Source organism: Pelobates fuscus, chromosome 12 (assembly GCF_036172605.1).
Source record: "Pelobates fuscus isolate aPelFus1 chromosome 12, aPelFus1.pri, whole genome shotgun sequence".
NCBI classification, from domain to species: Eukaryota; Metazoa; Chordata; class Amphibia; order Anura; family Pelobatidae; genus Pelobates; species Pelobates fuscus.
Genome location: NC_086328.1, coordinates 91,935,528 through 92,007,616, shown reverse-complemented (window position 1 = coordinate 92,007,616; position 72,089 = coordinate 91,935,528). Strand labels below are relative to the sequence as shown.

General features: G+C 42.4%; 1 protein-coding gene across 1 annotated transcript in view; it reads left to right on the top strand.

Moving 5' to 3' along the window:
* Positions 1 to 70,320: 70,320 nt before the first annotated feature.
* The window catches only part of FRMD8 (FERM domain containing 8), a 24,514-nt gene continuing 22,745 nt past the window's right edge, over positions 70,321 to 72,089 (top strand). Inside the window, exon 1 of the mRNA XM_063437620.1 lies at positions 70,321 to 70,400. The gene's annotated coding sequence lies outside the window, so the exon portion shown is untranslated. The remainder of the gene's footprint in view (positions 70,401 to 72,089) is intronic.

Here is a 72,089-nt window from a genome sequence, read left to right as displayed (position 1 = left end):
CCTGTTTGGAACCAGGGTATAAAATAGGGCTTTCTACATTTGTTCATTGCCCTGTCGTGGTTCTAGCTTGTCTAGTCACTCAGTGCTCTTGTATTCTGTTAGTTTCTTTGGTTTTGACCCGGCTTGTCTGTTCTACCTCGTTTACCTCTATTACCCTTTGACTCGGCTTGTCTCTCGCTTACCTGCTCTCTCGTTCCCTCGACCTCGGCTTGTCTCTAGACCATTCTTTACTTACTACTTACGTTAGTCCGGCCATTCTAAGGTCCGGTATACGTACCCTGTACCTGTTTGTACTCTGCGTGTTGGATCCCTGTCCCGATCCTGACACATTTCACGAGAGCACCCTTCTCCAAGAGTGCTTTGATTTGACTTGAGATAGCTGCAGCTTGAGCTGGTTTTAAAGGATATTGTGGTTTTCTTGGTAACTTAGCTCCTGGAATGAGCTTTACCACCACAGGTGGAACTTTTAGGTGACCTATGTCCTCTGGGCCTGAGGACCATAATTTTGCAGGTACCTTTGTCTTTAGTGAATCCGGGAAATTGGACCTCTGTTTCTTTGCCTCCCCATGGGGTTCTTCTAAATGGAGCATCAAAGGCAGGGAGCACAAGGCTGAGGTGTCTGATACAGATAGAGGGGTAGATAGTTCTACTTGTCCATCTGAAGTGAAGATGATAGATGCCTGCAGGCGTGAGAGGACATCAGCGCCTAACAGGTTAATTGGGCATGTGGAGGATACCACAAAACAAGCAAGCAAACTAGGGTAGTTGCCAACTCGTAATGGAGTTGTTAAAGGACTGTGTCTTGGTTGGCCATCCACTCCTACACAAGAGACATCAATATTTGACAGAAAAGATGGGTCTGGCAGGTCTTGTTCTCGTAGAACACTTCGGGCTGCACCTGTGTCAACAAGAAATGTAGTAGGTTGTCCTTCAATGGGTAGAGTCACAGTGGCAAGTGGCCCCCCCTTATCCCCTGAAGACACTGCCATGACAGGGGTTAATGACACAGGCTTGCCAATTTCCTAATCATCTGGCTCCTCAACAATTGGAACTGTTTTTGGGGCTTTGGGGACATGTGCAGCCTTTGTCACTTTCTTGGGCTCTTTCTTGGGCTCTGGGCATTCACCTCTGAAATGTCCTTTAGCACCACAATTAAAGCAATGTCCATCCTCGGGTTTGGTGCCTTTTGGGACAGGTCCGGTGCGGGACACCATGAGAGGAGCTGAATTGGGCCTTCTAGGAGTCTGGGGAGATTCCAGACCCCTAGCAACTAAGAGTAAGGTATCCAGAGGGACTACCTTATATTCAGGGCATGCAGCAATGATTCCCGGAGGGGTAATCAATGTCACTTATAAGCAGATCTGTACTGAGGTGGCGGGCCATGCTGGGCCAGTATGCATCCCCGGCTTTAATAGCACAAATGCTCAGTAAATCACGCCATGCTGCAGAATAAGTCTTTTGAATCTGAACTATTCCTCAGTAAAAAGGCATAGGTTGCTTTTCTGGGTCAGGGAGTGATTTCATCAGGGCACTAGCCTGAGTAGGATTAAAAGCTACATATTTAGGAGGGGCCCGATCCCCCCGGCCCGTATGTCCGAAAGGATCATCGAGGGAACGGCGGGGTGGGGGCCCCGTGGCATCCTGTGAGCCCTGGGATCCCTCCTCATATTCATCTTCATCTGTGACTTGGACCCCTCTGAGTAATGGGGCCATTTGAGGTGTCAGAACCGGGGGAAATGAGGGAATCCCAGATGCTGGGGTGGCCAGTGTATTATGAGCTTGGGGTGAGTAGTCACCGGGAAGTACCGGCATTAGGGGTGCTGGATGACTGGGGGCCACCATATTGGAGGCGTGAAAGGAAGCTGCATTAGGGTTAAGGGAGGAAGTGGCGGCCATGTTGGATGTGGGCACATCCGGGGCAGACTGTGCCGGATTGGGCGTGACCGGGGTCTGGGGAGTGGCTTGGGAAAGGAAGAAGGCTTGGTTTGGATAGGGCAGGGCCAAGGGGTAAGGGAAGGGGTAGGGCCAAGACAACTGGGTAGGGGTTTGGGCGGAACCTGGGGAGGGTGGGTTTGTTGGGCAGGGATTAGGGAAGGAGGTGGGATATCCGGGGCTCGGATATGAAACTGAAGGGGTGGGAACCTGGGCTGTGGGAGGAGTGGGAAAGGGAGAGAACGGAGAGGGATTAGCAGAGGCAGGTGTAGTAGGAGGAGCCGGAGCGGGTGTAGTAGGATTGACAGTAGCAAGGGAGGAGGGGTTAGTGAACTGGGTGGATGCAGACGGGAGGGTAGGATTATTGACGGAGAGAGAGCGTAGAGAAGGAATGGCGGATAAAATGCTTGGATTAGGCAGAGAAGGTAGTGCAGGGATGGATGAGGATGATGGGAATGTTAGGGATGATGATGGGGAAAATAATGATCCATCAGAATTCAGGACCGGACAAACAGGGGAAATGATGGGATGGGTGATGGGAGGATTGGGAGTGGGGAACATGGTCAGCTGGCTTTCACTTATTGCTGACTGAACCTTGGGGATGGACATCCCCTGGGCGCCATTTTGGGGCGCTGGCTGAGGGAATGCCCCAGCAACACAATTATTATGATACACAAACAATTTTACACCTTTGTGATCTATTTCTTCCTCAACCCAACCTTCCTGCTGAATAGCTTTCGCTACTCTGTACCATGCTTCAGCAGTACGTAATAAATCATTATCTGTAAGCTTGCCTTTCTTCTCTGTCAGTAATCTACGCCAGCTTTCTGGCTGCAATCTACCACATGAAGGCACAGCAATTTTACACACTTTAGCAATCTTTTCAACCCCCTTAACCATTTCCTCACCCTCTCTATCTTCAACTAGATCACACGCTAACCAGCCCTTACCGGGCTTACTCAATCCCTGTCCCATATCCCCCTATAAAAGGCGTCCCAGATATAGGGAAAGGAAAATGAAACAGAACGTCTACAATGCTCGACTGCCACTCGGAAGGGTGGGTCCCCCCAAGTGCGTCTTCCCAAAACGTAGACTAGTCACTAATCCCGCCTAGGAGCGAGGTGAGAAGTGTGTGACCAATCACTTCTCTCACAAGAGAAATAGGAGTGGATAGTGTAAATAACACAGGAAGTAGAGTAAAAGTAAAAGTAAAGTGAAATTTAGAGACAGACACAGGAGTTTGAATGACTCCCAATTAAACAAAAACAACAATTCAATTGAAATACAGTGCATGCATCACAGTTCAAATAAATTCAACAGTAATCCCTTTCCTTTACTCATGTGACCAAAGTCACCTCCCTCAACCTCGTAGTGTCCCCGCTCGGAGAACAACTTTCGTAAGTTTCACTACCAGCGGCCACAGGAAACAGCAACCATCTCCGACCCGAATCCTGTATAGCCTCCCTTGTTACAGCAGTCCACTAAGTGATGCCACCACTATCCTCACCCCCGTAGCGCCCCTACGGACCCACCCGTAAGTCTCACTACCACGTGGTGCTGGAGACAGCAATGCCTGCTTGAATCCACCCGCCACAAATAAAATTTGGAATTCCACCAGCCTCAGCGCTCGAAGCTGGAGGGTACCACCTCTCTGCAAGCAGAGTTATGTGCACAATGAGGCTAGCTAGGCTATCAAAGTGACACCATGGGGAATCCCCAGGAAGCAATGAGTCTACACCCCTCCACAGATTCCCCCCTCCTCTTTTTCCTTACTCCTGCAGCTACCCAGCACCTAAAAGAGGTAAACAGGCAAAGAAGACCCCCAGGAAAACTTCCACAGGTCCACCCCCCTTTTTCCCTACAGCCACAGCCACGTGGCTCCTAAAAGGAGTAAACAGGCAACAGAGGACCCCAGGCACACACCCACAGGTCCACCCCCCCCTTTATCCCAAAAGGGGTACACAGATAAACACTCTACCCGGGCACTTAAGCTAGAGACAGGCCAATACAAACACACCCAGGCAACAGATAGACTAAATGCAGGTAAACAAGTGGGTAACAACAAGACACCGGGCAAGATATTACCTGTCTTTGATGTCCTCCCGGTAGCAGTCACAGACACTTGGACGGGTCAATCAAAGGGGCTGGAACATACCGGCTAGGCTCTGCAGTAGTCTCTACCGTGTACAGGGAGGTGATCAATCTCCTTTCCTTCCCCCCGGATTCCTCCGTCCAACAGCGTCTTCCTTAGGACGGCTTACCGGCCAGAGGCCATAGCCCGGTGCCCCACGTTGGATGCGCCAAATTGATGTAGATTAATTTAGAAATAAACAAATATGTTTAAATATCTATCTGTTCCTGTCCAAATCTGAGATGATTAAATTGCGTATACGCAGAAGTAAATTCACACTGACACACGGAGTTCAGGTTAAAATAACTTCGATAAAATTTAATAGCTGTCAGGGTATTTATATCGGCAGACATTTTGTGCTATGATAGAAATACAAAGTGTATATTCTGAAGTCATTGCTAAACAGACCAGACTCCATTTTGTATCTTCAAGCTAACAAAAGAGACACAGAATTTCTATCCTTTCTCTAAAACTGACTGCTTTGCCCAAGCTGAATGGAATGTGTATATAAACAAACCAAGTGATAAGAGACTGTCTAGGTACTAATGGAATATAATAAATTCTAAAAACCCAGACCTGGGTGACAGAGGATTAAATAATTACATTTTACTTTCGATATTGTACAACGTCCCATTATAAGTTTGAGTTCATTGTTAGTTCACAATGTGTCATATTAGGAATTATTACAGAAAATGGAGACGCATAGTCTGAAGAAAACTCAAGAAAACTGTGTGATCTGACAGAAGATTTGAGTTAGGGCAAACATAGAGATAACGTAAATGACGTCAAAAATAGCCACCAGGAAAAGTTAACTCTTTCCTGGAGAGGTATGTGTAGTGGAACAAGGCTGCCATCTAGAGTCCAAATATTAAAATGATTACCTAGAAGGCAACCACACCCCACATTTGTGATTGGCTATCACTTAGAGGAATTTCCCCTTTAAAAAGTTAAGACAAGGGAAGAGTCGGGGAATTCAAAGATTGAAGAGAGAGACATTACAACACTCTCGGGAGATTCAGGGAGATTCAAGATTGAGGAGAGAGATCCAGGCAGAATCGGGCGATCAGAGTAACCAAGAAACTCTTACACTCCATGCAGAGAAAGAGACCCATGACACTTAGCTACCTGAGAACATCTGATGAGAACATATCTACTTAACTGGTAAATATACAGGCATTTAATTAATTAATTTAAATTAATTAATATTAATAGCATGATATATGACTGGATAAATCATGATTAGATTTCATATTTAGAAATCTTAATTATTAAAGAATATATATATGGTTATAGCATCCTATCTGCAGCTGGGATTAATATAGCAATTAATGTATTTGTGTGATTAATATCACGTTAGCATATCATGACCATTTATCCAGCTGTATTGATTGGCTCTAAAATAAGATAAAATATCTATTTAGACAAATTAATTAAAATATCAGCTTATAGAACATAGTAGATTTTCTCATTGGATGCAAGGAAATGTTTAAAGATTATGACTGGGTAATGTTATTTATTTAAAATTACATAAAAGTAGACCTTAATTACCTAGAAGAGGTCTAGCCAGCATTGCAAGGGTTATTTCTAAGCTGCCAGCAGAAAGTCTTTATGGCTTTATTGCCTTACGCTACACGCTGAAGAATTCTCTGTCTCCCGGTGAAACTTTCACATTCTCTCTGTGAAGCCCATCGTAAATCTTATCTTGACAGCTTGTAGATTCAATGCTGTATTAACCAGGAAGTAAATTGCCACTTTGTATTGCATACCATTTTTATACTGCATATTCATTGATTATTGCCATATTGTATTGCATACTCATGTTATACTCGAATTTCATTGATTATTATCATGCATGTTACTCATCATTATTAATTTAAATTGTTAAAAATAAAATTTATATTTTTATAACAATTTGTGATATTAATTATGTGATATAAATTTCTTTTAACACGATAACGATTAGGGATCTGAGAATTGAAACTCGTGGGCAATTCTCTCTGTTTACAATTATTATCCCATAAATATCCCCACAAATTGGAGGCACGCTGCTGAGATCGTTTAAGTTGAAATTATATTCCATATACAATAATATTTGTGTAATTCATGCAATATTAATCTTAATATAGAAAAGAGTTTTGTATTGAGATTAAATCATTGTATAAAAAATGGACAGCGATAAATCTGTAACAGATAATTGTGAAATAATTGAAGACTTAAGAAAAAATACTCTAATCAATATTCATAAACATTTGAAAATTGATTTAAGCTATGATGTTTGGTTAAAAAGTATTGAATGGGATGCTAAATGCACGATGACAACTGATGAACACATACTAAAACATCTTAAAGTAATTGCTGAACAAAAGAACCCCAAAAAATGGGGTACATAATACACTCTTGGCCTTTCTTTGTGACAGCACTTCTTAAGGCGTTAGATGAAAACAAGGTATTGAATACCAAACTGGACACGTACAGTGAACAATTTGGCATTCAAGATGGGAAACTCCAAGATTTACTTGCTGAGCATAAAACTCGTCAGGCTGATCATGAAAAAGAAATGACAGCTTTGATGGATAAATATGCACAGGAAATAAATCAGCTTAAAATACAATTGGATAAGTATGAAAAGGAAAGCCAGGAATCAGGCAGTGAGGTTGATAGCCATCATTCTGTGCCAAAAAGTTGCACAAAAATGAAAGAAAAGACTATCTATAAATCCCCTCCTTGTCATGATTTTCCCACACCAGACCAGGTTTTCATAAAACAGTCTGTAAGGAATGAGGTGAGTAATTCAGGAATATCATCTGTGAAACAGAATTCTCCATCTCCTGGCATTGCCAAACAACCTTGGCAATCTTGGGCAGAACAGTTTGAAAAAGCTGTCTTGGCCAAACTTGAGAGGGAGAGTCCAGTTCAAGGTGATAGGAATGAAAACAGACATGGTTCTGTACACTGGCAGGATTCTGATGCTGATCAGAATTGTGACAGTGAACAAGAAGCTCAGAGTGATGGGAGTGAAAGTGATTGCACTGTCCACTCTGAAGGCCATGTGACTGATATGCCATCTGCACTGTTGTACGGGTCTAATTCCTCTTCAGCAGACAGATCGCATAGACGTTTAAAAAGAAACAGAAGTCGCAAATCAACGACGCCTGTTTATGAATCGCCAAAGGTTGTTAAGTTCCTTAGAGAGACTGTCCCACAATTTTCTAGAGGTTCAGGAAACATATCTGAACATCTGGAAAATTATGATAGAGCAATGAATTCATTGGGCATGTATGATGACATTCAAAAGAAATGGTTCATTACATGGACCTTTGATTCAATGTGCCGTGTTCATCTTGAAAGTCTTCAAGCTATGCAGTTAATGTCCTGGTCCAAGATGAAATATGAAATAATCATGGAATATGGTAAGTATAAAACCGTTGCTTCTGCAAAGAAGGCGCTTTATAACTTAAAGTGCCGTCCAGATCAAAGTCCCAGAGAATTTTTAGTAATTCTTAAAAATGCATACTCCGTGGCCCAAAGAAAACCCAGGTATGAAAGCACAGACTTCAAAGATCTGTATTTTCATGCCATGCCGGTAAGTATACAAATGAATCTAGCAAGAGATTATGACTGTAAGCTACCATTAGAATGGCTAGTCAGTCAGTGCATGAAATTGTATACTATACACCATGCACATGACGAAAATCAGCCAAAGGTTAAGAAACCTGGTGATAAAATGGTATCAGAGACTAAAATTCAGTTAGGTTTAGAAACCCAACAGAAAAAGAGGACCTATTCTGAGGTTTTGAAAACACCAAAGCCTCAGAAACAGGAAAATACCAGAAACAATTCTGCAAACTCCTCTGACAATAACTCTGAAAAATCCAATACCAACGGGAATAAACGCCCCTTGGTCAATAAGAACCAAGGCAATTCCCAATGGAAAAGGAATCCTCAGGGAAATAGGAGATATGGAAACAGAAACAACCAATCTGCTTCCAATAACTCCCAACAGTCTCAGCCATCCCAGCCAAATTCTAATGGGCAAAGACAAAACGGCAATGGGGGAAATAATTTGCGTCGTCAGGTTGGTCAATTGACAGACCAGATGGGCAAATTAATGGAGCAAATAACAAAGATTAACAAAGCCTTTGCTATCAATCCTTTTTTAGGGACAGCTCAAATTGCAGAGACACCTGTTCAATTGCAACAGCAACAACAAGTGCCGCAGCAAATATAGCTACAGTGACTAAACAGGATAGGTTGTCAATAGATGTAATGCCTAACCCTGTTTCCTTTCCAGGTACTAACAGTCAAATAAACGATAGTTGTGTTAGGAAACCTATTGCCCATTCCGTCACTTCACTTCCGGGTGAAGGAGGCGCAACGTGTTCCTCTGTTTTTTCATTTCAGCCAAAGGCTAAAAGAGCCCCAGCAACCAATAGTTTCCAGGATCCAGCCCTGAAAGGGTTAACTGATGAGATGCCGACCACTAGTTCCCGCTTGACAGTTCAAGATAATCCTAAAAAGGATGGGTCTGTGGGTAAGACTGAGCATTCCTCAGTACAGGTAGAAACTACTGCTGTGACCGGTAATGTATGGAAAACGAGTAATATGTTGACACATTCTAAATTCTTATGTGAATTAGAAGAACATGAAGGAAGGTACTACATGTCTGTAGAAATACAGGATTCGCTACCCCAGCCTTTCAAAGGGTTAATAGATACTGGCTCACAAGCCACGATCTTATCCAATACCTACTTCCAGCAGGTAATGGACTTAGCAACGGATAAGCAGAAGCTAAGAAATTTCCCCAATGCTTTGTTGAGCGTTGGAGGAAATGCACTTCATGTTATTGGCAATACTTGGTTAAAGTTTAAAATAGGTAACAAAACCTTTAGACACCCGGTGATAGTGGTAGATCTCCCCTATAACCAACTGATTCTGGGTATAGACATACTCAGAAGACTTAACACAATTATTGACTGTGTGAATGGAATTGTATGGTCACAAGCTAAGGTTCCTATAACCTATGAGAAATCACATGTACAATCTGATCGTAACTGCCATGTAATAGAAGAAAGACCTGACTCGATAGAGGTACATTTTAGGAATAGTCAGTCACCTGACATGACTATCCTGCAGGTGAATGACGCAATCGCACCTGTAGATGAGCATTCCGTAAGAATTGCTCCAGAGAGGATCCAGAATGTCTCTCTGGAAGGTGATGTTTTAACCATTTCTCTCCACAGGGACTATGTTGAATCTGTCGATCTGGCAGGTCATGCTCAATTCCTTGCCAGAATTGAAAGGGTTAATAATAACTTATTCTTTCCTATTAAGATAAATGACTTAGGAAGAAATAGGAATGCAAAGCTGGTCTTACAGAGTGAGAACAGCTATATTAGCAGAAGTCTGTTAAAGCAGATCGCTAATCCTAAAATGATCAGGTACGCTTCCCCACATGACAGGTGGATCCAGAACCTGGATGGCGAATCAGAGAGTCACAATGTGATAGCAAAATGTTTACTATCTATTTCCATCGGAAATAAGACAGTTAAACATTTATTCCTAGTGATAGACGAACCTCGCTATCAGGTTTACATTGGCAATGATGTCATACATCGCTTTGCCATACACCTTGACCTGATTAATTCCAACTCGTGGACAAGGTTAAAAGGCAATCCTTGTGGATACCTTCACGAGGAAAACGCCCTGAAATCAGGACAAATACTACCATATGCGGTAAGTATGCAAGTACCTGATGACATAACCATTCCACAAGGGACAAGTAATTTTCTTTTACCCCTACAGGTCAAGGAGGGTCAGAGACTAGAAAACTCTGATACCCTAATCTGTTTATCCAACAGGATACAACGATTAGGGATGGTGGTAACACATACACCAATGGTAAGTATTGGTAAGAATCCCACCTATATCATGGTCAACAATGTTACACCCAATAGTGTTACTTTACCAAAAGGAACATTATTAGGTTTAGCATTGGATGCTGAGTACTATACATTTGGTTTCCTAAACCAAATTATAGGCCTCATCCCTGAAGAATACTTAACTGAGGACGAAATTGTTGATCAAATATTCCATTCCTCCCCAGAAGGATTATTCACTATCCTATCTGTATATCCCTTCAACGTCGAAGACGGCTCGTGTAAAATCGAAGAAGCATCAATCACCTTCGATCATCCGCTCAATGAGCAGGAATCACAAGAGTATCACGACCAAAGAGAAAAGGTAAGTCAACACCGAACTGACCTAACTTCTAGGCTTGAAGAAGCTTATGAGATAGGCCAGCCTGAAATCTTTCCAGGATTTCAGGAAAGGCTAGAAGAGCAAATATCTTTAGCTGACGGTTGCTCCAACGATGCTGAGCGGCAGCAGCTAAAGGAAATCCTTTTGGAATTCCAAGATATTTTTGCCAAAGATTCCTACGACTGTGGGTTAACTAACCTGGCAACTAACACGTAGCCAGAACACAAACTGATCCAAATTTACCACCTGTATTTATCAAACAATATAGACTCCCATTAGCGTCATACGATGGTCTACAAGACATCATTCAGAATTTAAAGGAAAGGGGCATTATACGTCCAGTGTACAGTTCGTATAATAATCCGATCTTGGGGATTCTGAAACCTAATGGACAATGGCGTTTATGCGCTGACTTACAACAGCTAAATAAACGCGTCTATATGTCTGGTTGGCCAGTGCCATACATAGACCAATGTTTGGTACAAATGCAGGGATCCAAAATATTCACTGCCATTGACTGTGCGCAGGGATATTGGACTGTACCAGTCCATAATGAAGACCAATACAAATTGGCTTTCACATTTGGAAAGCAGCAGTATACCTGGACCCGTATGCCTTTCGGTTACATCAACTCTGGTCATGAATTCACTGTGTTCATGCATAAAGCTATGCCTGACGCACTCGAGAGAGGAACGTTATCATATGTCGACGATGTCTTGCTGAAAAGCACTTCCTTTGATAGGCATATCATAGAGATTAGACATGTTCTCACTCAGTTAAGAGAGGCAGGGATTAAACTGTCTTTACAAAAGGCACAATGGTGTCGCACCCATGTCAATTTCCTCGGACATGAGGTAACCTCGGAAGGATTAAATCCCCAGAGGAAGAAGGTTGAAGCCGTATTAAAGGCTAAAACACCTTCAAATATCAGGGAATTAAGATCGTTCCTTGGTATGACTAACTACTCCCGTAAGTTTATAGATAACTATGCAGAAATAACGAAACCACTCTTACACCTGCTTAAAAAGGAAACTACCTGGAACTGGGGGGAGCCTCAGGACCTAGCGATAAGTGAACTGAGGAGGAAGCTCACTCAGGCACCCTGTTTAGCATACCCAGAGGGGGGTAAACCCTTCTATCTGGAGACAGGATATACCGATTTAAGCATAAGTGCTGTACTGTATCAGAAGCAGGACAGCTTAAACAAAGTTATTGCATATGCTAGCAAGACTTTGTCACCTGTTGAAGTTAAATTCAACACGTGTGAGAAGGCGTTATTGTCGACTGTCTGGGCACTACAAAATTTTCGTAGCTATATCCAAGGTGAGAAAATAATTGTAGAAACAGCTCACCAACCTCTACAGTATCTGCAGAGTGAAAGAATTAGAGACGGTAATCTCTCTAACAGTCGGATTACTGCATGGACTCTATCCTTACAGGGATGGCCGTTAGAAGTCCGTTATAAACATAATAAGAGAAGCCCAGTTGCCCAAGGTTTAGCAGAATTACATGACTGTACTGCTCCATCTCTGGATGATAATGACACCGGAGATGACTTCCTAGAAGAGCAATTGTTATCCCCTTATAAAGTTTATGACGAGGAATACTGTCGACCACTACCGTGGGTATACATTGATGGTTGTTCATATCACCACGTCGCTGGTGCTGAACGGAAGTTAGTTGCAGGTATCGGAATTGCCTGGATAGGTGATTATCCCAATGTATCTATAGGATACAGTATTGGTCCCAAAAGCAGTCAGATAGCCGAACTCTGGCAGTATATAAGACCATTCAAATGGCAATAGAATATGGTATCACAGAATTTGTTATCATAACTGATTCCAACTATGTTCGCAACAGTTTCGTCGAATATCTGCCTAGTTGGAAACTTAACCAAATGCTGAAAAGCAATAACAAACCTGTTAAACATGGGAAATTGTTTTGCAAAATCGATGAGTTGGTTAAGGAACATGGTTTAACCATATATTGGAAGAAAACCAAAGGCCATTCTAAGATAGAAGGTATTGACAAGGATGGTAATGATTTAGCCGATTCACTGGCAAAACAAGCAGCCATCAATGGTGAAACCCTGAACATTGATGATCTCATGGGTTCAATTCACGTTGAAGCCATAACTAGACGACAGGCTAGAGATACTGCCGACTTAAATGTTGTGCAATGGAGTCATGAAGCTCCTAGTGAGGACCTGATTACCAGTCAGAAGAACGATCCTGTCATTGGTATATTCTATAAACATATAGAAGACCCTACTGCCAATCCCATCACAGATGAGGATTGCAAAAATAATGAAGATTTACGAATCCTGATGAGATATAAAGTCCAATTTAGTATCATGGATGGGTTGCTGGTCAGAACTTCTAAACATGGTATTCAACAATGGGTAGTCCCAACTGTATACCGAGGGTTAATGCTCCAACACGCACATGATGCACCTACATCTGGGCATCGTGGTGATAAGATCACATATGAGATATTGCGTGATTATGCATATTGGCCACACATGTTAAGAGATGTTAAGACATACTGTCAGGGATGCTTGATTTGTCCGCAATATCAACCCCATGGTCCAACCCATCGTGCACCACTTCAGAAGAGGGGGGTGTCATTACCCTGGTCTGATATTCAAATTGACTTTATAGGTCCTGTAACAAGATCTTCAAGAGGTAACAAATACATGTTAACCGTTACATGTATGTACACAAAGTGGATAGAATGTTTGCCTTGTAAAGAGAACACGAGTACTGTGTGCGCCACTTTGTTGATTAACCATGTCTTTTCCAGGTTCGGTCTGCCTCAAAGAATTGAGTCAGACAGAGGTAGTCATTTTACCAGTGAAGTAATGGCTAAGATGTGGAATATTCTAGGTGTTAAACGAAAGCTACATATTGCATACCGCGCTGCGTCTAGCGGGGGGGTAGAGCGATATAACCAGTCTATCGTTAATATTCTGAAGAAGTACGTTAAGGAGTCTGGTAAAGACTGGGACATTAAATTGCCCCTAGTTTTAATGACGATTAGAGCTACACCTAGCACTGCTACCAAATTGTCACCTTTTGAATTGATGACAGGAAGGAAGATGGTTTTACCACAGCATTTACTATATCGTACTTCGGATCATAATTTGATCAATGCTGCCACTACGCATCAGTATATCGAAGATTTGCGCAAGCATTTACAGCATGCGTTTGCTTTTGCCCAAAAGAATCTAGAAAAAGCAGCGACAGGGGTTAAGACCTATTACGATTTAAAAACCACGAAAAAGGAATATGAAATAACAGATCAAGTCTATCTGTATAATTTTGCGCGAAATCAAGTCAAGGAAAAGAAATTTTTACCTTCTTGGAAAGGGCCATATGTCATCATTGACAAAATTTCCCCAGTAGCGTACAAAATAAAAATTCCTAAGGATGGTGATTTTATTGAAAAGTGGGTTCACATTAACCAGTTGCGTGCTTGTCATCCTAAATCTCAATTAAGGATTATAGGTGTGGATTCGGATGCAGAAGGGTGAACGACTAACCTGGATGAATGCTTGATTCACGTGGTATCGTATGATGTGAAATGTTGTGATGTGCCATGATCTCATGTACGTTCATGTCATTAGCCATTTCCTTGCCATCCAATAACTACATTTTTAAGCAGGTTACTAGCTTGTTTACCTGCTATAGACATATTGCTGAGGAGTCAGTGATAAATGTAGTGAGGGATGAAGTTATAAAAATAGAATTAGAAAGAATACATATGTTGATGAATCGTAATAATGTGTTGTCCTAGGCAGGGGCGGACTGACCGGTCGGGCACTTCGGACATGGTCCGAGGGCCCGGCCGGGAGGGGGGCCCGCCATCAGGGGGCCCGGCCGCCCCTTTAAATGCTGCAGCCGCCTGAGCGCTCTCTTAAGAGCCTCAGGCGGCTGCAGCTTCTCACCTCCCCTCCCCTGTAGCTTCTGCGTGGTCCGCGGTGCCCGGCCGGAGTGATAGGAAGGTGCTCAGTGTGCACCTTCCTGTCAGTCCGGTCGGGTACAGGAAACAGAAACTTCTGTTCCGCGCGGAACAGAAGTTTCTGTTTCCTGTACCCGGCCGGACTGACAGGAAGGTGCACACTCAGTGTGCACCTTCCTATCACTCCGGCCGGGCACCGCGGACCGCACAGCAGCTCGGCCACGCTACAGGGGAGGGGGTGGGTAAGAACGGGGGGAGGAGGAAATGAACAGAGAGGGGAGGGGGGTAGTATGGGGGGGGGGATGAACAGGGGGGGGAGGAGGAAATGAACAGAGAGGGGAGGGGGGTAGTACAGGGGGGGATGAACAGAGGGGGGGGAGGAAATGAACAGAGAGGGGGGAGGGGGGTAGTACAGGGGGGGGGATGAACAGGGAGAGGGGGGAATGAACAGAGGGAGGGGGGGTTGGGGATCAGAATGAACAGAGGGAGGGGGGGAATGAACAGAGGGAGGGGGGGTGGGGATCAGAATGAACAGAGGGAGGGGGGGTTGGGGATCAGAATGAACAGAGGGGGGGGATGAACAGAGGGAGGGGGGAATGAACGAACAGAGAGGGGGGGAATGAACAGAGAGGGGGGGAATGAACAGAGAGGGGGGGATTAACAGAGAGAGGGGGGAATGAACAGAGAGAGGGGGAATGAACAGAGGGGGGAATGAACAGAGAGGGAGGAGGGGTAAGAAGAAAGAGGTAGGGGGGATAAGAAGAGAAAGGGAGGGGGTAAGAAGAGAGAGGGAGGGGGGGTAAGAAGAGAAAGGGAGGGGGGTAAGAAGAGACAGGGAGGGGGTAAGAAGAGGGGGGTAAGAGGAGGGGGAGGGGGGAGTAAGAGGAGGGGGAGGGGGGGAGTAAGAGGAGGGCAATTGCTCCCTCCCCTGTCCGCAGGCACCGTGCGGGCAGCCGGCAGGGGAGGGAGGAAGAGAGGACCCGGGAGCTCAGCCTGCAGCTCCTCTGGGTCCTTGCGCGAGCACAGATCGTTGCCGCGGTTACCACGGCAACGTTACGGCTCTTGCGAGAGTAAACTAGCCCTGGAGCTACAGGCTAGAGTTCACTCTCAACACTGTGACCACCAGGGATTCCTGGTGGTCGCAGTGGTGAGCGTGAACTCTAGCCCCATAAACACACTGCCCCCCACACCATACACATTCACACACTGCCCCCCATACACCCACACACACCATACACATTTACACACATTGCCTCACACACACATACACTGCCCACCCATACACACACAGCCCCCCATACTAACATTGCCACACACATACACAGCCCCCTCATACACACATTGCCCCACACACCCTACACATTCACACACTACACCCCCTCACACACACTGAACCTTTCACACACACGGCACCCCTTACAAATTGCACCACTGCTCCTATACCCTACTACAGCCTCATATCCCAGCAGACCCCAGGTAAGTTGTCAAACTGATCTTAAACGGTTTGACTACTTACTCTGAAAGGGGGGTCCGGCCCTCCTGGCACCATAACGACTACACAGAGCAGTAGTGGTTATTGTGCATGGATTATTTCTTTAAATAATCTACAAGTGCCCCAGTAGCCAGCAAGCCAGCCAGCCCACAGGCCGGCCAGCCAGCCAGCCCACAGGCCACCAGTTAGGCTTACAGCCAGCAAGCCCACAGCCTGCCAACCGCAGCCAGCAAGCCACAGCCAGCAAGCCAACAGCCTGCCAGCCGCAGCCAGCAAGCCAACAGCCTGCCAGCCGCAGCCAGCAAGCCCACAGCCTGCCGGCAGTAGCCAGCAAGCCCACAGCCTGCCAGCCGCAGCCAGTAAGCCCACAGCCTTCCAGCAAGCCCACAGACTGCCAGCCAGCAACAGTAATTAAGGTAAGAGGAGCTAACTTGGCCTAGGTATCAGTGAGCTATGTTGTGTTGCTATATTGTGAATAGGAACCAGAGTGTTGGAGAGACCCCCCTCCAGGCCCCATTAGACTCCATTGTAGTCTCTAATGGGACCTGGAGGAAATTCTTTCTAACACACTCTCTAAAGGACACTGAGATAGCCTCTGCTAGAATGCTCCCCCCCTCCATGGCCCATTAGCCCTCAATTGTAGTCTCTACTAGGGGCCTGGAGGCGACTGTTTCCAGCAGGGACACTGAGATGGCCTCTGTTAGAAAGACCCCCTTCCAAGCCTATTAGACTCCATTGTAGTCTCTAATGGGGCCTGGAGGGGATTCTTTCTAACACACTCTCTAAAGGACACTGAGATAGCCTCTGCTAGAAAGACCCCCCTCCATGGCCCATTAGCCCTCAATTGTAGTCTCTACTGGGGCCTCGAAGGGATTATTGCACTTTTGTTCCTTGTGTCTAAAGATTGTGTAGGGTGTGGCTGGAGGCGGTGCATGGAGGCGGTACATGGGTGGTGCTTGCTGCGGAGTATGGGTGGGGCCTGTAAGGGGGCCCTTGATTTATTTTGCCCGGGGGCCCTGAGGGTTCTCAGTCCGCCCCTGGTCCTAGGCCAAGTGATGTCACACTGTTATAAGTTTGTATACTTAACAAACCTTGAATCATTAGTAGATAAGTCTGAAACGAGTTCCTGATCCGTGACTGTCGAAAGATGTCCAAGAAGGATGTGGCGTGTTTCTGGATCGTACTGCTCCTGTGTCAAGAGCTACGGACCGACCCGATCGCAGAGATGGGACCATCCTCCGGCATCCTGATTCAAGAGACACCAGGGTTCATCTTAACAGAGAAGAGGATCCTTACCCGACGTGTGTTCGTCAGCTTGGACCCCAAGATTTCCATCGAGAAGGCGTACAGCATTTCATCGATGCAGCTTTGAGAGTTACAGACTTGGTACCAGATGCACCTCCAAAGAGCACAGGACCGTGTGCAAACATCTTGGAGCAAGCCCGGAAACCATTTGTATCCAGTTCTATTTCGATGAGCAACCGACCCAAAAGGTTCCTCACCGCTATAATTGTTGCATTAGTTTGTGCCACTGTTGGTGCAGTTGTCGCAACCGGAATGTCTGCAGCCAACTCTATTACTGTTCAAAAGCTGGATATGGAAATCTATGCGCTAAAGCAACACATTAACGATATTCATCAGGTGATAAAACAGCAAAGAACACTTCTCCAAGACGTGTTAACTATTGTGGAAGACACAGTTGTTACAACAAATTTGCATTCGGAGTTAATTGCCAAATCCACTGAGTTGCACCAAAGTCATGACTTATTTAAGCGTGAACTTTTATTTCTGCATGACCCCATATTGTTCCACACACTTGCTTTTCTCGACGAAGTGCAAACTGGAATGATCGAATTGGCAGGGGGACGCATACCTCTGTATTTTGTATCCAAAGATATTGTTCATGCGATGCTCGCCAATGTGGATGGAGAAACAATTGAGCCTATGCAATTAAATCTGGCCTTTGAGGTGGGGAGCGCTATACCTCTCTTAATTGACCCGGAACGTATGGAGATTTGCTTTTTATTGGCCATACCATATGTAACTCCCAAAAACATTTTTCAAATGAAAACAATTTACAACGTTGGTACATGGAAGGAAAATATCCATGTAAAAGTCCAAACCCCAGACGTTTTGGCTTTTCAACCGTGGATACCAGATTGGTATTCAATACCCATTTTGAATGACTGTGAAAAATTCAAAGACAATAATTTCCAATGTGATGGAAAACCTTTTGTGTACGATTCTACCAATGCTTTGTGTGGAATCGAGTACCTTAAACATGGCTCTGAAACATGTCAAGTGACTATGTCAAAAACCGACAGAAATGCGTTAGTGCATGCTATCTTAGTAAAAGATAAGTGGTTGGTAAGCACGTGTCTTAAAAACATGAGCGTTTTTCGCAGGGACCAGGTGACTAATAAAGTAATTGCCTTACCAGCACCTGTATGATCAAGGTACCCCACGACTCTCGTATCACCATCGGTGACGTTACGCTATACCCAGTGTACACTGACGTCCTCGAAAGTGCTATTGAGATGGTGGATCCCTTCCAGAATCTAGATATCCCTCTAGATCCTAATCTAAAGTTCTTGCTGGACCATAAGCCCAACCACACTATCCAAATGTCAATCAAGAAAGATAACATTTCTGTGGACACATTTAAATACTCTGAGTTAGATACTGACCTTATTGATCGTGTTGACTGGTTCATCCATGTTAAGATTGTTATTGGGTGTGTTATGATAATGATGTTATTATGGTTGATTGTACTAAGCATAAAGTTCAAAACACTTACAGGTACAAAAATATACGAAAATGTTCATTCCGTGCAAGAGCCTATGTCAGAAATTATGTGATTGCACAATATGTCTTGTGACTTCCATGCACTAAAGGGGGGTTATGTCAGGGTATTTATATCGGCAGACATTTTGTGCTATGATAGAAATACAAAGTGTATATTCTGAAGTCATTGCTAAACAGACCAGACTCCATTTTGTATCTTCAAGCTAACAAAAGAGACACAGAATTTCTATCCTTTCTCTAAAACTGACTGCTTTGCCCAAGCTGAATGGAATGTGTATATAAACAAACCAAGTGATAAGAGACTGTCTAGGCTAGGTACTAATGGAATATAATAAATTCTAAAAACCCAGACCTGGGTGACAGAGGATTAAATAATTAAATTTTACTTTCGATATTGTACAACGTCCCATTATAAGTTTGAGTTCATTGTTAGTTCATAATGTGTCATATTAGGAATTATTACAGAAAATGGAGACGCATAGTCTGAAGAAAACTCAAGAAAACTGTGTGATCTGACAGAAGATTTGAGTTAGGGCAAACATAGAGATAACGTAAATGACGTCAAAAATAGCCACCAGGAAAAGTTAACTCTTTCCTGGAGAGGTATGTGTAGTGGAACAAGGCTGCCATCTAGAGTCCAAATATTAAAATGATTACCTAGAAGGCAACCACACCCCACATTTGTGATTGGCTATCACTTAGAGGAATTTCCCCTTTAAAAAGTTAAGACAAGGGAAGAGTCGGGGAATTCAAAGATTGAAGAGAGAGACATTGCAACACTCTCGGGAGATTCAGGGAGATTCAAGATTGAGGAGAGAGATCCAGGCAGAATCGGGCGATCAGAGTAACCAAGAAACTCTTACACTTCATGCAGAGAAAGAGACCCATGACACTTAGCTACCTGAGAACATCTGATGAGAAAATATCTACTTAACTGGTAAATATACAGGCATTTAATTAATTAATTTAAATTAATTAATATTAATAGCATGATATATGACTGGATAAATCATGATTAGATTTCATATTTAGAAATCTTAATTATTAAAGAATATATATATGGTTATAGCATCCTATCTGCAGCTGGGATTAATATAGCAATTAATGTATTTGTGTGATTAATATCACGTTAGCATATCATGACCATTTATCCAGCTGTATTGATTGGCTCTAAAATAAGATAAAATATCTATTTAGACAAATTAATTAAAATATCAGCTTATAGAACATAGTAGATTTTCTCATTGGATGCAAGGAAATGTTTAAAGATTATGACTGGGTAATGTTATTTATTTAAAATTACATAAAAGTAGACCTTAATTACCTAGAAGAGGTCTAGCCAGCATTGCAAGGGTTATTTCTAAGCTGCCAGCAGAAAGTCTTTATGGCTTTATTGCCTTACGCTACACGCTGAAGAATTCTCTGTCTCCCGGTGAAACTTTCACATTCTCTCTGTGAAGCCCATCGTAAATCTTATCTTGACAGCTTGTAGATTCAATGCTGTATTAACCAGGAAGTAAATTGCCACTTTGTATTGCATACCATTTTTATACTGCATATTCATTGATTATTGCCATATTGTATTGCATACTCATGTTATACTCGAATTTCATTGATTATTATCATGCATGTTACTCATCATTATTAATTTAAATTGTTAAAAATAAAATTTATATTTTTATAACAATTTGTGATATTAATTATGTGATATAAATTTCTTTTAACACGATAACGATTAGGGATCTGAGAATTGAAACTCGTGGGCAATTCTCTCTGTTTACAATTATTATCCCATAAATATCCCCACAAATTGGAGGCACGCTGCTGAGATCGTTTAAGTTGAAATTATATTCCATATACAATAATATTTGTGTAATTCATGCAATATTAATCTTAATATAGAAAAGAGTTTTGTATTGAGATTAAATCATTGTATAAAAAATGGACAGCGATAAATCTGTAACAGATAATTGTGAAATAATTGAAGACTTAAGAAAAAATACTCTAATCAATATTCATAAACATTTGAAAATTGATTTAAGCTATGATGTTTGGTTAAAAAGTATTGAATGGGATGCTAAATGCACGATGACAACTGATGAACACATACTAAAACATCTTAAAGTAATTGCTGAACAAAAGAACCCCAAAAAATGGGGTACATAATACACTCTTGGCCTTTCTTTGTGACAGCACTTCTTAAGGCGTTAGATGAAAACAAGGTATTGAATACCAAACTGGACACGTACAGTGAACAATTTGGCATTCAAGATGGGAAACTCCAAGATTTACTTGCTGAGCATAAAACTCGTCAGGCTGATCATGAAAAAGAAATGACAGCTTTGATGGATAAATATGCACAGGAAATAAATCAGCTTAAAATACAATTGGATAAGTATGAAAAGGAAAGCCAGGAATCAGGCAGTGAGGTTGATAGCCATCATTCTGTGCCAAAAAGTTGCACAAAAATGAAAGAAAAGACTATCTATAAATCCCCTCCTTGTCATGATTTTCCCACACCAGACCAGGTTTTCATAAAACAGTCTGTAAGGAATGAGGTGAGTAATTCAGGAATATCATCTGTGAAACAGAATTCTCCATCTCCTGGCATTGCCAAACAACCTTGGCAATCTTGGGCAGAACAGTTTGAAAAAGCTGTCTTGGCCAAACTTGAGAGGGAGAGTCCAGTTCAAGGTGATAGGAATGAAAACAGACATGGTTCTGTACACTGGCAGGATTCTGATGCTGATCAGAATTGTGACAGTGAACAAGAAGCTCAGAGTGATGGGAGTGAAAGTGATTGCACTGTCCACTCTGAAGGCCATGTGACTGATATGCCATCTGCACTGTTGTACGGGTCTAATTCCTCTTCAGCAGACAGATCGCATAGACGTTTAAAAAGAAACAGAAGTCGCAAATCAACGACGCCTGTTTATGAATCGCCAAAGGTTGTTAAGTTCCTTAGAGAGACTGTCCCACAATTTTCTAGAGGTTCAGGAAACATATCTGAACATCTGGAAAATTATGATAGAGCAATGAATTCATTGGGCATGTATGATGACATTCAAAAGAAATGGTTCATTACATGGACCTTTGATTCAATGTGCCGTGTTCATCTTGAAAGTCTTCAAGCTATGCAGTTAATGTCCTGGTCCAAGATGAAATATGAAATAATCATGGAATATGGTAAGTATAAAACCGTTGCTTCTGCAAAGAAGGCGCTTTATAACTTAAAGTGCCGTCCAGATCAAAGTCCCAGAGAATTTTTAGTAATTCTTAAAAATGCATACTCCGTGGCCCAAAGAAAACCCAGGTATGAAAGCACAGACTTCAAAGATCTGTATTTTCATGCCATGCCGGTAAGTATACAAATGAATCTAGCAAGAGATTATGACTGTAAGCTACCATTAGAATGGCTAGTCAGTCAGTGCATGAAATTGTATACTATACACCATGCACATGACGAAAATCAGCCAAAGGTTAAGAAACCTGGTGATAAAATGGTATCAGAGACTAAAATTCAGTTAGGTTTAGAAACCCAACAGAAAAAGAGGACCTATTCTGAGGTTTTGAAAACACCAAAGCCTCAGAAACAGGAAAATACCAGAAACAATTCTGCAAACTCCTCTGACAATAACTCTGAAAAATCCAATACCAACGGGAATAAACGCCCCTTGGTCAATAAGAACCAAGGCAATTCCCAATGGAAAAGGAATCCTCAGGGAAATAGGAGATATGGAAACAGAAACAACCAATCTGCTTCCAATAACTCCCAACAGTCTCAGCCATCCCAGCCAAATTCTAATGGGCAAAGACAAAACGGCAATGGGGGAAATAATTTGCGTCGTCAGGTTGGTCAATTGACAGACCAGATGGGCAAATTAATGGAGCAAATAACAAAGATTAACAAAGCCTTTGCTATCAATCCTTTTTTAGGGACAGCTCAAATTGCAGAGACACCTGTTCAATTGCAACAGCAACAACAAGTGCCGCAGCAAATATAGCTACAGTGACTAAACAGGATAGGTTGTCAATAGATGTAATGCCTAACCCTGTTTCCTTTCCAGGTACTAACAGTCAAATAAACGATAGTTGTGTTAGGAAACCTATTGCCCATTCCGTCACTTCACTTCCGGGTGAAGGAGGCGCAACGTGTTCCTCTGTTTTTTCATTTCAGCCAAAGGCTAAAAGAGCCCCAGCAACCAATAGTTTCCAGGATCCAGCCCTGAAAGGGTTAACTGATGAGATGCCGACCACTAGTTCCCGCTTGACAGTTCAAGATAATCCTAAAAAGGATGGGTCTGTGGGTAAGACTGAGCATTCCTCAGTACAGGTAGAAACTACTGCTGTGACCGGTAATGTATGGAAAACGAGTAATATGTTGACACATTCTAAATTCTTATGTGAATTAGAAGAACATGAAGGAAGGTACTACATGTCTGTAGAAATACAGGATTCGCTACCCCAGCCTTTCAAAGGGTTAATAGATACTGGCTCACAAGCCACGATCTTATCCAATACCTACTTCCAGCAGGTAATGGACTTAGCAACGGATAAGCAGAAGCTAAGAAATTTCCCCAATGCTTTGTTGAGCGTTGGAGGAAATGCACTTCATGTTATTGGCAATACTTGGTTAAAGTTTAAAATAGGTAACAAAACCTTTAGACACCCGGTGATAGTGGTAGATCTCCCCTATAACCAACTGATTCTGGGTATAGACATACTCAGAAGACTTAACACAATTATTGACTGTGTGAATGGAATTGTATGGTCACAAGCTAAGGTTCCTATAACCTATGAGAAATCACATGTACAATCTGATCGTAACTGCCATGTAATAGAAGAAAGACCTGACTCGATAGAGGTACATTTTAGGAATAGTCAGTCACCTGACATGACTATCCTGCAGGTGAATGACGCAATCGCACCTGTAGATGAGCATTCCGTAAGAATTGCTCCAGAGAGGATCCAGAATGTCTCTCTGGAAGGTGATGTTTTAACCATTTCTCTCCACAGGGACTATGTTGAATCTGTCGATCTGGCAGGTCATGCTCAATTCCTTGCCAGAATTGAAAGGGTTAATAATAACTTATTCTTTCCTATTAAGATAAATGACTTAGGAAGAAATAGGAATGCAAAGCTGGTCTTACAGAGTGAGAACAGCTATATTAGCAGAAGTCTGTTAAAGCAGATCGCTAATCCTAAAATGATCAGGTACGCTTCCCCACATGACAGGTGGATCCAGAACCTGGATGGCGAATCAGAGAGTCACAATGTGATAGCAAAATGTTTACTATCTATTTCCATCGGAAATAAGACAGTTAAACATTTATTCCTAGTGATAGACGAACCTCGCTATCAGGTTTACATTGGCAATGATGTCATACATCGCTTTGCCATACACCTTGACCTGATTAATTCCAACTCGTGGACAAGGTTAAAAGGCAATCCTTGTGGATACCTTCACGAGGAAAACGCCCTGAAATCAGGACAAATACTACCATATGCGGTAAGTATGCAAGTACCTGATGACATAACCATTCCACAAGGGACAAGTAATTTTCTTTTACCCCTACAGGTCAAGGAGGGTCAGAGACTAGAAAACTCTGATACCCTAATCTGTTTATCCAACAGGATACAACGATTAGGGATGGTGGTAACACATACACCAATGGTAAGTATTGGTAAGAATCCCACCTATATCATGGTCAACAATGTTACACCCAATAGTGTTACTTTACCAAAAGGAACATTATTAGGTTTAGCATTGGATGCTGAGTACTATACATTTGGTTTCCTAAACCAAATTATAGGCCTCATCCCTGAAGAATACTTAACTGAGGACGAAATTGTTGATCAAATATTCCATTCCTCCCCAGAAGGATTATTCACTATCCTATCTGTATATCCCTTCAACGTCGAAGACGGCTCGTGTAAAATCGAAGAAGCATCAATCACCTTCGATCATCCGCTCAATGAGCAGGAATCACAAGAGTATCACGACCAAAGAGAAAAGGTAAGTCAACACCGAACTGACCTAACTTCTAGGCTTGAAGAAGCTTATGAGATAGGCCAGCCTGAAATCTTTCCAGGATTTCAGGAAAGGCTAGAAGAGCAAATATCTTTAGCTGACGGTTGCTCCAACGATGCTGAGCGGCAGCAGCTAAAGGAAATCCTTTTGGAATTCCAAGATATTTTTGCCAAAGATTCCTACGACTGTGGGTTAACTAACCTGGCAACTAACACGTAGCCAGAACACAAACTGATCCAAATTTACCACCTGTATTTATCAAACAATATAGACTCCCATTAGCGTCATACGATGGTCTACAAGACATCATTCAGAATTTAAAGGAAAGGGGCATTATACGTCCAGTGTACAGTTCGTATAATAATCCGATCTTGGGGATTCTGAAACCTAATGGACAATGGCGTTTATGCGCTGACTTACAACAGCTAAATAAACGCGTCTATATGTCTGGTTGGCCAGTGCCATACATAGACCAATGTTTGGTACAAATGCAGGGATCCAAAATATTCACTGCCATTGACTGTGCGCAGGGATATTGGACTGTACCAGTCCATAATGAAGACCAATACAAATTGGCTTTCACATTTGGAAAGCAGCAGTATACCTGGACCCGTATGCCTTTCGGTTACATCAACTCTGGTCATGAATTCACTGTGTTCATGCATAAAGCTATGCCTGACGCACTCGAGAGAGGAACGTTATCATATGTCGACGATGTCTTGCTGAAAAGCACTTCCTTTGATAGGCATATCATAGAGATTAGACATGTTCTCACTCAGTTAAGAGAGGCAGGGATTAAACTGTCTTTACAAAAGGCACAATGGTGTCGCACCCATGTCAATTTCCTCGGACATGAGGTAACCTCGGAAGGATTAAATCCCCAGAGGAAGAAGGTTGAAGCCGTATTAAAGGCTAAAACACCTTCAAATATCAGGGAATTAAGATCGTTCCTTGGTATGACTAACTACTCCCGTAAGTTTATAGATAACTATGCAGAAATAACGAAACCACTCTTACACCTGCTTAAAAAGGAAACTACCTGGAACTGGGGGGAGCCTCAGGACCTAGCGATAAGTGAACTGAGGAGGAAGCTCACTCAGGCACCCTGTTTAGCATACCCAGAGGGGGGTAAACCCTTCTATCTGGAGACAGGATATACCGATTTAAGCATAAGTGCTGTACTGTATCAGAAGCAGGACAGCTTAAACAAAGTTATTGCATATGCTAGCAAGACTTTGTCACCTGTTGAAGTTAAATTCAACACGTGTGAGAAGGCGTTATTGTCGACTGTCTGGGCACTACAAAATTTTCGTAGCTATATCCAAGGTGAGAAAATAATTGTAGAAACAGCTCACCAACCTCTACAGTATCTGCAGAGTGAAAGAATTAGAGACGGTAATCTCTCTAACAGTCGGATTACTGCATGGACTCTATCCTTACAGGGATGGCCGTTAGAAGTCCGTTATAAACATAATAAGAGAAGCCCAGTTGCCCAAGGTTTAGCAGAATTACATGACTGTACTGCTCCATCTCTGGATGATAATGACACCGGAGATGACTTCCTAGAAGAGCAATTGTTATCCCCTTATAAAGTTTATGACGAGGAATACTGTCGACCACTACCGTGGGTATACATTGATGGTTGTTCATATCACCACGTCGCTGGTGCTGAACGGAAGTTAGTTGCAGGTATCGGAATTGCCTGGATAGGTGATTATCCCAATGTATCTATAGGATACAGTATTGGTCCCAAAAGCAGTCAGATAGCCGAACTCTGGCAGTATATAAGACCATTCAAATGGCAATAGAATATGGTATCACAGAATTTGTTATCATAACTGATTCCAACTATGTTCGCAACAGTTTCGTCGAATATCTGCCTAGTTGGAAACTTAACCAAATGCTGAAAAGCAATAACAAACCTGTTAAACATGGGAAATTGTTTTGCAAAATCGATGAGTTGGTTAAGGAACATGGTTTAACCATATATTGGAAGAAAACCAAAGGCCATTCTAAGATAGAAGGTATTGACAAGGATGGTAATGATTTAGCCGATTCACTGGCAAAACAAGCAGCCATCAATGGTGAAACCCTGAACATTGATGATCTCATGGGTTCAATTCACGTTGAAGCCATAACTAGACGACAGGCTAGAGATACTGCCGACTTAAATGTTGTGCAATGGAGTCATGAAGCTCCTAGTGAGGACCTGATTACCAGTCAGAAGAACGATCCTGTCATTGGTATATTCTATAAACATATAGAAGACCCTACTGCCAATCCCATCACAGATGAGGATTGCAAAAATAATGAAGATTTACGAATCCTGATGAGATATAAAGTCCAATTTAGTATCATGGATGGGTTGCTGGTCAGAACTTCTAAACATGGTATTCAACAATGGGTAGTCCCAACTGTATACCGAGGGTTAATGCTCCAACACGCACATGATGCACCTACATCTGGGCATCGTGGTGATAAGATCACATATGAGATATTGCGTGATTATGCATATTGGCCACACATGTTAAGAGATGTTAAGACATACTGTCAGGGATGCTTGATTTGTCCGCAATATCAACCCCATGGTCCAACCCATCGTGCACCACTTCAGAAGAGGGGGGTGTCATTACCCTGGTCTGATATTCAAATTGACTTTATAGGTCCTGTAACAAGATCTTCAAGAGGTAACAAATACATGTTAACCGTTACATGTATGTACACAAAGTGGATAGAATGTTTGCCTTGTAAAGAGAACACGAGTACTGTGTGCGCCACTTTGTTGATTAACCATGTCTTTTCCAGGTTCGGTCTGCCTCAAAGAATTGAGTCAGACAGAGGTAGTCATTTTACCAGTGAAGTAATGGCTAAGATGTGGAATATTCTAGGTGTTAAACGAAAGCTACATATTGCATACCGCGCTGCGTCTAGCGGGGGGGTAGAGCGATATAACCAGTCTATCGTTAATATTCTGAAGAAGTACGTTAAGGAGTCTGGTAAAGACTGGGACATTAAATTGCCCCTAGTTTTAATGACGATTAGAGCTACACCTAGCACTGCTACCAAATTGTCACCTTTTGAATTGATGACAGGAAGGAAGATGGTTTTACCACAGCATTTACTATATCGTACTTCGGATCATAATTTGATCAATGCTGCCACTACGCATCAGTATATCGAAGATTTGCGCAAGCATTTACAGCATGCGTTTGCTTTTGCCCAAAAGAATCTAGAAAAAGCAGCGACAGGGGTTAAGACCTATTACGATTTAAAAACCACGAAAAAGGAATATGAAATAACAGATCAAGTCTATCTGTATAATTTTGCGCGAAATCAAGTCAAGGAAAAGAAATTTTTACCTTCTTGGAAAGGGCCATATGTCATCATTGACAAAATTTCCCCAGTAGCGTACAAAATAAAAATTCCTAAGGATGGTGATTTTATTGAAAAGTGGGTTCACATTAACCAGTTGCGTGCTTGTCATCCTAAATCTCAATTAAGGATTATAGGTGTGGATTCGGATGCAGAAGGGTGAACGACTAACCTGGATGAATGCTTGATTCACGTGGTATCGTATGATGTGAAATGTTGTGATGTGCCATGATCTCATGTACGTTCATGTCATTAGCCATTTCCTTGCCATCCAATAACTACATTTTTAAGCAGGTTACTAGCTTGTTTACCTGCTATAGACATATTGCTGAGGAGTCAGTGATAAATGTAGTGAGGGATGAAGTTATAAAAATAGAATTAGAAAGAATACATATGTTGATGAATCGTAATAATGTGTTGTCCTAGGCAGGGGCGGACTGACCGGTCGGGCACTTCGGACATGGTCCGAGGGCCCGGCCGGGAGGGGGGCCCGCCATCAGGGGGCCCGGCCGCCCCTTTAAATGCTGCAGCCGCCTGAGCGCTCTCTTAAGAGCCTCAGGCGGCTGCAGCTTCTCACCTCCCCTCCCCTGTAGCTTCTGCGTGGTCCGCGGTGCCCGGCCGGAGTGATAGGAAGGTGCTCAGTGTGCACCTTCCTGTCAGTCCGGTCGGGTACAGGAAACAGAAACTTCTGTTCCGCGCGGAACAGAAGTTTCTGTTTCCTGTACCCGGCCGGACTGACAGGAAGGTGCACACTCAGTGTGCACCTTCCTATCACTCCGGCCGGGCACCGCGGACCGCACAGCAGCTCGGCCACGCTACAGGGGAGGGGGTGGGTAAGAACGGGGGGAGGAGGAAATGAACAGAGAGGGGAGGGGGGTAGTATGGGGGGGGGGGGATGAACAGGGGGGGGAGGAGGAAATGAACAGAGAGGGGAGGGGGGTAGTACAGGGGGGGATGAACAGAGGGGGGGGAGGAAATGAACAGAGAGGGGGGAGGGGGGTAGTACAGGGGGGGGGATGAACAGGGAGAGGGGGGAATGAACAGAGGGAGGGGGGGTTGGGGATCAGAATGAACAGAGGGAGGGGGGGAATGAACAGAGGGAGGGGGGGTGGGGATCAGAATGAACAGAGGGAGGGGGGGTTGGGGATCAGAATGAACAGAGGGGGGGGATGAACAGAGGGAGGGGGGAATGAACGAACAGAGAGGGGGGGAATGAACAGAGAGGGGGGGAATGAACAGAGAGGGGGGGATTAACAGAGAGAGGGGGGAATGAACAGAGAGAGGGGGAATGAACAGAGGGGGGGAATGAACAGAGAGGGAGGAGGGGTAAGAAGAAAGAGGTAGGGGGGATAAGAAGAGAAAGGGAGGGGGTAAGAAGAGAGAGGGAGGGGGGGTAAGAAGAGAAAGGGAGGGGGGTAAGAAGAGACAGGGAGGGGGTAAGAAGAGGGGGGTAAGAGGAGGGGGAGGGGGGAGTAAGAGGAGGGGGAGGGGGGGAGTAAGAGGAGGGCAATTGCTCCCTCCCCTGTCCGCAGGCACCGTGCGGGCAGCCGGCAGGGGAGGGAGGAAGAGAGGACCCGGGAGCTCAGCCTGCAGCTCCTCTGGGTCCTTGCGCGAGCACAGATCGTTGCCGCGGTTACCACGGCAACGTTACGGCTCTTGCGAGAGTAAACTAGCCCTGGAGCTACAGGCTAGAGTTCACTCTCAACACTGTGACCACCAGGGATTCCTGGTGGTCGCAGTGGTGAGAGTGAACTCTAGCCCCATAAACACACTGCCCCCCACACCATACACATTCACACACTGCCCCCCATACACCCACACACACCATACACATTTACACACATTGCCTCACACACACATACACTGCCCACCCATACACACACAGCCCCCCATACTAACATTGCCACACACATACACAGCCCCCTCATACACACATTGCCCCACACACCCTACACATTCACACACTACACCCCCTCACACACACTGAACCTTTCACACACACGGCACCCCTTACAAATTGCACCACTGCTCCTATACCCTACTACAGCCTCATATCCCAGCAGACCCCAGGTAAGTTGTCAAACTGATCTTAAACGGTTTGACTACTTACTCTGAAAGGGGGGTCCGGCCCTCCTGGCACCATAACGACTACACAGAGCAGTAGTGGTTATTGTGCATGGATTATTTCTTTAAATAATCTACAAGTGCCCCAGTAGCCAGCAAGCCAGCCAGCCCACAGGCCGGCCAGCCAGCCAGCCCACAGGCCACCAGTTAGGCTTACAGCCAGCAAGCCCACAGCCTGCCAACCGCAGCCAGCAAGCCACAGCCAGCAAGCCAACAGCCTGCCAGCCGCAGCCAGCAAGCCAACAGCCTGCCAGCCGCAGCCAGCAAGCCCACAGCCTGCCGGCAGTAGCCAGCAAGCCCACAGCCTGCCAGCCGCAGCCAGTAAGCCCACAGCCTTCCAGCAAGCCCACAGACTGCCAGCCAGCAACAGTAATTAAGGTAAGAGGAGCTAACTTGGCCTAGGTATCAGTGAGCTATGTTGTGTTGCTATATTGTGAATAGGAACCAGAGTGTTGGAGAGACCCCCCTCCAGGCCCCATTAGACTCCATTGTAGTCTCTAATGGGACCTGGAGGAAATTCTTTCTAACACACTCTCTAAAGGACACTGAGATAGCCTCTGCTAGAATGCTCCCCCCCTCCATGGCCCATTAGCCCTCAATTGTAGTCTCTACTAGGGGCCTGGAGGCGACTGTTTCCAGCAGGGACACTGAGATGGCCTCTGTTAGAAAGACCCCCTTCCAAGCCTATTAGACTCCATTGTAGTCTCTAATGGGGCCTGGAGGGGATTCTTTCTAACACACTCTCTAAAGGACACTGAGATAGCCTCTGCTAGAAAGACCCCCCTCCATGGCCCATTAGCCCTCAATTGTAGTCTCTACTGGGGCCTCGAAGGGATTATTGCACTTTTGTTCCTTGTGTCTAAAGATTGTGTAGGGTGTGGCTGGAGGCGGTGCATGGAGGCGGTACATGGGTGGTGCTTGCTGCGGAGTATGGGTGGGGCCTGTAAGGGGGCCCTTGATTTATTTTGCCCGGGGGCCCTGAGGGTTCTCAGTCCGCCCCTGGTCCTAGGCCAAGTGATGTCACACTGTTATAAGTTTGTATACTTAACAAACCTTGAATCATTAGTAGATAAGTCTGAAACGAGTTCCTGATCCGTGACTGTCGAAAGATGTCCAAGAAGGATGTGGCGTGTTTCTGGATCGTACTGCTCCTGTGTCAAGAGCTACGGACCGACCCGATCGCAGAGATGGGACCATCCTCCGGCATCCTGATTCAAGAGACACCAGGGTTCATCTTAACAGAGAAGAGGATCCTTACCCGACGTGTGTTCGTCAGCTTGGACCCCAAGATTTCCATCGAGAAGGCGTACAGCATTTCATCGATGCAGCTTTGAGAGTTACAGACTTGGTACCAGATGCACCTCCAAAGAGCACAGGACCGTGTGCAAACATCTTGGAGCAAGCCCGGAAACCATTTGTATCCAGTTCTATTTCGATGAGCAACCGACCCAAAAGGTTCCTCACCGCTATAATTGTTGCATTAGTTTGTGCCACTGTTGGTGCAGTTGTCGCAACCGGAATGTCTGCAGCCAACTCTATTACTGTTCAAAAGCTGGATATGGAAATCTATGCGCTAAAGCAACACATTAACGATATTCATCAGGTGATAAAACAGCAAAGAACACTTCTCCAAGACGTGTTAACTATTGTGGAAGACACAGTTGTTACAACAAATTTGCATTCGGAGTTAATTGCCAAATCCACTGAGTTGCACCAAAGTCATGACTTATTTAAGCGTGAACTTTTATTTCTGCATGACCCCATATTGTTCCACACACTTGCTTTTCTCGACGAAGTGCAAACTGGAATGATCGAATTGGCAGGGGGACGCATACCTCTGTATTTTGTATCCAAAGATATTGTTCATGCGATGCTCGCCAATGTGGATGGAGAAACAATTGAGCCTATGCAATTAAATCTGGCCTTTGAGGTGGGGAGCGCTATACCTCTCTTAATTGACCCGGAACGTATGGAGATTTGCTTTTTATTGGCCATACCATATGTAACTCCCAAAAACATTTTTCAAATGAAAACAATTTACAACGTTGGTACATGGAAGGAAAATATCCATGTAAAAGTCCAAACCCCAGACGTTTTGGCTTTTCAACCGTGGATACCAGATTGGTATTCAATACCCATTTTGAATGACTGTGAAAAATTCAAAGACAATAATTTCCAATGTGATGGAAAACCTTTTGTGTACGATTCTACCAATGCTTTGTGTGGAATCGAGTACCTTAAACATGGCTCTGAAACATGTCAAGTGACTATGTCAAAAACCGACAGAAATGCGTTAGTGCATGCTATCTTAGTAAAAGATAAGTGGTTGGTAAGCACGTGTCTTAAAAACATGAGCGTTTTTCGCAGGGACCAGGTGACTAATAAAGTAATTGCCTTACCAGCACCTGTATGATCAAGGTACCCCACGACTCTCGTATCACCATCGGTGACGTTACGCTATACCCAGTGTACACTGACGTCCTCGAAAGTGCTATTGAGATGGTGGATCCCTTCCAGAATCTAGATATCCCTCTAGATCCTAATCTAAAGTTCTTGCTGGACCATAAGCCCAACCACACTATCCAAATGTCAATCAAGAAAGATAACATTTCTGTGGACACATTTAAATACTCTGAGTTAGATACTGACCTTATTGATCGTGTTGACTGGTTCATCCATGTTAAGATTGTTATTGGGTGTGTTATGATAATGATGTTATTATGGTTGATTGTACTAAGCATAAAGTTCAAAACACTTACAGGTACAAAAATATACGAAAATGTTCATTCCGTGCAAGAGCCTATGTCAGAAATTATGTGATTGCACAATATGTCTTGTGACTTCCATGCACTAAAGGGGGGTTATGTCAGGGTATTTATATCGGCAGACATTTTGTGCTATGATAGAAATACAAAGTGTATATTCTGAAGTCATTGCTAAACAGACCAGACTCCATTTTGTATCTTCAAGCTAACAAAAGAGACACAGAATTTCTATCCTTTCTCTAAAACTGACTGCTTTGCCCAAGCTGAATGGAATGTGTATATAAACAAACCAAGTGATAAGAGACTGTCTAGGCTAGGTACTAATGGAATATAATAAATTCTAAAAACCCAGACCTGGGTGACAGAGGATTAAATAATTAAATTTTACTTTCGATATTGTACAACGTCCCATTATAAGTTTGAGTTCATTGTTAGTTCATAATGTGTCATATTAGGAATTATTACAGAAAATGGAGACGCATAGTCTGAAGAAAACTCAAGAAAACTGTGTGATCTGACAGAAGATTTGAGTTAGGGCAAACATAGAGATAACGTAAATGACGTCAAAAATAGCCACCAGGAAAAGTTAACTCTTTCCTGGAGAGGTATGTGTAGTGGAACAAGGCTGCCATCTAGAGTCCAAATATTAAAATGATTACCTAGAAGGCAACCACACCCCACATTTGTGATTGGCTATCACTTAGAGGAATTTCCCCTTTAAAAAGTTAAGACAAGGGAAGAGTCGGGGAATTCAAAGATTGAAGAGAGAGACATTGCAACACTCTCGGGAGATTCAGGGAGATTCAAGATTGAGGAGAGAGATCCAGGCAGAATCGGGCGATCAGAGTAACCAAGAAACTCTTACACTTCATGCAGAGAAAGAGACCCATGACACTTAGCTACCTGAGAACATCTGATGAGAAAATATCTACTTAACTGGTAAATATACAGGCATTTAATTAATTAATTTAAATTAATTAATATTAATAGCATGATATATGACTGGATAAATCATGATTAGATTTCATATTTAGAAATCTTAATTATTAAAGAATATATATATGGTTATAGCATCCTATCTGCAGCTGGGATTAATATAGCAATTAATGTATTTGTGTGATTAATATCACGTTAGCATATCATGACCATTTATCCAGCTGTATTGATTGGCTCTAAAATAAGATAAAATATCTATTTAGACAAATTAATTAAAATATCAGCTTATAGAACATAGTAGATTTTCTCATTGGATGCAAGGAAATGTTTAAAGATTATGACTGGGTAATGTTATTTATTTAAAATTACATAAAAGTAGACCTTAATTACCTAGAAGAGGTCTAGCCAGCATTGCAAGGGTTATTTCTAAGCTGCCAGCAGAAAGTCTTTATGGCTTTATTGCCTTACGCTACACGCTGAAGAATTCTCTGTCTCCCGGTGAAACTTTCACATTCTCTCTGTGAAGCCCATCGTAAATCTTATCTTGACAGCTTGTAGATTCAATGCTGTATTAACCAGGAAGTAAATTGCCACTTTGTATTGCATACCATTTTTATACTGCATATTCATTGATTATTGCCATATTGTATTGCATACTCATGTTATACTCGAATTTCATTGATTATTATCATGCATGTTACTCATCATTATTAATTTAAATTGTTAAAAATAAAATTTATATTTTTATAACAATTTGTGATATTAATTATGTGATATAAATTTCTTTTAACACGATAACGATTAGGGATCTGAGAATTGAAACTCGTGGGCAATTCTCTCTGTTTACAATTATTATCCCATAAATATCCCCACAAATTGGAGGCACGCTGCTGAGATCGTTTAAGTTGAAATTATATTCCATATACAATAATATTTGTGTAATTCATGCAATATTAATCTTAATATAGAAAAGAGTTTTGTATTGAGATTAAATCATTGTATAAAAAATGGACAGCGATAAATCTGTAACAGATAATTGTGAAATAATTGAAGACTTAAGAAAAAATACTCTAATCAATATTCATAAACATTTGAAAATTGATTTAAGCTATGATGTTTGGTTAAAAAGTATTGAATGGGATGCTAAATGCACGATGACAACTGATGAACACATACTAAAACATCTTAAAGTAATTGCTGAACAAAAGAACCCCAAAAAATGGGGTACATAATACACTCTTGGCCTTTCTTTGTGACAGCACTTCTTAAGGCGTTAGATGAAAACAAGGTATTGAATACCAAACTGGACACGTACAGTGAACAATTTGGCATTCAAGATGGGAAACTCCAAGATTTACTTGCTGAGCATAAAACTCGTCAGGCTGATCATGAAAAAGAAATGACAGCTTTGATGGATAAATATGCACAGGAAATAAATCAGCTTAAAATACAATTGGATAAGTATGAAAAGGAAAGCCAGGAATCAGGCAGTGAGGTTGATAGCCATCATTCTGTGCCAAAAAGTTGCACAAAAATGAAAGAAAAGACTATCTATAAATCCCCTCCTTGTCATGATTTTCCCACACCAGACCAGGTTTTCATAAAACAGTCTGTAAGGAATGAGGTGAGTAATTCAGGAATATCATCTGTGAAACAGAATTCTCCATCTCCTGGCATTGCCAAACAACCTTGGCAATCTTGGGCAGAACAGTTTGAAAAAGCTGTCTTGGCCAAACTTGAGAGGGAGAGTCCAGTTCAAGGTGATAGGAATGAAAACAGACATGGTTCTGTACACTGGCAGGATTCTGATGCTGATCAGAATTGTGACAGTGAACAAGAAGCTCAGAGTGATGGGAGTGAAAGTGATTGCACTGTCCACTCTGAAGGCCATGTGACTGATATGCCATCTGCACTGTTGTACGGGTCTAATTCCTCTTCAGCAGACAGATCGCATAGACGTTTAAAAAGAAACAGAAGTCGCAAATCAACGACGCCTGTTTATGAATCGCCAAAGGTTGTTAAGTTCCTTAGAGAGACTGTCCCACAATTTTCTAGAGGTTCAGGAAACATATCTGAACATCTGGAAAATTATGATAGAGCAATGAATTCATTGGGCATGTATGATGACATTCAAAAGAAATGGTTCATTACATGGACCTTTGATTCAATGTGCCGTGTTCATCTTGAAAGTCTTCAAGCTATGCAGTTAATGTCCTGGTCCAAGATGAAATATGAAATAATCATGGAATATGGTAAGTATAAAACCGTTGCTTCTGCAAAGAAGGCGCTTTATAACTTAAAGTGCCGTCCAGATCAAAGTCCCAGAGAATTTTTAGTAATTCTTAAAAATGCATACTCCGTGGCCCAAAGAAAACCCAGGTATGAAAGCACAGACTTCAAAGATCTGTATTTTCATGCCATGCCGGTAAGTATACAAATGAATCTAGCAAGAGATTATGACTGTAAGCTACCATTAGAATGGCTAGTCAGTCAGTGCATGAAATTGTATACTATACACCATGCACATGACGAAAATCAGCCAAAGGTTAAGAAACCTGGTGATAAAATGGTATCAGAGACTAAAATTCAGTTAGGTTTAGAAACCCAACAGAAAAAGAGGACCTATTCTGAGGTTTTGAAAACACCAAAGCCTCAGAAACAGGAAAATACCAGAAACAATTCTGCAAACTCCTCTGACAATAACTCTGAAAAATCCAATACCAACGGGAATAAACGCCCCTTGGTCAATAAGAACCAAGGCAATTCCCAATGGAAAAGGAATCCTCAGGGAAATAGGAGATATGGAAACAGAAACAACCAATCTGCTTCCAATAACTCCCAACAGTCTCAGCCATCCCAGCCAAATTCTAATGGGCAAAGACAAAACGGCAATGGGGGAAATAATTTGCGTCGTCAGGTTGGTCAATTGACAGACCAGATGGGCAAATTAATGGAGCAAATAACAAAGATTAACAAAGCCTTTGCTATCAATCCTTTTTTAGGGACAGCTCAAATTGCAGAGACACCTGTTCAATTGCAACAGCAACAACAAGTGCCGCAGCAAATATAGCTACAGTGACTAAACAGGATAGGTTGTCAATAGATGTAATGCCTAACCCTGTTTCCTTTCCAGGTACTAACAGTCAAATAAACGATAGTTGTGTTAGGAAACCTATTGCCCATTCCGTCACTTCACTTCCGGGTGAAGGAGGCGCAACGTGTTCCTCTGTTTTTTCATTTCAGCCAAAGGCTAAAAGAGCCCCAGCAACCAATAGTTTCCAGGATCCAGCCCTGAAAGGGTTAACTGATGAGATGCCGACCACTAGTTCCCGCTTGACAGTTCAAGATAATCCTAAAAAGGATGGGTCTGTGGGTAAGACTGAGCATTCCTCAGTACAGGTAGAAACTACTGCTGTGACCGGTAATGTATGGAAAACGAGTAATATGTTGACACATTCTAAATTCTTATGTGAATTAGAAGAACATGAAGGAAGGTACTACATGTCTGTAGAAATACAGGATTCGCTACCCCAGCCTTTCAAAGGGTTAATAGATACTGGCTCACAAGCCACGATCTTATCCAATACCTACTTCCAGCAGGTAATGGACTTAGCAACGGATAAGCAGAAGCTAAGAAATTTCCCCAATGCTTTGTTGAGCGTTGGAGGAAATGCACTTCATGTTATTGGCAATACTTGGTTAAAGTTTAAAATAGGTAACAAAACCTTTAGACACCCGGTGATAGTGGTAGATCTCCCCTATAACCAACTGATTCTGGGTATAGACATACTCAGAAGACTTAACACAATTATTGACTGTGTGAATGGAATTGTATGGTCACAAGCTAAGGTTCCTATAACCTATGAGAAATCACATGTACAATCTGATCGTAACTGCCATGTAATAGAAGAAAGACCTGACTCGATAGAGGTACATTTTAGGAATAGTCAGTCACCTGACATGACTATCCTGCAGGTGAATGACGCAATCGCACCTGTAGATGAGCATTCCGTAAGAATTGCTCCAGAGAGGATCCAGAATGTCTCTCTGGAAGGTGATGTTTTAACCATTTCTCTCCACAGGGACTATGTTGAATCTGTCGATCTGGCAGGTCATGCTCAATTCCTTGCCAGAATTGAAAGGGTTAATAATAACTTATTCTTTCCTATTAAGATAAATGACTTAGGAAGAAATAGGAATGCAAAGCTGGTCTTACAGAGTGAGAACAGCTATATTAGCAGAAGTCTGTTAAAGCAGATCGCTAATCCTAAAATGATCAGGTACGCTTCCCCACATGACAGGTGGATCCAGAACCTGGATGGCGAATCAGAGAGTCACAATGTGATAGCAAAATGTTTACTATCTATTTCCATCGGAAATAAGACAGTTAAACATTTATTCCTAGTGATAGACGAACCTCGCTATCAGGTTTACATTGGCAATGATGTCATACATCGCTTTGCCATACACCTTGACCTGATTAATTCCAACTCGTGGACAAGGTTAAAAGGCAATCCTTGTGGATACCTTCACGAGGAAAACGCCCTGAAATCAGGACAAATACTACCATATGCGGTAAGTATGCAAGTACCTGATGACATAACCATTCCACAAGGGACAAGTAATTTTCTTTTACCCCTACAGGTCAAGGAGGGTCAGAGACTAGAAAACTCTGATACCCTAATCTGTTTATCCAACAGGATACAACGATTAGGGATGGTGGTAACACATACACCAATGGTAAGTATTGGTAAGAATCCCACCTATATCATGGTCAACAATGTTACACCCAATAGTGTTACTTTACCAAAAGGAACATTATTAGGTTTAGCATTGGATGCTGAGTACTATACATTTGGTTTCCTAAACCAAATTATAGGCCTCATCCCTGAAGAATACTTAACTGAGGACGAAATTGTTGATCAAATATTCCATTCCTCCCCAGAAGGATTATTCACTATCCTATCTGTATATCCCTTCAACGTCGAAGACGGCTCGTGTAAAATCGAAGAAGCATCAATCACCTTCGATCATCCGCTCAATGAGCAGGAATCACAAGAGTATCACGACCAAAGAGAAAAGGTAAGTCAACACCGAACTGACCTAACTTCTAGGCTTGAAGAAGCTTATGAGATAGGCCAGCCTGAAATCTTTCCAGGATTTCAGGAAAGGCTAGAAGAGCAAATATCTTTAGCTGACGGTTGCTCCAACGATGCTGAGCGGCAGCAGCTAAAGGAAATCCTTTTGGAATTCCAAGATATTTTTGCCAAAGATTCCTACGACTGTGGGTTAACTAACCTGGCAACTAACACGTAGCCAGAACACAAACTGATCCAAATTTACCACCTGTATTTATCAAACAATATAGACTCCCATTAGCGTCATACGATGGTCTACAAGACATCATTCAGAATTTAAAGGAAAGGGGCATTATACGTCCAGTGTACAGTTCGTATAATAATCCGATCTTGGGGATTCTGAAACCTAATGGACAATGGCGTTTATGCGCTGACTTACAACAGCTAAATAAACGCGTCTATATGTCTGGTTGGCCAGTGCCATACATAGACCAATGTTTGGTACAAATGCAGGGATCCAAAATATTCACTGCCATTGACTGTGCGCAGGGATATTGGACTTTACCAGTCCATAATGAAGACCAATACAAATTGGCCTTCACATTTGGAAAGCAGCAGTATACCTGGACCCGTATGCCTTTCGGTTACATCAACTCTGGTCATGAATTCACTGTGTTCATGCATAAAGCTATGCCTGACGCACTCGAGAGAGGAACGTTATCATATGTCGACGATGTCTTGCTGAAAAGCACTTCCTTTGATAGGCATATCATAGAGATTAGACATGTTCTCACTCAGTTAAGAGAGGCAGGGATTAAACTGTCTTTACAAAAGGCACAATGGTGTCGCACCCATGTCAATTTCCTCGGACATGAGGTAACCTCGGAAGGATTAAATCCCCAGAGGAAGAAGGTTGAAGCCGTATTAAAGGCTAAAACACCTTCAAATATCAGGGAATTAAGATCGTTCCTTGGTATGACTAACTACTCCCGTAAGTTTATAGATAACTATGCAGAAATAACGAAACCACTCTTACACCTGCTTAAAAAGGAAACTACCTGGAACTGGGGGGAGCCTCAGGACCTAGCGATAAGTGAACTGAGGAGGAAGCTCACTCAGGCACCCTGTTTAGCATACCCAGAGGGGGGTAAACCCTTCTATCTGGAGACAGGATATACCGATTTAAGCATAAGTGCTGTACTGTATCAGAAGCAGGACAGCTTAAACAAAGTTATTGCATATGCTAGCAAGACTTTGTCACCTGTTGAAGTTAAATTCAACACGTGTGAGAAGGCGTTATTGTCGACTGTCTGGGCACTACAAAATTTTCGTAGCTATATCCAAGGTGAGAAAATAATTGTAGAAACAGCTCACCAACCTCTACAGTATCTGCAGAGTGAAAGAATTAGAGACGGTAATCTCTCTAACAGTCGGATTACTGCATGGACTCTATCCTTACAGGGATGGCCGTTAGAAGTCCGTTATAAACATAATAAGAGAAGCCCAGTTGCCCAAGGTTTAGCAGAATTACATGACTGTACTGCTCCATCTCTGGATGATAATGACACCGGAGATGACTTCCTAGAAGAGCAATTGTTATCCCCTTATAAAGTTTATGACGAGGAATACTGTCGACCACTACCGTGGGTATACATTGATGGTTGTTCATATCACCACGTCGCTGGTGCTGAACGGAAGTTAGTTGCAGGTATCGGAATTGCCTGGATAGGTGATTATCCCAATGTATCTATAGGATACAGTATTGGTCCCAAAAGCAGTCAGATAGCCGAACTCTGTGCAGTATATAAGACCATTCAAATGGCAATAGAATATGGTATCACAGAATTTGTTATCATAACTGATTCCAACTATGTTCGCAACAGTTTCGTCGAATATCTGCCTAGTTGGAAACTTAACCAAATGCTGAAAAGCAATAACAAACCTGTTAAACATGGGAAATTGTTTTGCAAAATCGATGAGTTGGTTAAGGAACATGGTTTAACCATATATTGGAAGAAAACCAAAGGCCATTCTAAGATAGAAGGTATTGACAAGGATGGTAATGATTTAGCCGATTCACTGGCAAAACAAGCAGCCATCAATGGTGAAACCCTGAACATTGATGATCTCATGGGTTCAATTCACGTTGAAGCCATAACTAGACGACAGGCTAGAGATACTGCCGACTTAAATGTTGTGCAATGGAGTCATGAAGCTCCTAGTGAGGACCTGATTACCAGTCAGAAGAACGATCCTGTCATTGGTATATTCTATAAACATATAGAAGACCCTACTGCCAATCCCATCACAGATGAGGATTGCAAAAATAATGAAGATTTACGAATCCTGATGAGATATAAAGTCCAATTTAGTATCATGGATGGGTTGCTGGTCAGAACTTCTAAACATGGTATTCAACAATGGGTAGTCCCAACTGTATACCGAGGGTTAATGCTCCAACACGCACATGATGCACCTACATCTGGGCATCGTGGTGATAAGATCACATATGAGATATTGCGTGATTATGCATATTGGCCACACATGTTAAGAGATGTTAAGACATACTGTCAGGGATGCTTGATTTGTCCGCAATATCAACCCCATGGTCCAACCCATCGTGCACCACTTCAGAAGAGGGGGGTGTCATTACCCTGGTCTGATATTCAAATTGACTTTATAGGTCCTGTAACAAGATCTTCAAGAGGAAACAAATACATGTTAACCGTTACATGTATGTACACAAAGTGGATAGAATGTTTGCCTTGTAAAGAGAACACGAGTACTGTGTGCGCCACTTTGTTGATTAACCATGTCTTTTCCAGGTTCGGTCTGCCTCAAAGAATTGAGTCAGACAGAGGTAGTCATTTTACCAGTGAAGTAATGGCTAAGATGTGGAATATTCTAGGTGTTAAACGAAAGCTACATATTGCATACCGCGCTGCGTCTAGCGGGGGGGTAGAGCGATATAACCAGTCTATCGTTAATATTCTGAAGAAGTACGTTAAGGAGTCTGGTAAAGACTGGGACATTAAATTGCCCCTAGTTTTAATGACGATTAGAGCTACACCTAGCACTGCTACCAAATTGTCACCTTTTGAATTGATGACAGGAAGGAAGATGGTTTTACCACAGCATTTACTATATCGTACTTCGGATCATAATTTGATCAATGCTGCCACTACGCATCAGTATATCGAAGATTTGCGCAAGCATTTACAGCATGCGTTTGCTTTTGCCCAAAAGAATCTAGAAAAAGCAGCGACAGGGGTTAAGACCTATTACGATTTAAAAACCACGAAAAAGGAATATGAAATAACAGATCAAGTCTATCTGTATAATTTTGCGCGAAATCAAGTCAAGGAAAAGAAATTTTTACCTTCTTGGAAAGGGCCATATGTCATCATTGACAAAATTTCCCCAGTAGCGTACAAAATAAAAATTCCTAAGGATGGTGATTTTATTGAAAAGTGGGTTCACATTAACCAGTTGCGTGCTTGTCATCCTAAATCTCAATTAAGGATTATAGGTGTGGATTCGGATGCAGAAGGGTGAACGACTAACCTGGATGAATGCTTGATTCACGTGGTATCGTATGATGTGAAATGTTGTGATGTGCCATGATCTCATGTACGTTCATGTCATTAGCCATTTCCTTGCCATCCAATAACTACATTTTTAAGCAGGTTACTAGCTTGTTTACCTGCTATAGACATATTGCTGAGGAGTCAGTGATAAATGTAGTGAGGGATGAAGTTATAAAAATAGAATTAGAAAGAATACATATGTTGATGAATCGTAATAATGTGTTGTCCTAGGCAGGGGCGGACTGACCGGTCGGGCACTTCGGACATGGTCCGAGGGCCCGGCCGGGAGGGGGGCCCGCCATCAGGGGGCCCGGCCGCCCCTTTAAATGCTGCAGCCGCCTGAGCGCTCTCTTAAGAGCCTCAGGCGGCTGCAGCTTCTCACCTCCCCTCCCCTGTAGCTTCTGCGTGGTCCGCGGTGCCCGGCCGGAGTGATAGGAAGGTGCTCAGTGTGCACCTTCCTGTCAGTCCGGTCGGGTACAGGAAACAGAAACTTCTGTTCCGCGCGGAACAGAAGTTTCTGTTTCCTGTACCCGGCCGGACTGACAGGAAGGTGCACACTCAGTGTGCACCTTCCTATCACTCCGGCCGGGCACCGCGGACCGCACAGCAGCTCGGCCACGCTACAGGGGAGGGGGTGGGTAAGAACGGGGGGAGGAGGAAATGAACAGAGAGGGGAGGGGGGTAGTACGGGGGGGGGGGATGAACAGGGGGGGGGAGGAGGAAATGAACAGAGAGGGGAGGGGGGTAGTACAGGGGGGGATGAACAGAGGGGGGGGAGGAAATGAACAGAGAGGGGGGGAGGGGGGTAGTACAGGGGGGGGATGAACAGGGAGAGGGGGGAATGAACAGAGGGAGGGGGGGTTGGGGATCAGAATGAACAGAGGGAGGGGGGGAATGAACAGAGGGAGGGGGGGTGGGGATCAGAATGAACAGAGGGAGGGGGGGTTGGGGATCAGAATGAACAGAGGGGGGGGATGAACAGAGGGAGGGGGGGAATGAACGAACAGAGAGGGGGGGAATGAACAGAGAGGGGGGGAATGAACAGAGAGGGGGGGATTAACAGAGAGAGGGGGGAATGAACAGAGAGAGGGGGAATGAACAGAGGGGGGGAATGAACAGAGAGGGAGGAGGGGTAAGAAGAAAGAGGTAGGGGGGATAAGAAGAGAAAGGGAGGGGGTAAGAAGAGAGAGGGAGGGGGGGTAAGAAGAGAAAGGGAGGGGGGTAAGAAGAGACAGGGAGGGGGTAAGAAGAGGGGGGTAAGAGGAGGGGGAGGGGGGAGTAAGAGGAGGGGGAGGGGGGGAGTAAGAGGAGGGCAATTGCTCCCTCCCCTGTCCGCAGGCACCGTGCGGGCAGCCGGCAGGGGAGGGAGGAAGAGAGGACCCGGGAGCTCAGCCTGCAGCTCCTCTGGGTCCTTGCGCGAGCACAGATCGTTGCCGCGGTTACCACGGCAACGTTACGGCTCTTGCGAGAGTAAACTAGCCCTGGAGCTACAGGCTAGAGTTCACTCTCAACACTGTGACCACCAGGGATTCCTGGTGGTCGCAGTGGTGAGAGTGAACTCTAGCCCCATAAACACACTGCCCCCCCACACCATACACATTCACACACTGCCCCCCATACACCCACACACACCATACACATTTACACACATTGCCTCACACACACATACACTGCCCACCCATACACACACAGCCCCCCATACTAACATTGCCACACACATACACAGCCCCCTCATACACACATTGCCCCACACACCCTACACATTCACACACTACACCCCCTCACACACACTGAACCTTTCACACACACGGCACCCCTTACAAATTGCACCACTGCTCCTATACCCTACTACAGCCTCATATCCCAGCAGACCCCAGGTAAGTTGTCAAACTGATCTTAAACGGTTTGACTACTTACTCTGAAAGGGGGGTCCGGCCCTCCTGGCACCATAACGACTACACAGAGCAGTAGTGGTTATTGTGCATGGATTATTTCTTTAAATAATCTACAAGTGCCCCAGTAGCCAGCAAGCCAGCCAGCCCACAGGCCGGCCAGCCAGCCAGCCCACAGGCCACCAGTTAGGCTTACAGCCAGCAAGCCCACAGCCTGCCAACCGCAGCCAGCAAGCCACAGCCAGCAAGCCAACAGCCTGCCAGCCGCAGCCAGCAAGCCAACAGCCTGCCAGCCGCAGCCAGCAAGCCCACAGCCTGCCGGCAGTAGCCAGCAAGCCCACAGCCTGCCAGCCGCAGCCAGTAAGCCCACAGCCTTCCAGCAAGCCCACAGACTGCCAGCCAGCAACAGTAATTAAGGTAAGAGGAGCTAACTTGGCCTAGGTATCAGTGAGCTATGTTGTGTTGCTATATTGTGAATAGGAACCAGAGTGTTGGAGAGACCCCCCTCCAGGCCCCATTAGACTCCATTGTAGTCTCTAATGGGACCTGGAGGAAATTCTTTCTAACACACTCTCTAAAGGACACTGAGATAGCCTCTGCTAGAATGCTCCCCCCCTCCATGGCCCATTAGCCCTCAATTGTAGTCTCTACTAGGGGCCTGGAGGCGACTGTTTCCAGCAGGGACACTGAGATGGCCTCTGTTAGAAAGACCCCCTTCCAAGCCTATTAGACTCCATTGTAGTCTCTAATGGGGCCTGGAGGGGATTCTTTCTAACACACTCTCTAAAGGACACTGAGATAGCCTCTGCTAGAAAGACCCCCCTCCATGGCCCATTAGCCCTCAATTGTAGTCTCTACTGGGGCCTCGAAGGGATTATTGCACTTTTGTTCCTTGTGTCTAAAGATTGTGTAGGGTGTGGCTGGAGGCGGTGCATGGAGGCGGTACATGGGTGGTGCTTGCTGCGGAGTATGGGTGGGGCCTGTAAGGGGGCCCTTGATTTATTTTGCCCGGGGGCCCTGAGGGTTCTCAGTCCGCCCCTGGTCCTAGGCCAAGTGATGTCACACTGTTATAAGTTTGTATACTTAACAAACCTTGAATCATTAGTAGATAAGTCTGAAACGAGTTCCTGATCCGTGACTGTCGAAAGATGTCCAAGAAGGATGTGGCGTGTTTCTGGATCGTACTGCTCCTGTGTCAAGAGCTACGGACCGACCCGATCGCAGAGATGGGACCATCCTCCGGCATCCTGATTCAAGAGACACCAGGGTTCATCTTAACAGAGAAGAGGATCCTTACCCGACGTGTGTTCGTCAGCTTGGACCCCAAGATTTCCATCGAGAAGGCGTACAGCATTTCATCGATGCAGCTTTGAGAGTTACAGACTTGGTACCAGATGCACCTCCAAAGAGCACAGGACCGTGTGCAAACATCTTGGAGCAAGCCCGGAAACCATTTGTATCCAGTTCTATTTCGATGAGCAACCGACCCAAAAGGTTCCTCACCGCTATAATTGTTGCATTAGTTTGTGCCACTGTTGGTGCAGTTGTCGCAACCGGAATGTCTGCAGCCAACTCTATTACTGTTCAAAAGCTGGATATGGAAATCTATGCGCTAAAGCAACACATTAACGATATTCATCAGGTGATAAAACAGCAAAGAACACTTCTCCAAGACGTGTTAACTATTGTGGAAGACACAGTTGTTACAACAAATTTGCATTCGGAGTTAATTGCCAAATCCACTGAGTTGCACCAAAGTCATGACTTATTTAAGCGTGAACTTTTATTTCTGCATGACCCCATATTGTTCCACACACTTGCTTTTCTCGACGAAGTGCAAACTGGAATGATCGAATTGGCAGGGGGACGCATACCTCTGTATTTTGTATCCAAAGATATTGTTCATGCGATGCTCGCCAATGTGGATGGAGAAACAATTGAGCCTATGCAATTAAATCTGGCCTTTGAGGTGGGGAGCGCTATACCTCTCTTAATTGACCCGGAACGTATGGAGATTTGCTTTTTATTGGCCATACCATATGTAACTCCCAAAAACATTTTTCAAATGAAAACAATTTACAACGTTGGTACATGGAAGGAAAATATCCATGTAAAAGTCCAAACCCCAGACGTTTTGGCTTTTCAACCGTGGATACCAGATTGGTATTCAATACCCATTTTGAATGACTGTGAAAAATTCAAAGACAATAATTTCCAATGTGATGGAAAACCTTTTGTGTACGATTCTACCAATGCTTTGTGTGGAATCGAGTACCTTAAACATGGCTCTGAAACATGTCAAGTGACTATGTCAAAAACCGACAGAAATGCGTTAGTGCATGCTATCTTAGTAAAAGATAAGTGGTTGGTAAGCACGTGTCTTAAAAACATGAGCGTTTTTCGCAGGGACCAGGTGACTAATAAAGTAATTGCCTTACCAGCACCTGTATGATCAAGGTACCCCACGACTCTCGTATCACCATCGGTGACGTTACGCTATACCCAGTGTACACTGACGTCCTCGAAAGTGCTATTGAGATGGTGGATCCCTTCCAGAATCTAGATATCCCTCTAGATCCTAATCTAAAGTTCTTGCTGGACCATAAGCCCAACCACACTATCCAAATGTCAATCAAGAAAGATAACATTTCTGTGGACACATTTAAATACTCTGAGTTAGATACTGACCTTATTGATCGTGTTGACTGGTTCATCCATGTTAAGATTGTTATTGGGTGTGTTATGATAATGATGTTATTATGGTTGATTGTACTAAGCATAAAGTTCAAAACACTTACAGGTACAAAAATATACGAAAATGTTCATTCCGTGCAAGAGCCTATGTCAGAAATTATGTGATTGCACAATATGTCTTGTGACTTCCATGCACTAAAGGGGGGTTATGTCAGGGTATTTATATCGGCAGACATTTTGTGCTATGATAGAAATACAAAGTGTATATTCTGAAGTCATTGCTAAACAGACCAGACTCCATTTTGTATCTTCAAGCTAACAAAAGAGACACAGAATTTCTATCCTTTCTCTAAAACTGACTGCTTTGCCCAAGCTGAATGGAATGTGTATATAAACAAACCAAGTGATAAGAGACTGTCTAGGCTAGGTACTAATGGAATATAATAAATTCTAAAAACCCAGACCTGGGTGACAGAGGATTAAATAATTAAATTTTACTTTCGATATTGTACAACGTCCCATTATAAGTTTGAGTTCATTGTTAGTTCATAATGTGTCATATTAGGAATTATTACAGAAAATGGAGACGCATAGTCTGAAGAAAACTCAAGAAAACTGTGTGATCTGACAGAAGATTTGAGTTAGGGCAAACATAGAGATAACGTAAATGACGTCAAAAATAGCCACCAGGAAAAGTTAACTCTTTCCTGGAGAGGTATGTGTAGTGGAACAAGGCTGCCATCTAGAGTCCAAATATTAAAATGATTACCTAGAAGGCAACCACACCCCACATTTGTGATTGGCTATCACTTAGAGGAATTTCCCCTTTAAAAAGTTAAGACAAGGGAAGAGTCGGGGAATTCAAAGATTGAAGAGAGAGACATTGCAACACTCTCGGGAGATTCAGGGAGATTCAAGATTGAGGAGAGAGATCCAGGCAGAATCGGGCGATCAGAGTAACCAAGAAACTCTTACACTCCATGCAGAGAAAGAGACCCATGACACTTAGCTACCTGAGAACATCTGATGAGAAAATATCTACTTAACTGGTAAATATACAGGCATTTAATTAATTAATTTAAATTAATTAATATTAATAGCATGATATATGACTGGATAAATCATGATTAGATTTCATATTTAGAAATCTTAATTATTAAAGAATATATATATGGTTATAGCATCCTATCTGCAGCTGGGATTAATATAGCAATTAATGTATTTGTGTGATTAATATCACGTTAGCATATCATGACCATTTATCCAGCTGTATTGATTGGCTCTAAAATAAGATAAAATATCTATTTAGACAAATTAATTAAAATATCAGCTTATAGAACATAGTAGATTTTCTCATTGGATGCAAGGAAATGTTTAAAGATTATGACTTGGTAATGTTATTTATTTAAAATTACATAAAAGTAGACCTTAATTACCTAGAAGAGGTCTAGCCAGCATTGCAAGGGTTATTTCTAAGCTGCCAGCAGAAAGTCTTTATGGCTTTATTGCCTTACGCTACACGCTGAAGAATTCTCTGTCTCCCGGTGAAACTTTCACATTCTCTCTGTGAAGCCCATCGTAAATCTTATCTTGACAGCTTGTAGATTCAATGCTGTATTAACCAGGAAGTAAATTGCCACTTTGTATTGCATACCATTTTTATACTGCATATTCATTGATTATTGCCATATTGTATTGCATACTCATGTTATACTCGAATTTCATTGATTATTATCATGCATGTTACTCATCATTATTAATTTAAATTGTTAAAAATAAAATTTATATTTTTATAACAATTTGTGATATTAATTATGTGATATAAATTTCTTTTAACACGATAACGATTAGGGATCTGAGAATTGAAACTCGTGGGCAATTCTCTCTGTTTACAATTATTATCCCATAAATATCCCCACAAATTGGAGGCACGCTGCTGAGATCGTTTAAGTTGAAATTATATTCCATATACAATAATATTTGTGTAATTCATGCAATATTAATCTTAATATAGAAAAGAGTTTTGTATTGAGATTAAATCATTGTATAAAAAATGGACAGCGATAAATCTGTAACAGATAATTGTGAAATAATTGAAGACTTAAGAAAAAATACTCTAATCAATATTCATAAACATTTGAAAATTGATTTAAGCTATGATGTTTGGTTAAAAAGTATTGAATGGGATGCTAAATGCACGATGACAACTGATGAACACATACTAAAACATCTTAAAGTAATTGCTGAACAAAAGAACCCCAAAAAATGGGGTACATAATACACTCTTGGCCTTTCTTTGTGACTTCTTAAGGCGTTAGATGAAAACAAGGTATTGAATACCAAACTGGACACGTACAGTGAACAATTTGGCATTCAAGATGGGAAACTCCAAGATTTACTTGCTGAGCATAAAACTCGTCAGGCTGATCATGAAAAAGAAATGACAGCTTTGATGGATAAATATGCACAGGAAATAAATCAGCTTAAAATACAATTGGATAAGTATGAAAAGGAAAGCCAGGAATCAGGCAGTGAGGTTGATAGCCATCATTCTGTGCCAAAAAGTTGCACAAAAATGAAAGAAAATACTATCTATAAATCCCCTCCTTGTCATGATTTTCCCACACCAGACCAGGTTTTCATAAAACAGTCTGTAAGGAATGAGGTGAGTAATTCAGGAATATCATCTGTGAAACAGAATTCTCCATCTCCTGGCATTGCCAAACAACCTTGGCAATCTTGGGCAGAACAGTTTGAAAAAGCTGTCTTGGCCAAACTTGAGAGGGAGAGTCCAGTTCAAGGTGATAGGAATGAAAACAGACATGGTTCTGTACACTGGCAGGATTCTGATGCTGATCAGAATTGTGACAGTGAACAAGAAGCTCAGAGTGATGGGAGTGAAAGTGATTGCACTGTCCACTCTGAAGGCCATGTGACTGATATGCCATCTGCACTGTTGTACGGGTCTAATTCCTCTTCAGCAGACAGATCGCATAGACGTTTAAAAAGAAACAGAAGTCGCAAATCAACGACGCCTGTTTATGAATCGCCAAAGGTTGTTAAGTTCCTTAGAGAGACTGTCCCACAATTTTCTAGAGGTTCAGGAAACATATCTGAACATCTGGAAAATTATGATAGAGCAATGAATTCATTGGGCATGTATGATGACATTCAAAAGAAATGGTTCATTACATGGACCTTTGATTCAATGTGCCGTGTTCATCTTGAAAGTCTTCAAGCTATGCAGTTAATGTCCTGGTCCAAGATGAAATATGAAATAATCATGGAATATGGTAAGTATAAAACCGTTGCTTCTGCAAAGAAGGCGCTTTATAACTTAAAGTGCCGTCCAGATCAAAGTCCCAGAGAATTTTTAGTAATTCTTAAAAATGCATACTCCGTGGCCCAAAGAAAACCCAGGTATGAAAGCACAGACTTCAAAGATCTGTATTTTCATGCCATGCCGGTAAGTATACAAATGAATCTAGCAAGAGATTATGACTGTAAGCTACCATTAGAATGGCTAGTCAGTCAGTGCATGAAATTGTATACTATACACCATGCACATGACGAAAATCAGCCAAAGGTTAAGAAACCTGGTGATAAAATGGTATCAGAGACTAAAATTCAGTTAGGTTTAGAAACCCAACAGAAAAAGAGGACCTATTCTGAGGTTTTGAAAACACCAAAGCCTCAGAAACAGGAAAATACCAGAAACAATTCTGCAAACTCCTCTGACAATAACTCTGAAAAATCCAATACCAACGGGAATAAACGCCCCTTGGTCAATAAGAACCAAGGCAATTCCCAATGGAAAAGGAATCCTCAGGGAAATAGGAGATATGGAAACAGAAACAACCAATCTGCTTCCAATAACTCCCAACAGTCTCAGCCATCCCAGCCAAATTCTAATGGGCAAAGACAAAACGGCAATGGGGGAAATAATTTGCGTCGTCAGGTTGGTCAATTGACAGACCAGATGGGCAAATTAATGGAGCAAATAACAAAGATTAACAAAGCCTTTGCTATCAATCCTTTTTTAGGGACAGCTCAAATTGCAGAGACACCTGTTCAATTGCAACAGCAACAACAAGTGCCGCAGCAAATATAGCTACAGTGACTAAACAGGATAGGTTGTCAATAGATGTAATGCCTAACCCTGTTTCCTTTCCAGGTACTAACAGTCAAATAAACGATAGTTGTGTTAGGAAACCTATTGCCCATTCCGTCACTTCACTTCCGGGTGAAGGAGGCGCAACGTGTTCCTCTGTTTTTTCATTTCAGCCAAAGGCTAAAAGAGCCCCAGCAACCAATAGTTTCCAGGATCCAGCCCTGAAAGGGTTAACTGATGAGATGCCGACCACTAGTTCCCGCTTGACAGTTCAAGATAATCCTAAAAAGGATGGGTCTGTGGGTAAGACTGAGCATTCCTCAGTACAGGTAGAAACTACTGCTGTGACCGGTAATGTATGGAAAACGAGTAATATGTTGACACATTCTAAATTCTTATGTGAATTAGAAGAACATGAAGGAAGGTACTACATGTCTGTAGAAATACAGGATTCGCTACCCCAGCCTTTCAAAGGGTTAATAGATACTGGCTCACAAGCCACGATCTTATCCAATACCTACTTCCAGCAGGTAATGGACTTAGCAACGGATAAGCAGAAGCTAAGAAATTTCCCCAATGCTTTGTTGAGCGTTGGAGGAAATGCACTTCATGTTATTGGCAATACTTGGTTAAAGTTTAAAATAGGTAACAAAACCTTTAGACACCCGGTGATAGTGGTAGATCTCCCCTATAACCAACTGATTCTGGGTATAGACATACTCAGAAGACTTAACACAATTATTGACTGTGTGAATGGAATTGTATGGTCACAAGCTAAGGTTCCTATAACCTATGAGAAATCACATGTACAATCTGATCGTAACTGCCATGTAATAGAAGAAAGACCTGACTCGATAGAGGTACATTTTAGGAATAGTCAGTCACCTGACATGACTATCCTGCAGGTGAATGACGCAATCGCACCTGTAGATGAGCATTCCGTAAGAATTGCTCCAGAGAGGATCCAGAATGTCTCTCTGGAAGGTGATGTTTTAACCATTTCTCTCCACAGGGACTATGTTGAATCTGTCGATCTGGCAGGTCATGCTCAATTCCTTGCCAGAATTGAAAGGGTTAATAATAACTTATTCTTTCCTATTAAGATAAATGACTTAGGAAGAAATAGGAATGCAAAGCTGGTCTTACAGAGTGAGAACAGCTATATTAGCAGAAGTCTGTTAAAGCAGATCGCTAATCCTAAAATGATCAGGTACGCTTCCCCACATGACAGGTGGATCCAGAACCTGGATGGCGAATCAGAGAGTCACAATGTGATAGCAAAATGTTTACTATCTATTTCCATCGGAAATAAGACAGTTAAACATTTATTCCTAGTGATAGACGAACCTCGCTATCAGGTTTACATTGGCAATGATGTCATACATCGCTTTGCCATACACCTTGACCTGATTAATTCCAACTCGTGGACAAGGTTAAAAGGCAATCCTTGTGGATACCTTCACGAGGAAAACGCCCTGAAATCAGGACAAATACTACCATATGCGGTAAGTATGCAAGTACCTGATGACATAACCATTCCACAAGGGACAAGTAATTTTCTTTTACCCCTACAGGTCAAGGAGGGTCAGAGACTAGAAAACTCTGATACCCTAATCTGTTTATCCAACAGGATACAACGATTAGGGATGGTGGTAACACATACACCAATGGTAAGTATTGGTAAGAATCCCACCTATATCATGGTCAACAATGTTACACCCAATAGTGTTACTTTACCAAAAGGAACATTATTAGGTTTAGCATTGGATGCTGAGTACTATACATTTGGTTTCCTAAACCAAATTATAGGCCTCATCCCTGAAGAATACTTAACTGAGGACGAAATTGTTGATCAAATATTCCATTCCTCCCCAGAAGGATTATTCACTATCCTATCTGTATATCCCTTCAACGTCGAAGACGGCTCGTGTAAAATCGAAGAAGCATCAATCACCTTCGATCATCCGCTCAATGAGCAGGAATCACAAGAGTATCACGACCAAAGAGAAAAGGTAAGTCAACACCGAACTGACCTAACTTCTAGGCTTGAAGAAGCTTATGAGATAGGCCAGCCTGAAATCTTTCCAGGATTTCAGGAAAGGCTAGAAGAGCAAATATCTTTAGCTGACGGTTGCTCCAACGATGCTGAGCGGCAGCAGCTAAAGGAAATCCTTTTGGAATTCCAAGATATTTTTGCCAAAGATTCCTACGACTGTGGGTTAACTAACCTGGCAACTAACACGTAGCCAGAACACAAACTGATCCAAATTTACCACCTGTATTTATCAAACAATATAGACTCCCATTAGCGTCATACGATGGTCTACAAGACATCATTCAGAATTTAAAGGAAAGGGGCATTATACGTCCAGTGTACAGTTCGTATAATAATCCGATCTTGGGGATTCTGAAACCTAATGGACAATGGCGTTTATGCGCTGACTTACAACAGCTAAATAAACGCGTCTATATGTCTGGTTGGCCAGTGCCATACATAGACCAATGTTTGGTACAAATGCAGGGATCCAAAATATTCACTGCCATTGACTGTGCGCAGGGATATTGGACTGTACCAGTCCATAATGAAGACCAATACAAATTGGCCTTCACATTTGGAAAGCAGCAGTATACCTGGACCCGTATGCCTTTCGGTTACATCAACTCTGGTCATGAATTCACTGTGTTCATGCATAAAGCTATGCCTGACGCACTCGAGAGAGGAACGTTATCATATGTCGACGATGTCTTGCTGAAAAGCACTTCCTTTGATAGGCATATCATAGAGATTAGACATGTTCTCACTCAGTTAAGAGAGGCAGGGATTAAACTGTCTTTACAAAAGGCACAATGGTGTCGCACCTATGTCAATTTCCTCGGACATGAGGTAACCTCGGAAGGATTAAATCCCCAGAGGAAGAAGGTTGAAGCCGTATTAAAGGCTAAAACACCTTCAAATATCAGGGAATTAAGATCGTTCCTTGGTATGACTAACTACTCCCGTAAGTTTATAGATAACTATGCAGAAATAACGAAACCACTCTTACACCTGCTTAAAAAGGAAACTACCTGGAACTGGGGGGAGCCTCAGGACCTAGCGATAAGTGAACTGAGGAGGAAGCTCACTCAGGCACCCTGTTTAGCATACCCAGAGGGGGGTAAACCCTTCTATCTGGAGACAGGATATACCGATTTAAGCATAAGTGCTGTACTGTATCAGAAGCAGGACAGCTTAAACAAAGTTATTGCATATGCTAGCAAGACTTTGTCACCTGTTGAAGTTAAATTCAACACGTGTGAGAAGGCGTTATTGTCGACTGTCTGGGCACTACAAAATTTTCGTAGCTATATCCAAGGTGAGAAAATAATTGTAGAAACAGCTCACCAACCTCTACAGTATCTGCAGAGTGAAAGAATTAGAGACGGTAATCTCTCTAACAGTCGGATTACTGCATGGACTCTATCCTTACAGGGATGGCCGTTAGAAGTCCGTTATAAACATAATAAGAGAAGCCCAGTTGCCCAAGGTTTAGCAGAATTACATGACTGTACTGCTCCATCTCTGGATGATAATGACACCGGAGATGACTTCCTAGAAGAGCAATTGTTATCCCCTTATAAAGTTTATGACGAGGAATACTGTCGACCACTACCGTGGGTATACATTGATGGTTGTTCATATCACCACGTCGCTGGTGCTGAACGGAAGTTAGTTGCAGGTATCGGAATTGCCTGGATAGGTGATTATCCCAATGTATCTATAGGATACAGTATTGGTCCCAAAAGCAGTCAGATAGCCGAACTCTGTGCAGTATATAAGACCATTCAAATGGCAATAGAATATGGTATCACAGAATTTGTTATCATAACTGATTCCAACTATGTTCGCAACAGTTTCGTCGAATATCTGCCTAGTTGGAAACTTAACCAAATGCTGAAAAGCAATAACAAACCTGTTAAACATGGGAAATTGTTTTGCAAAATCGATGAGTTGGTTAAGGAACATGGTTTAACCATATATTGGAAGAAAACCAAAGGCCATTCTAAGATAGAAGGTATTGACAAGGATGGTAATGATTTAGCCGATTCACTGGCAAAACAAGCAGCCATCAATGGTGAAACCCTGAACATTGATGATCTCATGGGTTCAATTCACGTTGAAGCCATAACTAGACGACAGGCTAGAGATACTGCCGACTTAAATGTTGTGCAATGGAGTCATGAAGCTCCTAGTGAGGACCTGATTACCAGTCAGAAGAACGATCCTGTCATTGGTATATTCTATAAACATATAGAAGACCCTACTGCCAATCCCATCACAGATGAGGATTGCAAAAAATAATGAAGATTTACGAATCCTGATGAGATATAAAGTCCAATTTAGTATCATGGATGGGTTGCTGGTCAGAACTTCTAAACATGGTATTCAACAATGGGTAGTCCCAACTGTATACCGAGGGTTAATGCTCCAACACGCACATGATGCACCTACATCTGGGCATCGTGGTGATAAGATCACATATGAGATATTGCGTGATTGTGCATATTGGCCACACATGTTAAGAGATGTTAAGACATACTGTCAGGGATGCTTGATTTGTCCGCAATATCAACCCCATGGTCCAACCCATCGTGCACCACTTCAGAAGAGGGGGGTGTCATTACCCTGGTCTGATATTCAAATTGACTTTATAGGTCCTTTAACAAGATCTTCAAGAGGTAACAAATACATGTTAACCGTTACATGTATGTACACAAAGTGGATAGAATGTTTGCCTTGTAAAGAGAACACGAGTACTGTGTGCGCCACTTTGTTGATTAACCATGTCTTTTCCAGGTTCGGTCTGCCTCAAAGAATTGAGTCAGACAGAGGTAGTCATTTTACCAGTGAAGTAATGGCTAAGATGTGGAATATTCTAGGTGTTAAACGAAAGCTACATATTGCATACCGCGCTGCGTCTAGCGGGGGGGTAGAGCGATATAACCAGTCTATCGTTAATATTCTGAAGAAGTACGTTAAGGAGTCTGGTAAAGACTGGGACATTAAATTGCCCCTAGTTTTAATGACGATTAGAGCTACACCTAGCACTGCTACCAAATTGTCACCTTTTGAATTGATGACAGGAAGGAAGATGGTTTTACCACAGCATTTACTATATCGTACTTCGGATCATAATTTGATCAATGCTGCCACTACGCATCAGTATATCGAAGATTTGCGCAAGCATTTACAGCATGCGTTTGCTTTTGCCCAAAAGAATCTAGAAAAAGCAGCGACAGGGGTTAAGACCTATTACGATTTAAAAACCACGAAAAAGGAATATGAAATAACAGATCAAGTCTATCTGTATAATTTTGCGCGAAATCAAGTCAAGGAAAAGAAATTTTTACCTTCTTGGAAAGGGCCATATGTCATCATTGACAAAATTTCCCCAGTAGCGTACAAAATAAAAATTCCTAAGGATGGTGATTTTATTGAAAAGTGGGTTCACATTAACCAGTTGCGTGCTTGTCATCCTAAATCTCAATTAAGGATTATAGGTGTGGATTCGGATGCAGAAGGGTGAACGACTAACAAATCCACTGAGTTGCACCAAAGTCATGACTTATTTAAGCGTGAACTTTTATTTCTGCATGACCCCATATTGTTCCACACACTTGCTTTTCTCGACGAAGTGCAAACTGGAATGATCGAATTGGCAGGGGGACGCATACCTCTGTATTTTGTATCCAAAGATATTGTTCATGCGATGCTCGCCAATGTGGATGGAGAAACAATTGAGCCTATGCAATTAAATCTGGCCTTTGAGGTGGGGAGCGCTATACCTCTCTTAATTGACCCGGAACGTATGGAGATTTGCTTTTTATTGGCCATACCATATGTAACTCCCAAAAACATTTTTCAAATGAAAACAATTTACAACGTTGGTACATGGAAGGAAAATATCCATGTAAAAGTCCAAACCCCAGACGTTTTGGCTTTTCAACCGTGGATACCAGATTGGTATTCAATACCCATTTTGAATGACTGTGAAAAATTCAAAGACAATAATTTCCAATGTGATGGAAAACCTTTTGTGTACGATTCTACCAATGCTTTGTGTGGAATCGAGTACCTTAAACATGGCTCTGAAACATGTCAAGTGACTATGTCAAAAACCGACAGAAATGCGTTAGTGCATGCTATCTTAGTAAAAGATAAGTGGTTGGTAAGCACGTGTCTTAAAAACATGAGCGTTTTTCGCAGGGACCAGGTGACTAATAAAGTAATTGCCTTACCAGCACCTGTATGATCAAGGTACCCCACGACTCTCGTATCACCATCGGTGACGTTACGCTATACCCAGTGTACACTGACGTCCTCGAAAGTGCTATTGAGATGGTGGATCCCTTCCAGAATCTAGATATCCCTCTAGATCCTAATCTAAAGTTCTTGCTGGACCATAAGCCCAACCACACTATCCAAATGTCAATCAAGAAAGATAACATTTCTGTGGACACATTTAAATACTCTGAGTTAGATACTGACCTTATTGATCGTGTTGACTGGTTCATCCATGTTAAGATTGTTATTGGGTGTGTTATGATAATGATGTTATTATGGTTGATTGTACTAAGCATAAAGTTCAAAACACTTACAGGTACAAAAATATACGAAAATGTTCATTCCGTGCAAGAGCCTATGTCAGAAATTATGTGATTGCACAATATGTCTTGTGACTTCCATGCACTAAAGGGGGGTTATGTCAGGGTATTTATATCGGCAGACATTTTGTGCTATGATAGAAATACAAAGTGTATATTCTGAAGTCATTGCTAAACAGACCAGACTCCATTTTGTATCTTCAAGCTAACAAAAGAGACACAGAATTTCTATCCTTTCTCTAAAACTGACTGCTTTGCCCAAGCTGAATGGAATGTGTATATAAACAAACCAAGTGATAAGAGACTGTCTAGGCTAGGTACTAATGGAATATAATAAATTCTAAAAACCCAGACCTGGGTGACAGAGGATTAAATAATTAAATTTTACTTTCGATATTGTACAACGTCCCATTATAAGTTTGAGTTCATTGTTAGTTCATAATGTGTCATATTAGGAATTATTACAGAAAATGGAGACGCATAGTCTGAAGAAAACTCAAGAAAACTGTGTGATCTGACAGAAGATTTGAGTTAGGGCAAACATAGAGATAACGTAAATGACGTCAAAAATAGCCACCAGGAAAAGTTAACTCTTTCCTGGAGAGGTATGTGTAGTGGAACAAGGCTGCCATCTAGAGTCCAAATATTAAAATGATTACCTAGAAGGCAACCACACCCCACATTTGTGATTGGCTATCACTTAGAGGAATTTCCGCTTTAAAAAGTTAAGACAAGGGAAGAGTCGGGGAATTCAAAGATTGAAGAGAGAGACATTGCAACACTCTCGGGAGATTCAGGGAGATTCAAGATTGAGGAGAGAGATCCAGGCAGAATCGGGCGATCAGAGTAACCAAGAAACTCTTACACTCCATGCAGAGAAAGAGACCCATGACACTTAGCTACCTGAGAACATCTGATGAGAAAATATCTACTTAACTGGTAAATATACAGGCATTTAATTAATTAATTTAAATTAATTAATATTAATAGCATGATATATGACTGGATAAATCATGATTAGATTTCATATTTAGAAATCTTAATTATTAAAGAATATATATATGGTTATAGCATCCTATCTGCAGCTGGGATTAATATAGCAATTAATGTATTTGTGTGATTAATATCACGTTAGCATATCATGACCATTTATCCAGCTGTATTGATTGGCTCTAAAATAAGATAAAATATCTATTTAGACAAATTAATTAAAATATCAGCTTATAGAACATAGTAGATTTTCTCATTGGATGCAAGGAAATGTTTAAAGATTATGACTGGGTAATGTTATTTATTTAAAATTACATAAAAGTAGACCTTAATTACCTAGAAGAGGTCTAGCCAGCATTACAAGGGTTATTTCTAAGCTGCCAGCAGAAAGTCTTTATGGCTTTATTGCCTTACGCTACACGCTGAAGAATTCTCTGTCTCCCGGTGAAACTTTCACATTCTCTCTGTGAAGCCCATCATAAATCTTATCTTGACAGCTTGTAGATTCAATGCTGTATTAACCAGGAAGTACATTGCCACTTTGTATTGCATACCATTTTTATACTGCATATTCATTGATTATTGCCATATTGTATTGCATATTCATGTTATACTCGAATTTCATTGATTATTATCATGCATGTTACTCATCATTATTAATTTAAATTGTTAAAAATAAAATTTATATTTTTATAACAATTTGTGATATTAATTATGTGATATAAATTTAATTTAACACGATAACGATTAGGGATCTGAGAATTGAAACTCGTGGGCAATTCTCTCTGTTTACAATTATTATCCCATAAATATCCCCACATAGCATCTGATCAAAAGCGGGCTCGCAGACCCTTATAAGAGCAAAATTACATCATCATTGAATATCAAGATATCAGTAAATAAACATCATTAATTGGATTAAGTGTTAAGTGGCTATGTCAATGTCCACCCATCAATATTATTAATTGGCTCAAGAACTAAGTGGTTAGCTAGGTGTCCTCCCACCGGGAGGTGGTATTGTTCTGGACACGGGTGTGGACAGATGGCTCAAGCGCCATCTTACCCAGCACGAGGCTTACTCGGTGGGAAGGGGGGCTTGGGCGTCATTTTGGGTAGTTAGTGATGTCAGACTCGTGGTCAGGTTCAGGTTTCTTTTATGAATAGAACATTTCATTAGGCCAGCTTTCCCATGGCCTTGACTATACTTTGTTGCATGTTACAGGAGATTCAATAATTCAGGGGTTAGTCATGTCTTTATAGAAAATACAGTCTCTATTCATTATACCAAATGCTGTTAGGAAATTCTGTCATGTAATGTAGTGAAAATGGAGGATCTGTCATAATATGAAGTTAAAATGGAGTTAGTACAATAATTCAATACAGGTTCAATAAAGATTTTTAATAATTCTACATCACATCAACATATGCAAGTGCACATACCACGTGGCAATCTTGTCCTAGTAAATTTATTTTTACTGAGATTCCACCACAATACCAGTTTTAATGTCTTAATCCTTTTATTTATTTATTTTTTTGCAATTTTACCCCCTCATTTTAAACCAATACCAACAATATAACATTTTATATTTCACATCAGACATTTGTCTTCCAAACTATTACTGGATTGTAGAGGACCTGTCACTGAGACAACAAGGTTCTGGGACTGGGTTCTGTTTCTTTTACATTGTTATTGCCTCTATCTTCCAAAACAAGTTAACATTAACAAGGTTATTCAATAAATTGTGGGTTGCTAGGAATTCAAACTTGATTTAAAAATGTAGGCCATATCCAAACTAGAAAAGTTACCCAAGTCAGTTATGTTTTCAATTTGGCTATTTTTTGCCTTTTATTTGATATTATCTTTAAATCTACCTTGAAATCTTGACAAGTCTCACTTTAGTGACACGTTGACAAAAAAAAAAGGGGGATAGATAGATATATATCTGTGTTTATTTGTTTTATGACAAGCTGGAATTTTTGCCATGAAAAGTCCCAGGCCAATCTAACACTTGCTTAACTGCTGGAAGTTAAAAATAACCCTTTAAAAAGTTTAAATGAGTTTCAATGACTAATATGCAATTAAGTCATACTTAGTGTGACTTTAACTCAAGCAGTTTAATCACAAGTTATGTATAATTTGATGACAGCAGTTGCAAAAGTTAATCCCAAAATAGGCAATATCGCTCCTAAGGAGGTGCATTTGAGCAGGTATGTATCAACATTCTATTAAAGGGGAGTGAACAGCTTATTAAAAGGGGTACTATAACACACAGCTAGCATGATTTTAAAGCAGACCAGTTGTTTATAACAAGATTCCATTTGAGGAATAACTAACATGAAAACTCCATAAATTTTTTTATAATATCAGTGGCAAAGGAATAGAAATTGTTGCAGAGTAAACAGTGTTGAGCACAAAAAAAAAAAACTACAGTACAGAGTAGTGAATGTTAACATTGGCATTTCATGTTTTTTATCTAACTATATACAAAATGAAATAGTAATGATAAGTGGTGCAAAGCAATAAAAAGATTAGAGCACACAGTGGGAGGGCAGGTCATACAGGAGTGCACACTGTGCTGGGGAGAAGGATCGAGAGGGCTATGTATGTTGAAATACTTTTCAACATTTGGTGTTTAGGAATCAATTCTTTTTTAGGAATGTTTCTTAAAAGAACAGTACGGCGTTAGTAAAACAAACCGGTATTCCTAAAGCTATTGTGTCCCTATGTCCTCCCCAGCCCCATTGTTTGGCATACAAATTTGAAAAAGCTTTAATCACCGTTTTCCAGACCTTAGGCTACCTCGACACTGTTTAGCTCTCCTAATCCTGCAGTGTCATTGAGAATGCATGGCCTCCTCCAGTGTGGTCCAATTTAATAATCCTCATAGAAATCAATGCTTTCCTATGGGCTTCGGGGGCATGTGACCGCGTTTTACTCTGTCAGTGAAGTGGTAGCACCTCTACTGGATGTCATACTTAGAGGCACTAAAAAAGGACTAAACCCTACTATGTAAATTTGGCAATTTCTCGATGGCGGATGCTCCGACTTCACGGACGGGTCATCGGAAGAGGAAGGGAGTGCCTCCAAGGCAGCCAAGTCAGCCCCATCGACAACACAGGCACCAACTCACACGAAGACCCCCACTCCAGTGACTATGGAGGCGATTGGGGAACTAATGGCGACCCACCACGAGAAAATTGCGTCCGACGTGGCCCTGATAAGAGGAGACATTAAAGGCATAACATTGAGGCTGGGAGCGGTAGAAGCCTCCTCCGCTGACCACACCACCCAGATAGCAGACCTCCAAGCGGCGGTCTGGGCGCTGCAGCAAAAATCCTGGCAGCACGAACAACAAATTTCCACACAGGAAGACAAGAACCGCAGAAATAATTTAAAGCTCAGGGGAGTCGCCGACTCAATACCGGAGGAAGAACTCCCACACTTTGTCAGGCGGCTCCTCACTGAGCTACTGACCCCTAAAGCTGCAAAAGCAATCACTCTGGAGGGTCTTTTCCGTACACCGAAGCCAACGAAGGCCCCGCCTGCCGCCCCGAAGGACTTAATAGTTCAATTCCAGTCCGCCAGGGACAGAAGAGCGGTTCTGGAAGCCACAAGGAAACAGGCCACCTACCCCTTTGAAGGGATGACCATCTCCTTTTTCGAAGACCTTTCAGGCGGGACACTAGCGTGGAGAAGATCCATGCACGCATTCATGGCCTTACTCCGGCTTCACCAAATCCGGTACCGCTGGGGACCCAGCCGCACCATACACATCGAAAAAGGGGACTCCAAACATGTTGTACGCGACATGCAGGAAGCAGTTGGGACACTGGGCCTCCTCAACCTACCCGCAGGCTCGCTCACATCCACGCCGCACTCAGCAGACCACACTCGGAGGAAATGCTGCGAACGCCCCTGAGTTTATCCCCCGGGGCGGCCCTCGGACCCTTATGCCAAGGCCACCACTTGAAGTCGGAATCCAACCCATGCGAACTCTGCTAAGACCGCACCAGATCATACTGCGGCAATATGCACTGTTTAATTGACAACAAACCTATAGCTACATAAATACTTACTACCACACTACGTTAGTACCACATTCAACATGTATTGTAATAAGGGGACACATACATAATACTCCCACCCCCGTACGGCCACTGGAGCGCAGATGCACACAGGAGTCTCCGGGTATGACTTAGCACCAAAAGCCCACACACTTCGAACACACTAGGCTAATTGCAACAGCTTTAGGACCTCCCCGTAGGAAAGCATTGAATCAAGGCTTTCCTTTAGGGTTTTAGCTAATGCTGAATGTCCTCATGCAAAGCGTGAGGAAGTCCAGCTTCATTTAGCGGACCAAAAGGACCCGGAAGCGCCTCCATGTTAACCCTGCAAGATAATTATTGCAGTTTCTCAATAACAATTACAATTGCAGGGTTAAGTGGACAGGCACACTTCACCCAGACCACTTCAATGAGCTGGTTGTCTGATTGCCTATAGTGTTCCTTTAAGGGCGCAGATAAGACAAGGAATCTTATCCCAACCAGGGCCGGACTGGGTAAAAAATTCGGCCCGGGCATTTTTTATTCACAGCGGCCCACTGCAAAGGGGGAGGGGCCAGATAGGGTGTGTTTTGTCATCCCCAATGACAAGCACGGCCCATCTCAAAGTGAGCATGTTGGTTCAATGCTTTTCCAGGGCATGAGAAAAGGGCCCTGTATTTGTTCTGCACAGCGCAAGCAAATTTAATAACATGCTTGCGTTGTGTTTGCTTGAAACTTGTCTCAGGGGTTTCCATAATTGAAATACTCATTGTATCCCATTTATGGAGACACTATGTGTTTGCTTAAATGGAATCTAGTGTGTGCATAGGGGATCCAGAGTGTGTATGTCAGAAATGTAGTGTGTGTGTAGGTGGTGCAGCGTCTGTGTGTAGGGGATCTAGTGTGTGTTTGAAGGACTCAGGAGTGCGTATAGGAGATCTAGTGATTGTGTGAGTGGTGCAGCGTGTTTGGGGGCTGCTGTGTGTGAGGGGTGTAGTGTGCATTTGTGAGGAGTATAGTGTGTGTGGGAGGGTGCTGTGTGTGGGGGGGTGCAGTATGTGTGTGTGAGGGTGCTGTGTGTGAGGGTGCTATGTGTGAGGGCGCTGTGTGTGGGTGCTGTGTGAGGGTTCTGTGTGTGTGTCGGGGTGCTGTGTGTGTGTCGGGGTCCTGTGTGTGTGTTAGGGTGCTGTGTCTGTGTTAGGGTGATGTGTGTGTTAAGGTGAGGTGCTGGGTGAGGGTGCTGTGTGTGTGTTAGGGAGCTGTGTGTGTTAGGGTTCTGTGTGTGTGTTAGGGTGCTGTGTGTGTGTTAGGGTGCTGTGTGTGTTAGGGTGATGTGTGAGTGCTAGGGTGCTGGGTGAGGGTGGGGTGTGTGTTTGCAAGGATTGTGTATTGGGGGGAGGCAGGTAAATGCCAATATTTATGTCTTTTTTTTTAATTATTATTATTAAAATAAATACATTATATTGTTCTCCAGGTTATCTTATTAGGCATACTTTATACCTTAACTTGCCAACATTTTTTCACCAATTTATTTCAAATTTTGTGAGAATTTTTTTTTTTCTTACATACATGTTGCATTTTCGCTGGGTATTTCGTACATTTGACAAGTGCCCCTGTCATAAATTCCCTCTAAGTATGCTCAGTTACCTCTTCTGAGTAAAACAATAAGCCCAATGTATGACCTAGACACTATTTTGTGAAGTTACAGTGCTGTAAAAGAGACGTGACAAGTTCAGGTTTTTAAGTGTGAATTTACATTGAGGGTTTTAATGGGCCCGTATTCTATTTTGAAGTATGTTAGCAGGCTGCTTTTTCCAACTACCCCAAAAAGGCATACTAAAAAGACGCACGAGGGTATTTCAAAAGGCAAATTTTGAACCTTATCGTGGGATCATTTTTCCGCTAGCTTATATCAAGTGTAGTGGTAATAAGCATTTTTTTCTGCCTTGTTGACACACACAGTGAGTTTGTACTGCATATTTTACAAACCTTATGTGTGCTACGACTTCATAATACTTCATATGTTGCTCAGCTATGTTGTCTGAGTACAGCAATACCCCCGTATGTACCTTTGCCAGGTATATGTGGACGTTGAAGGGGCACATTTCAGACACAGCAATTGCAGTTTTTTTTCAAACTTCGAACTATTACGCTGTGTCGTTACCCCACTTTGGAGTTTTTTAGCAGGCTACATATTCCAACGACCGCATAAAGGTATACTATTTCTTAAATAAGACATCCCAGGGTAATTCAAAAGGCATATTTTGAACCTTAGCCTGAAATCATTTTTACGCTAGCTTGTACCAAGTGTAGTGGTAATAATCATTTTTTACGTCATATTCTGGCTCCCTGCATCGGTAGATATCCCGCGAGGGAGCAGAGTAGGAGGATAACAGCTCCCTCGCTGCCTCTGATGTGCTCACAGCATAAACCGCTTCCTCCAAAACAGGAGGAAGCACTGGGGACGTCCATGCGGGCACTTTAGGATAGATAGAGCCAGGGACGGCCTTGGCCTATAGGCGCCCTGTGCAAAAAATCACAAACACAGGCTTACAGTCACATACGGGCAGAGTGTAATGCACACACAGTTATAATGACACAGAGGCACACAGTTACAGTCACACAGAGGCAGACAGCCACACACACAGAGGCAGTCACACACACAAAGTTACAGTCACACATAAACACACAACCACACAAACAGAGTCAGACAGTGACACACGCACAATTACAGTCACACATAGGCACACAGCCACACACACACAGAGGCAGACAGTCTTACACAAACAGTTACATTCACACACAGGCACACAGCCATATACGCAGAGGCAGACAGTTACACACACACAGTTTCAGTTACAGATAGGCACAAAGACACACACACACACACACAGTCTCACAGACACACACATTTACAGTCACACATAGGCACACATGCAAACAGAGGCAGACAGTTACACACAGGCAGACAAACACACACATAGAGGCAGATAGTCACACACATACATAGTTACAATCACATACAGGCAGACAGTCAAACACACAGAGACAGTCACTCTCTCACACACACACACACAGTTACAGTCATACACAGGCAGACAGTCAAACACAGAGGTCAGACAGCCACACACAGATACAGACACAGTCACGCACACACTTACCTCTGTCCTCTGACCGATGTCTTCTGGGCACTTTTAGCCCCGCCCCATCGTCATTTGGCCCCGTCGCACAGTAAGCCCCACCCCCACCACAATGTGTTTATTTTTTTAATAATCCCTGGTGGAGGATTCATTATTCTCCACCAGGAATTATTAAAAAAAAAAAAAAAAAACACATTGCCCTTAAAACAGTTCCTGCATTTGGGGGGGCACAAAGGGGGGCACATAATGATGCAGGGGGGCCATGGCCTCCTCTGCCCCCTGCCCCCATGCAACGCCACTGTTTGAGTCGCTGTAAATCACAATGCCTCTTGCAGTAGTAGGCCACAAGATCAAGAGAGGGTGTGGGGAGGCAGGGATCGAAAGTAGATCATTTCCAGATCTAGGCAGAGGATCGACACTCCACTAGGTAGATTACATTTTTGGTATCGCAGCTGATGAAATCCTTATTTTTTTAAGTTTGATTAGTTGTATTAGATTTAGATAAAATAGTTTTGGGTGGAACAGAGGGGTCAGTGTTTTTACAAACAATACATCGCTTACATTTATAAAATCCACTGGTATAAGAGATAAAAGAGGTGGTATTAAGTTTAGTTTCTTTAGTAAAATTGGTGGTTAAAATTTACTTAAAATTAGGGGCACCTCTAAATACGATATTGGGTTTGTAAGTTTTAATGTTTTTAAGTATTTCATCTTGTTTTAATAAATGGCAATGCTTTTTAATTACTTTCTTTCTGTGGTCACTTTTGTTATTAAAATTAAAAATGACTGGAAGGGGCATGGCATTAGTAGTTGGTTTATCTTTGTATGTTAAAAGGTTTGTTTGTTCTTTTTCCCTAATATTATTTATAGTGGTATTAAGATGAGTTGGTGAATAATGTTTTTCAATTAATTTATCTCTTAAAAAATTAGCCTGTGTATTGAAGTCTTCTAGCTGAGAGCAATACCTACGGAGACATAAAAATTGACTTGTGGGGCACTTTCTAATCAGGGCTTATAATGACAACTAGATTGCTCGATAGCTGTGTTAACACAAACTATAAAAAAAATGTTTTCGTGTGAATTTTATCCTCTTTAATAAAAATATTAAGATCTAAAAAATGTATGGATTCTTTACTATATTCACAGGATAAAATAATACCTATATTGCTGTGATTAAGATGGTGAATAAAAGAGTTTAAAAGGTCCTCTGTACCTTCCCAAATAAAAAATAAATCATCAATATATCTAAAATTGGTGACCAAGTTCACCCGCCATGCATGTCCATCCCATATGGCCGTGGATTCCCAATCGAACCTGTGGCGAGTGTAAATAGATTAGTAACATCTGCTTAAGTATGTCTTTTGTGCATTACCTTGGATAGCCATAGTTGGAATGACATGTATTGGCCATAAAGATGAACAAAAAGGTAACGGAACAGAGAGAACACAGAGAAAATAAGGTGAGTATGGATGGGGGTTGTAAGGGTCACCAGTGATGGTTTCGAAGTAACTGCTGTTAGCCCAGCTCAGGGTCACTATTTGTGGGGCCTAGGAATACTGATCGCTGCATGGGTGCTCTCGTACTTTTGAAAATCAACTCACCGGGGGTGGGGTTCGGGATTCTGTTTACTGGGCAAGGGGGCATGATCCCTCCCCTCTCCCAGCTCCCGCCTCTGTGACCTCTCATTCCTCCACTCTCAAAAGCCCCTAATCCTCCTGACAACCCCTAATAATCATCAACTGGTTATGTGAATCTCAGTGGGTCGTAAGGGCCCCAGCTGAAATCTTAGAGTGGTGAGGACATCGCCGGAAGATAGACATTATACACTATCTTTATATTCGTGCCAGGGTTCCCACACCTTATAAAATGATGGGAGGGAGTCATGTAGTGTTAATATTAAAGATCATAATCTAAACAGTTGGTTCTCCTCTGAAATAGTTACTGTTGAAGATCTATTGAAGAATAATTAAATTCAAGACTTTTCCACACTTTCAATAAATTTTCAGTTACAAAAGAAATATTTTTTTAAATATTTGAGAGTAATGAGCTACCTAGATAACTACCTAGTTACTGTCAAAAATAATAAAATTGTTAAGTCAGAGAGTATGCTTAAGACCAATACTTTGAAAATATTAGCAGCAGACTCTATAACAGTGATAATTGAGGATGATGAGACACCTCTCCTAAATGTTATTAGAAAAATGGGAACAAGAATTAAAAATAAAAATTGATTATAAAGAGTGGATTGAATCTATAAAATTAGTAAATAAAAAAGTGCACTGCCTCAATTTGGTGGAGGTACATAATAAAATATTAAATAGGTAGTTCTGGTACCTAGTAGGTTAGCAAAGATATATCATGATCATACAGGTAGATGATGGAGATGTGAAATAGATAAAGGAGGATTGGACCATTATTTGGTGGGATTGTCAACCAATCCAATTGTTTTGGCATATGATCTATATTAAAATACAAAAACTGCTTAATAGGTCCTTTATATTTGTAGCTACACTATTTTTACTCCATATAAATATACTTGATATCTTTGACCTGTATTCTTTTATAGTTATCCATATCTTGCCTGCAGCAAAACGAATGATAGCCAAAAATCGGAACAGCAGAAAATCCCTGGATGGTGGGATGGGTCCAAAATCATGAATCTGCCATCAAATATTGGATATTAGTCTACCTCCCAAGTGTCCCTATTTAGGCCCATATCCATTCGTCCCTCCTTTCTATCATAATGTCACTGTTTTCTAGTAGGTCCATATTGTTGATGCATCATAATGTATTACAATGCTTCATAGCAATAATACTCAGAGTAACCTGTCGTTAAAAAAGAGCCCCCCTACAGTGACATCTCCGCTGAGGGTCCAGTTGCCGGAGAGGCAATGAAAGTTGAATTCTACTTACCCGAACCAATCCCTCTATCTTCTTCCAGTGAGTCCTCTCCGAGCCGACATCACGGTTGTATTCTCTCGCATGTGGAATGTTACAGCATTGAGGTCTAGGAAGGATCCCAAGAGATCCTCCGCAGACAAAGCAAAATCCACTTCTAGATGGTGGTAGCTGCGTCCTCTGTCTAGAAGTGCCAGGCAAAGAAAAAATGCATAAGACAAAGTATTCCCTACTTTGTCTTATGGTTTTAGTTAGAAATAAATGGAAAAAAATAAAAACTGAGTGGGAAAGAGGAAGTGCAGAGGAAGTGATTGGGAAAAGGTAAGTACGGCGTGACATTGCCCCTTGACACTACAATAAATGTACAGTGGGACCTCGGTTTACAAATGCCTCGGTTAACATAATTTTCAGTTTACAAATGCCTAGGTTAACATAATTTTCGGTTTACAAATGAAAATCCATTGAAAATCCACGGCTTACAAATTTGTTTCGCAATACAAAGCAAGTTTACCCAGGATGCATTGCACCTGGGAGGTTTATAGCACCGCCCCCTGCATGCTGGAGCCTGTGGGTAGCACGTGGTGTTGAGTGTGACGGTGATGGAGCGACTTTTGCAGCCATTCTGGAAATTGTTTGCAGTTGTTTTGGGACTTTTTGGTGCTTTTCTCAAGCTGTGGAAAGGTAGGGAGCTGAGCTTCATCGTTTGCATGCCTTTTATTGTGTGTTCTGCATTGTGGGTTAGCTTCCATGCCAGCTCATTTTGACTTTTTTCTGACCTCCAGAACGTATTAATTGGTTTTCAATGCATTCCTATGAGAAACCGTGTTTCGGTTTACAAATGTTTCGCAATAAGAAACGTCCCGGAGAACGCATTCAATTCGTAAACCGAGGTCCCACTTTATTTGGAAATCAGTCTGTGTAAGTAAGCTACATTGTTCTTGTTCTAAATTACATTTTAGTTGCATAAACTATTATTAGTAAGTCACCTAACATGACTGAACAGCCACACCTCACTCACACCCCTAAAATTAATGTGTCCCTCTTTGTCCATTTGAAATATTGGGATGCATGCAGTTGGGAGGTATCAGTCTATTAAACCCAGCCTGCACCAGTTACAGGTAAGTTGGCAACTAACCTTTAATGCCAAACCTGTGTGCCTGGCTTGCTTCCTGATAAAGTATATAAACACAGGAAGCAATGGGCAGATGAGCAACTGCTATTCAATAAACATGACTGGGGGGGGGCGCATGACGTCATCCACAGTATCCCAGTTTAAGCTAGGGCTCTAAGTGGGCGGCTTTTATCCTTCCTGCCATTGGCTGGCTTGGAGTGAGTCGCGGGACTGGGGAACGGCTGGCCAATGAGAGACAAGGATGGTTTCCAGGGCGAGGCGTGGAACGCATGGCTGAACTTGTGATTGGCTGTTAGTATTGGAGGGGGGTTGTTGACTTACACTTCCTAGTTGTCGCTAACCCGGGAGAGTCCCAAAGTACTGGCACCGAGCGGCTCCGGTGAAAGGTGGGTGTGATGACGGCGGGGGCTCGGTTACAGCTAATATGATGTGGCTCATGATTTAATCTCGCTGACGGTAACTTTTAGCTCAGGTTTACTGTGCTCAGAGCACACTGGCGGTGCCCGGGGCTTGGCTGTACGGAGTGAGGGCTTCCTAATAACATCCATGCCGGGGGTTTGTTAGCAATGTATCGGATTAAAATCCAAAATGGGAAAATTTACACTAAATTAGATGAGCTCGAGATTTTCCATATCCGCTATTGTTAACTAAATTTTGGCATTTGCTACATTTCACGGTTTAGTGAATACAGTCTGTGAGTGTCCAAGTTAATTCTGTTTATCCCGATTTCCCAGCTTCTTAGAACTAATGAATAATTGTGTGTATGACCGCAAAAAAACTTGCAGTAATACGTTCCATATTATAGTCATTTTCTGGGTTTTCAACTTTGGAGTGTATCAAATTAAGGGAACATTTAACTGGGAAATTAAATTTTAAATTACACTTGTGTATGTGTGTGTGTGTGTGTGTGTGTATATATATATATATATATATATATATATATATATATATATTCCAGCAGTAAAGGACATATACTTTTTTTGAATAAACACTTTAAAGAAGAACTCCAGTGCCAGGAAAACAATCAGTTTTCCTGGCACTGGAGGTTCCCTCTCCCTCCCAATCCCCAGTTGCTGAAGGGGTGAAAACCCCTTCAGTCACTTACCTGAGGCAGCGACTATGTCCCTCGTTGCTGTCTCCTCCTCCGCACTGCTCCTCCTACTGTCTCCGTCGGCCGGTGGGATAGACTGATCACGCCCACCGGCTGAGGAGACCTAATGCGCATGCGCGGTAATGCATGCGCATTAGCGCTCCCCATAGGAAAGCATTGAAAAATTTTCAATGCTTTCCTATGCGGAAATGAGCGACGCTGGAGGTCCTCACATAGCGTGAGGACGTCCAGCGACGCTCTAGCACAGATAATCTGTGCTATGAAGGAGGAAGTGACCTCTAGAGGTGGAGTTAACCATGCAAGGTAATTATTGCAGTTTATAAAAACTGCAATAATTACACTTGCAGGGTTAAGAGTAGTGGGAGTTGACACCCAGACCACTCCAATGGGCAGAAGTGGTCTGGGTGCCCGGAGTGTCCCTTTAAGCCCTCTCCTTCCCCCCCAGGAGGGAATACTCCAATTAGAGGCTTCTCATTAAGACGTCTCTATGTTGAAGCTGCACACAATTACGAGTTTCCTATGCTTCTCAGTGACCTGTAGTACCTCTCATGAATTTGGGATTAAGGCAAGCATTCTGTGGAGCAGATGCTAGCGGAAGAAAACCTCTCTGGCTGTTTGACAGCCAGGGAGGTAGTTCTGCCACAAATTATAAAAGTGCTGATTTATTTTGAAATCGGCAGTTTTATAGACTGTCAAAAGAATGATACATCATACTTTTAAAGCTCTTAAACAGACACTATAGTAACTAGAACACCGCTTAAAGGGAAACTATAGTGCCAGGAAAACAAGTTTGGATCCGCTGACGTCAGCCAGCGGGAAAGAGACCTAATGCCCATGCACGCTATTATTCAATACTTTCCTATAGGGATTCCTGTGACGCTGGAAGTCCTAATGCATAGCATGCGTCCAGCGTCATTTAGGCGACCAATAGTTGCCTTTGAGCCCGGAAGACAGCCACCAGAGG